Below are 72089 nucleotides of genomic sequence, written 5' to 3'. Positions count from 1 at the left end.
ATAAAGGAACCTCCAATGAAGGCCATAGCGTTGCCTCCCTAACTGTGTGGGTCGGTGAAAATAATACTTGCATACAACAAGTAACCCTAGAAATTACTGTGACAAGATATGCGATGCCTGGTACAACCCCACAACAACCTTGGTCGTTAAACATCAAATAGCTTCTATTCGACAGCAATTTGAACACTTGATGAATCACAGCATCTGGGGATCTTTTCAAGTGACACAATAGATTTGTACCCCAAGCATTACAGGATCCTAGAAGCAAAATATCCTGACAAATTAGAGTCCCACTTAAAGAACTCTCACAGTCTGAACTACTGAGAAAAACTTCAGTGTCCCCATTCTTACATCTAAACTTGGATGGTAAATCCCAATTTCCATTAATGTATCCTAGTCCTAATGCTTCATACCTTTCTACTTGTTGATACTGTAGACAGTTCTGAAATTGGAATGTTCGTGACCGGCATTATAATATGGCCATGGATTAACCATTCTGTGGAAACCATGGTAAAAGGTTATTGGTCCAATTTTCAATGTGCAGCATTATATATTTTGCATCTCTTCATGCCATTGTTGTCTGTCTTTCTGTTAGATTGTATACAGAAAACAGAGTCGTACTGTTGACATATCACCAGGGCACGCGACCAGAACATTCAGCTCAGTAATAGAATGGATCGCAATTACGATTGTCAATGTTTTTATATAACCAAATCCTGTTTCATTATATCTATTGCAGAAGACACAATGGTGCCCAGTGAATAAATCCTAGAAGATAATGTGGTCATACCATTGTCGACCACTGCAAAAGCATTTTCTAGGTTAATCTAATAAATTTCATGTAGTCTCTCAGCAGCTTACTGTTGAGAGATTTTCTAAACCTGATTGTATATTTTCTTTCTTTATTTATTTATTATTTAGGTTTGTAGAGAGCGACAGCTACCAGTAGGGGTCTCCCGGCGCTAAAATACTGCAGCTAACAAGGGATAGATTGGCCAAGTAGTTATAGATCAAAAAGAAAAGTCTTAACGGCTTTGCGAAAACAAATAAGGCTGTCCTCAGACCGGATGGCCAAAGGAAGGGAATTCCATAATTTGGGCCCTAAGTAAGAAAAGGAACGATGTCCCATTCTGGAAAGCTTGATCCTGGGAACTGAGAAAAGGCATTGGGAGGAGGAACGGAGAGAACGGGAAGGTGAATACGATTTTACTACGGTCTGTAGATAACTGGGTGCCACCTTGTGCCTGATCTTATGCATGTAGGTGAGAGCCTTAAACTTCACCCGGTTTTCAACCTTCAACCAGTGAAGATCCTGGAGGCGGCTGGATATGTGGTCGGTTTTGAGGCAACCGCTGAGAAGACGCGCTGCAGCGTTTGGACTAGTTGCAGGCGTCGGGTGACAGCCTTGGCCGCACCCAGGTAGAGTATGTTACCATAGTCTAATCGAGAGGTGACCAAGGCACTCAACACGTCCTCCTTGTGTCATCAGGCAACATCCACAGGATCTTACGAAGCCAACGTATAATGGTGAAACATATGGCAGATACTTTACTGACTTGACATTGCATTGTCAGGCCCCTGTCAATGGCAATGCCTACATTTCGTACCTGCTCCACTGGTACAGGAAGGGGACCTAGGTTTGCTGGCCAGTGTCTCGAGGTCCACAGGTTAGGCTTCTGTCCTAGGACAAGGACCTCCGTCTTCTCGCCATTCAGCTTGAGAAGGTTGTAATTCATCCATTTTGCTATTTCTCCAAGACCAAACTGAAGGCGGAAAGAGGAGGCCTCGCCACCTTTCGTAAGCAAGAAGATAACCTGGGAGTCGTCGGCATATGTGAATAACGTGAGACTGACGTTATCAGCTATATGAGCCAGAGGGGTAACATATAAATTAAAAAGTAGGGGACTAAGGATATAACTCTGAGGAACACCATGGTACTGCGAATAGGTATTGGAAGTGGAGGAACGGGAGAACATTTGAAAAGTGCGCTTGGAAAGAAAGTAGGCCAGCTAGTCCAAAGCTAATCCTTCCACGCTCATGGTTGCTAAGGCGTCAAGAAGGATTTTGTGTGAGATAGCGTATAAGAAGCATTTCTGACGTGGTTTTTAGGAACCTAACAAAAAATCACTGAGATCCATGTCATCTGAGAGTAAGTATGAGTGTTGTTTCGCATGGGACAGTGTTGAGATTTTTAGCCACCCTAGGCATAACTTCCCAACACTGTAAGATGTCACCACTCCTGTGTGTTCTGATTTTATATAGTGCTAGTCAAGCCTAAGGATACTAAACCATTCGGTGGTACTCCTGAATCGTGACTGACCCCAATTTCTGCCAAATGGCCAAACCAACCATCTCTTCCAATTGGTGTCTGATGAATTGTATAAACCATTTCGTAGTATAGTATCTAATGTATCCTCACTGTGATGTGTGTAATTCTGCCAGCTCTCAAAGTGTGTAAAAGAGGGAATCTGAGGTGTGTTCAAGTCCCTGATCTTGGCTAACCCAAGACAGGGAGTTTGTTGCACTGTGTTGTTCAGGAAGATAATCTGATGTTGTATGAAGCATGCTGTAAATAAGGCCTCAGTTCCCTGAACTTGCCATTCTTTAGTACCCCAGACAGATATTGTGACAATAGTGTCCTTCCAAAAGTCAGAACCCTGTAAAGAAAGTTGGGAAATAAAGGAAGCAGAGTATATCTGCTTCATGCTAGTGAGCATATTTTTCTTTGCAAGTGTAGGTGCAAGCTTATAATAATAGAAGGTTGGTCCCGAGGTGTTAAACCCAGAAAAATGAGCAAACTTCAGTGCAAATGTACCTGAACTACCTTTCAATCGTGTTGGGCAATGCTCCCATTGATGATAAGAAAAAATATGAAGTGTGATACTTGCTTTGTGTAAGAAAATGTGGCCGTAGTGTTGGCAACAAAACATATTATCAAAGTTAGATGCCTCATCATACAATTCATCATTTAAAAAATGCAGATTTTTCTAAATCAGACAGCATAGTATTTAGAGTTTCAAAGTCCCAGTCATCAGAGAAAGTACTGGATGTGATGATATCACTTAAATACATTTTAAACAAGTGTGGTATTTTTAAAAGTTCAGTTGGACCATATACAACATGTGAAACCCTGTCCCAAACTATTCCTTCAGGAACTGGAACTGCTGAAATGTTCCTTAAGGACATTTCTCTCTATTCACTGTGTGATGATGTATACAGTTTCAGTACCAAGTTCACTTGTGGTAGTGCAGAGGGTTCTGGGAGATAATGTCTATTCAGGAGCAAGAAAAACAAAAGTCACTACACCTATTCAAATAATTAGCAACAATAGACCTATAGCAATTCAGAGCTGTGTCCGGGGAGAAACAAGGTAAGTCTTTTTCACCCAAAGGTAGAAATCACAAATTTGTTGTCTGTGGGAAAGAGGCGGTGGCTGTAACTGGGGTTCATTTGGATCTAATGAGAAAGTAACTTCGATGAAGTAGCCAGACGCAGTTCGATCTATCTTTCTTAGCTCAGCAGGTTTTGTGGAACTGGCAGATGTCTCCTGTCGAGACATATTCACATAGATGTCGTTATCAGGCCAAATTGAGATCTGTGTTTCATTTGTACTTTGTTTTTGTTCAACTTCAAGAGGTATGAGTTCCATTCGATTGTTGGTAACTCCTTCACTTCTTGGAGAAGAATCTTCAAAGGTTAATAATCTGACTGTATGGTAGTGAGAGGAGATCAGGTGCTTCCAAGGAGCCCCTTCAACCTACTATTGAGTATGGGCCACATAGTGTGGATTGATCAGATTAATTGAAACAAATTATTTCTTTCTTTCTTGCCGGCAAGAGGCGGAAGAAGTACTGTTTGTGTTCCTTCGACAACCAGGACAGGTAAGATGGCCCAAATAATTTTTTGTCCACATTCTTTTCTCTGACCAGGAACCCTATTTTTTAGGATCCAGGCAGGTTGTGCCAGAGCAACTTTCACTTTCCCAGTGGCAGTGAATTTTACTTGGACGTTGCTTTGTAATGGCGAGAATTTATTGAGCTCCGGTAAAACAGCCAAACATCATCGATTTTTCATCCGTCAATATGCGGCCACAGTTGAGATCCGGTACCCACATTCTAATCCTGAACAGGACATCGAATGGAGTACGGCCTCCCCAGGGAATTTCTTGGCATGTTGTTAAGTTCCCTCTGGACCTCATATAGATGGTTGACCCAACTGCCACCCGAGCCTAATACCCTTGCTGTTAAGGATTGCTTTAAGTCTCGTTTTTTTCTTTCCACAATTGAATTCCCCTTGGGATGATATGGAGAGGAGTACTACAATGCAACACCCAAAATTCCCTTGGCTTCTTAGTAAACCCGTGAGCTAAATGCAGGGCCACAGTCAGAATGTAATGTGCCATTTGCGTATGCCCCTATGTTGACTCACAAATTCTTTATAACAGTTTGAGTGTCAGGCGAGCGCTGAGGTCAAACCCAATGGAAGCTAGTGCATGAATCCCCTGCCACCAGGATGTACCTGTAAGCCCTGTTAGATTGTAAGGGGCTGCAGTGGTCCAAATAGCCACATTTGAGAGGTCTGTCTGATATCAGTAGTGGTGTTTGCGATGGAACCCTTTATCTGCTGACAGATGTCGTGCTTGAGGACAAAACCCTTGGTCTGTTTAGTGAGACCTGGCAACCAAGACTTTGCTTTAGTACTGAAATAGTTGTAGCAATACCTGCATCTGCTGAACCCAGACCCTGGTGCGCAGCTAGAATTAAACCTACTTTGCGATCCATGTTTGGTATTACTCTATCCCCCACTCCTGGAATATGAGCATACAGAATGTTTTGTGCATTTAACTTGTAGGAGTACTTGAGTGGAAAACATTTTGGCAACATTGAGCTGTTGTTCCACTTAGCATTCACAGCTATCATCATCAATCTGTCTATCCTCGTACTAGAACAAGTGAGTGCACCCACTGCAGCAGTTCACACTGTTCCCAAAGCTGCTTCATCAGCCAGTGAATTGCTTTCAATGTGTACAGCAACATGCTGATGTCTCTTTTAAAAAAAACCTATTTTTTGTTGAGTTTTTTCCCCATTATAGTGTAAGACAGATATATAAAAGTAATTCATACAAGGTAAAGATCGAGCAGAAGCAGTCAAAGTAGGTGCAATTATAATTGATGGTCATTCATTAATTGATAATAAACTCATAGATACATTAATTGACTGGCTAAGATTATATTATATAACAGGGATTTACACATATATAAATTAGATCCTTTCAATTTTCAATTAACCACTTGGCTGCTAAGGCTTTTCCCCCCCCGGTGCTGGATCCTTTGTTTTCCCATTGTTCATGACGAGCTCAGCTCGTCATCAGCACAGCTCCAGTGTGCCTCATGACGAGCTGAGCTCGTCATGAGCATGGAAGGGGTTAATCATTATCAACATTAATAACATTCCCTCTAAAATGTTTCCAGATCTTATCAAACTTTAGCAGCGAGGAGCAGCCCCTTGCTTCAGCCAAAGTGAGCTCTAATTCATATATCAATCAATCAATCAATCACAGTACCTGTAAAGCACGCTACTTACCCGTGAGGGTCTCAAGGCGCTGAGGGGAGGGGGTGCCGCTAATGCTCGAAGAGCCAGGTCTTGAGGAGTCTTCTGAAAGCGAGTAGGTCTTGGGTCTGCCGTAGGTGGGTAGGCAGAGTGTTCCAGATCTTGGCGGTGAGGTAGGAGAAGAATCTGCCGCCGGAGGTTGTTCGTTGGATGCGCGGAACAGCGGCGATGGTGAGGCTAGCGGAGCGGAGCTGGCGGGTGGGGATGTAGAAGCTGAGTCTGCTGTTCAGGTAGGCTGGTCCGGCGTTGTGGAGTGCTTTGTGTGCGTGGGTGAGGAGCTTGATGGTGATCCTCTTGTCGACGGGGAGCCAGTGTAGGTCTCTCAGGTGGGGGGTGATGTGGCTGCGGCAGGGGACGTTGACGATCAGTCGGGAGGAGGCGTTTTGGATGCGTTGTAGTCTTCGTAGGTGTTTGACTGGGATTCTAGCGTAGAGTGCGTTGCCGTAGTCCAGTCTGCTGCTGACGAAGGCCTGTGTCACCATTCTTCTTGTTTCGGTCGAGATCCACTTGTGCAGCCTGCGGAGCATGCAGAGGGTGTTGAAGCAGGAGGAGGAGATGGCGTTCACCTGTTTAGACATGGAGAGGGAGGAGTCGAGGACGAATCCTAGGTTGCGTGCATGGTCGGTGGGTGTAGGTGCTGTTCCCAGTGTGGTCGGCCACCAGGAGTCATCCCAGGCTGAGGGGGTGGGTCCGAGGATGAGTACCTCCGTCTTGTCTGAATTCAGCTTCAGACAGGTGTTCCTCATCGAGTCGGCGACGGCCTTCATTCCCTTGTGGAGGTTGGTTTTGGCGGTGTGCGGGTCCTTGGTGAGGGAGTGGATGAGCTGGGTGTCATCAGCGTAGGAGATGATATTGAGGTCATGTTGGTGGGCCACTTGTGCGAGGGGGCCCATGTAGACGTTGAACAGCATCGGGCTGAGGGATGAGCCCTGGGGGACGCCGCAGATGATGTCTGTGGCCTCGGATCGGAAGGGCGGGAGGCGGACACTCTGGGTTTTGCCGGAGAGGAAGGACGTGGTCCAGTCAAGGGCCTTCTCTTCTATTCCGGCTTCTAGGAGGCGAGTCTTTAGAGTGCAACGGCAGACCGTGTCGAAGGCAACTGACAGGTCCAGGAGGATGAGGGCTGATGTTTTGCCGTTGTCTAGTTGGTGCCTGATGTCGTCTGTGGCGGCAATGAGGGCTGTCTCGGTGCTGTGGTTTCGTCTGAACCCGGACTGGGACGGGTCCAAGATGTTGTTGTCTTCCAGGTGGCGGGCCAGTTGCATGTTGACCATTTTCTCTATAACCTTCACCTGGAACGGGAGCAGGGAGATGGGCCAGAAGTTCTTGAGGTCCTTGGGGTCCACCTTGGGCTTCTTGGGGAGGGCGTTGATTTCTGCGTGTTTCCAGCTTTCCGGGAATGTCGCTGTTTCGAAGGAGATGTTGATGACCTTCCGTAGTTGGGGTGTGATGGCAGCGTCTGCTTTGTTGAATACGTGGTGTGGGCAAGGGTCTGACGGAGATCCTGAGTGGATGAAGTTCATGACCTGGCTGGCGTGTCTCGTCGTCGTTGACGTTGGACCAGGAGGTCAGGCGGTTGGCGCTGGTGGTGTTCACCGGGGAGGTGGTGTCTGGCATAGTCGGGGTGGTCATGGTGTCGAACCTGTCATGGATGTCAGCGATCTTGCGGTGGAAGAAGATGGCCAGAGAGTTGCACAGTTCATATGAGGGTGGTATGTCATTGGTGTTTGCGCTGGGGTTGGAGAGTTCCTTTACAATGCTGAAAAGCTCTTTGCTGTCGTGTGCGTTGTTTTCCAGGCGGTCTTTAAAGGAGGATCTCTTGGCTAATCTGACGAGGTGGTGATGTCTGAGCTGTTGATGATCTTTGCATGTTCACTGCTCATCTGCATATAGTCCCTTAGTTGAAGGTATTTAAAAAAGAATGATGGGGGAGTACGAAGGCATCTTGAAATCCAAAAAAGATCTAAAACCATTTGGATCAAATAATTGACTCATTGTTAAAATTCCGCAATCTGTCAACAGACTGTTTCTTACAAATTCCCTTCCAGTTACAAATAATATATTTAAGTATTTTAAAACGTACCCTTTTATAGTAGTTGGGGTCATCTATGCAATGAAAAATCTAGTACCAAATACTTCCACGTGAGACTTTATTGTGCCTCATGTTCCAAACACTTCTTGGGAAGCACTAGCCTTCAGTGGGCGATTGCAAAGTCCTGGCTGATGGTTTTTAGCCAGTATAATTTCAAACAAACAGGCCAGAGGGTGAGCACAGGTTATCTTTTCATATGTATCTAGCTTACCCTGACTAGAGTGATGTTCCCTACTTGGACAGTGTGCATACCTCTGCCAAATAGAGACCCCATTTCTAACAATGTGTCTTAATTAACGTTTTCTTTACCTAAACCATGTGAAATGGTTGCATGTTACAAACTAAAGGTCAGCAATATGCACATATTCAACATATATCACTATATCGTCAAGTTAAGTTTGGTATAGAGACAAAATATCGAGTTTTTATTATCGACTAGACATAATATCGAGCAAAAAATATAGAATAGACAAAATATCGACTTGACATAATATAGACTACCAAAATATCGACTGGAAAATGTTAATATCGAATAGAATGAACATATTATCGAATCAAAAATATAGCATGGACATAATATCGACTAGATATAATATAGACAATAAAAATATCGAATTTAAGGTAAGTTAATATTAATTTTTAATTTTTGTGTAATATAATTCTGTAGCGGGTTGTGGGTTTACAGGGGAATAGGGTGGGAAGTAATTTAATTATAATTATTTAAATATGTTATTTTATTTATTTAGAATGAATTGTTAATCAATTATTAATTGGTAATTAATTAAAATATAATTGGTAATTAATTTTAATTGACTAAATATGTTAATTTTAGTAATTTATTTTCTGTAGCGGATTGTGGGTTTATAGGGGAATAGGGTGGGAAATAATTTAATTTTAATTAATTAAATATGTTATTTTATTTATTGGTATTTATTTACAATTAATTGTTATTTGATTATTAATTGGTAATTAATTAAAATATAATTGGTATTCAATTTTAATTGATTAATTGATAAATATGTTATTTTAGTAATTTATTTTCAGTAGCGGGTTGTGGGTTTATAGGGGAATAGGGTGGGAAGTAATTTAATTATAAATAATTAAATATGTTAATTTATTTATTGGTATTTATTTAGAAATATTTGTTCATTATTAATTGGTAATTAATTAAAATATAATTGGTAATTCATTTTAATTGATTAATTGAAAAATATGTTACTTTTATTACATTATTCTCTGTAGTGGGTTGTGTGTTTATAGGGGAATAGCTTGGGAAGTAATTTAGTTGTAAGTAATTCCATTTTTATAAAAACAAATTGTGTAATTTTTATTTATTTTTATATTGTAAATACATGTATTGGTAATTGGTAAATAATTAGTATTAATAGGTAATTTTTTATTAATATTTAATTTGTATTTGTAATTTTAATTGATGAATTAATATGTTTTACAAACATTGTAAAATATTTTAATTGTTTTGTAATTGGTATTAATTTTTATGTTATTTATATTTATATATGAAGTATTTACTTTCCCTACTATTGCACTCACTGGAGTGGGAATAGTAATTTTTACCCCTCCCCCATCCAACACTTTCCCTACTGTTGCACTCTCTGGAGTAGGAATAGTAATTTTTACCCCTACGCTATCCAACGCTTTCCCTACTGTTACACACTCTGGAGTTGCAATAGTAATTTTTACCCCTACGCTATCCAACGCTTTCCCTACTGTTGCACTCTCTGGAGTAGGAATAGTAATTTTTACATGTACGCTATCCAACACTTTCCCTACTGTTGCACTCACTGGAGTGGGAATAGTATTTTTATCCCTACGCTATCCAACGCTTTCCCTACTGTTGCACACTCTGGAGTTGCAATAGTAATTTTTACCCCTACGCTATCCAACGCTTTCCCTACTGTTGCACTCACTGGAGTGGGAATAGGAATGTTTACCCTTACGCTATCCAACACCTTCCCTACTCTTGCGCTCACTGGAGTGGGAATAGTAATTTTTGATCTTAAGCTATCCAACGCTTTCCCTTCTGTTGCCCTCTCTGGAGTGGGAATAGTAATTTTTACCCCTACGCTATACAACGCTTTTCCTACTGTTGCACTCTCTGGAGTGTGAATAGTATATTTAACCCTCTCGCTATCCTATGGAAAAAATATTGTATATGTTTTGTTAATAATATGTACATATATATATATATATATATATATATATATATATATATATATATATATATATATATACATATATATATATATATATATATATATTTTTTTTTTTTTTAATTAAAACATTTTTTTAAAGTTACATTATTTATTAATTTTAAGTTTATTTAAGTATTTTAAGTATGTTTAAATTAATTATTTTTATTATTATATTACTTTTAATTTACTTTTAAGATATTTTAAAAATTCGATATTTTGACTGTCTATATTTTTCCTATCGATATTTTGGAGTCGATATTTTTGTACTTACCTGTTTGCAGATAGGAAGTAGATATTCTGGCATTCTATATTTTTACCTCGATATTTTGGCAAGTCGATATTTTGACTGTCGATATTCTGTCAGTGATCCATTAAGTTTATATAGGGAAGTATACATTTACCACTTATAGCTCCATGTATCCACTTCTACTTACCTTGACGATGAACACAGTTAATATAGTTGTAGTTCATATTGTGATTTTAATATTGTTGCAGGTTGATGCTTCAAGTACATGACAAAATGGGCACTGAAGGTAAATGATGGACTCGAGTCCCTTCTAGTCGGCTTTTTTTCTGCTTGATGTAACACCTTAACTACTGCTTAGTCCCTGACTCTGGGGCTGATTCACTGGACTAACATGACAAAATCCTAAACTTATCACTTTTGGTATTCACAGAAGGCATTTAGTAGTCTTAAGTTAAGATTTTGTCTTAAATTAGGATTTTGTCTTAACCCCTTCGCCGCAGGACTAATACCCCTCCTGTGCGGGGGAGGGGGGTCGCGCGTGGCGCCGGGGTGCTCATGACGAGCTCAGCTCATCATGCTGCATAGCGGAGCTGTGCTCATGACGAGCTCAACTCGTCACGACTCCGCCCACTCAATGGAACGCCCCGCACAGGAGGGGAATTATCCCTGCGGGACCGTCCGCGGCTGTTATGACGAGCTCAGCTCATCATGAGCACTGCTCCACTGTGCCTCATGACGAGCTGAGCTCATCATGTGCGTCGAAGGAGTTAAATTAGGATTTTGTCCTAAATTAGGATTTTGTCTTAAATTAGGATTTTGTCTTAAATTAGGATTTTTTCTTAAATTAAGATTTTGTCCTAATTTAGGATTTTGTCTTAAGTTAAACTTAAGACAAACTTAAGTTAAACTTAAGTTTAATTTAAAACAAAATCCTAATTTAGGACAAAATCCTGATTTAGGACAAAATCCTAATTTAAGACAAAATCCTAATTTAAGACTACTAAATGCCTTCCGTGAATACAAAAAGTGGTAAGTTTAGGATTTTGTCGTAAGTTAGTTCTGTGAATCGGGCCCTCTGTCTTGTTCTTACTCATAAAATAGCCTACTTACACTGCAGCTGCAAATCACATTTGCAACAGGCGGTGGTTGATACTGGGAACAATATTTACCTTTGTATAAACGAAATGAGTCTTAACATGCATATCAATATATGCATCTATGTTGCGTCCTAAGTGCCTGCATAAACGTTGGATTGAGCGCTCTTTAAAAATGTAATAGACGTGCTAAAATGGCCACAAAAATGTTGCAAAATCTTCTTTGATATTTGCACCCATGTCAAAATACTTACAAATGTTTTGATTCCTTTGGCAACTTCTATCTTCGTTCTAAAATGTCTCGTCACAACCCTCACCAAAATGGAAGCTCTTCATATAGTGTGATTCCAGTGGTTACAGTGGTATTCATTTACTATTAAAATGTAGTATTCATTTAGTAAGCATGAAGGCTAAGTAGTATGCCCACGAGCCGAAATATGCTAATGAGGGAATACTAGTTCTACTCAACTACCCTTCAAATACATAATGAACACTTAAATTGATTGCTAAAAGAAGACTAGTAGTATTCTAGAAGAATAGTATCTGAAGCTTAGTAGTATTCTGTTAGGGTTTATTTGCAGCTCTTGTGCTATTTCAAGAGCAAAATGAAGGCTAGTCTCATTGATTGTGACCACTGTTTGAAGACTAGTGGTATTCTTTGTGAGCAATATCTGAATACTAGCTGAATACTAGCTGAATACTAGCTGAATACTAGCTGAATACTAATGATCACTGGGAGGGGTGGGTGGAGGGGGGTCGCGCAGGGGGGTCACGGAGGGGGGTCGCGCAGGGGGAGGGGGGGTCGTGCAGGGGGAGGGGGGGTCGAGGGGGGGGGCGCGGAGGGGGAGGGGGGTCGCAGAGGGGGAGGGGGGGGTCGCAGAGGGGGAGGGGGGGGTCGCAGAGGGGGAGGGGGGGGTCGCGGAGGGGGTGGCGCAGGGGGAGGGGGTGGCGCAGGGGGAGGGGGGTTGCGCCGGGGGAGGGGGGGGGTCGCGGAGGGGGAGGGGGGGGTCGCGGAGGGGGTGGCGCAGGGGGAGGGGGTGGCGCAGGGGGAGGGGGGGTGGCGCAGGGGGAGGGGGGGTTGCGCCGGGGGAGGGGGGTCACGAAGGGGGTCACGGAGGGGGAGGGGGGGTCAATGAGGGGGGTCGCACAGGGGGGTCGGGGAGGGGGGTCGCGCAGGGGGAGGGGGGTCGCGCAGGGGGAGGGGGGCCGCGCAGGGGGGTCGCGCAGGCGGAGGGGGGGGTCGTGCAGGCGGAGGGGGGTCGCGCAGGCGGAGGGGGGTCGGGGAGGGGGGTCGCGCAGGGGGAGGGGGGTCGCGGAGGGGGGTCGCGCAGGGGGAGGGGGGTCGCGCAGGGGGAGGGGGGTCGCGCAGGGGGAGGGGGGTCGCGGAGGGGGAGGGGGGGGTCGCGGAGGGGGAGGGGGGGTCGCTGAGGGGGAGGGGGGGTCGCTGAGGGGGAAGGGGGGTCGCTGAGGGGGGGTCGCGCAGGGGGAGGGGGGGTCGCAGAGGGGGGTCGGGGAGGGGGGTCATGCAGGGGGAGGGGTTCACGGAGGGGGAGGGTGGGTCGCGGAGGGGGGGGTCAGTCACGGAGGGAGGGTTGCAGAGGGGGAGGGGGGGTCACCACCCCTGGAGCTCAGCACCAACCCCCTCACCCCGCACAGCCTAGCCCTATGTTACGCCACTGACCAGACTGGACATATAAATGGGACGGAGATGGAAAGGGTTAAAGCAGATGTTTTTCACAGTAGTGTGTAAGATGCAAAAGTGATGGGAGTGCTTGGAGAAAGACTGAAGAGGGCTAAGAGTCAATCATTAGGGTAGTGAGCAGATGTAGATGACAGAAATAGTGCAGATTAGATTTAGGGTGCAGAGAGCAGACGGTATGTGGAGAACAGGTAAGGCGCATGTGAAAAGCAAATGTACAAGGTAGGGTGTGGATATGAAGGAGTTGGAAAACTGATAAAAAGTACATAAATTGGTTGTGTACGGTAAAGAACTGATGTGCAGGCTGGATAGAGAGGGAGGACAGTGGCTGAGCACTGGAGCCTGCAGTGAAGGGTGGAAACCACACGTGGATGTTGAAATTCCCAGCAAATGTAAAGCAAAGTGCGGAATTTGGAAATCAGACATGAATAGTGGAAGTGTATCAAACATGGAGAGAGCATGTAGGGTGTGGAGTGAAGATGTACATGTAGAAAGAGAATATGAAGCACAGAAGAGGTGGTGTGGAGAAAGGATGAAGGAAAGGGTTTAGACCAGAGTGATTGTACATAGTGAAAAGAGCATGTGGAGGGTGGCGAGTGTGTATTTAGAGTGGTGAAGAAGCGGAGGTTTGAGAGTGCATGTATAAGTTGAATGGCATATGTGAAGAGTGATGTGCAGAACAGGGAGCACAGGTGGAGAGAGATGCAACGTGTGAAGATATAGGTTAAGGAGTAGGTGTGGAGAGCATATGTATAAAATGGAGAGGGCATGTTCAGGTTACAGACCAGATGTATTGGATGCAGAATAAATATTAACATTGGAGTGTTTCCAACAAATGTACATAGTGGAGAATAAATGTGAAGACAGTAGTGGGGGGTGTACAGTGTGGAAAGTAAATCTAGAGAATGGAGACTGCACTTACAGTATGGTCAGCACAAGTATTACAAGAACACCTAAAGAATGTAGGGGGCAACAATTGGATGTACTGCACTGAGAGAGGTGGTGTGCAGAGGGAGAATAGAGTGCAGAACCGGAACACGTATAGCAGATACCTATTGTGGAAAGTGGAGGTGAGACCTGGACAGTGGATGCAGGGGACTTTCGTTGGATGTGAAGGGTTAAGAACAGATGTGAAGGGTGAATAGACAATGGATACAGAGGAAAATGTGCACATGAAGTGTGGAGGGCACACCTGGATTCTGAAGATTGGATATGGAAGGGGGCCAAAGTGTATGGAGAGCACATTTAGAGAGTGAGACCGATGACCAGTGTCGAAAGTGTGGTGAGGGGTTTGGAGTGGATGTGGAATGCAGAGAGAGGATGGAGACCATAGAGTGCAGATGTACATAAGTGCAGAGCTGGCAGCATTTCCATTGCAGATGTGGTGAAGTGGTGTGAAGAATGGATAGTCAGAGTTGGTGTCAACCACCGACAGTGGATGTATAGGGAATCTTGAGGTTGGAGAGCAAAAGCAATTAGTTGAAGCCCCAAGTGGAGGTTGGAGAGGGCATGTACAGTTTAGAGATAGAGGATGTGGAGGGCAGAGAGTGTATGTCCAATGTGAAAAGCAAATGTGGTGGGACAGGAAGAAGATGTGAAGGGTAGGGAGGCAGATGCGAAGGGTGGTGAGCAGAGTAGTTTGATGGCAAGTGCATTTGAAGTACAAATCTATCACTTTGAAAGCACATACGGAGGGTGGAGAACAGGATGGCATGCAAAGCCCATGAAGAGGGCAGAGGTGGATGGCAGAAAGCAGCTGTCACTGAGAGGAGATGTGCTGCAAGGAAAGCAAATAGAGAGGATGTAAAGTGTGGATGTGACTGCCATACTTAAATGGCAAGAGTATGGATGCAGAGGATTCAGAATGGGTGTGTATTGTGTAGAACAAAAGTGGAGGGTGAATACAAAGGGTGCACATCCGGATTGGAAAGTAGTGGGCATTAGTGGACATTGCACATAGCTGGAGAGGGTGATGTATATCGAGTGCAGATGATGGAATGATAATGGACAGGAGGTAGAGCGAATGTATAGTTTTCGGCTATATATGGAGTGGATGCAGAGCATAGTGGGTGGGTGTGGGCCATGGACTACTGGTGCTCATAGTAGAAAGTAGATGTCCTACCTGCACAGTAGATGTGGTGAAGTCGTATTGAAAATGGATTTGGAGTAAGTGTGGGCCACAGAGAGTAGGGAACGGTATAGGCTGGATATTGTATGTGCAGTATAGAGCACATGTGGGGAGTTGCTGTACATGGCAGAGACCATGTGGAGGGTGGATAACGAGTATGGGTGGTGTAAGGCACATCTTGAGGAGAGGGAGAATGCACCTGGAGGGTTGGGAACAGATATAGTGTGGAAAGGAAGGCAGGGTGGCGACAGCAAATGGAGATTTGAGAGAAAAGGTACAGGATAAAGTGCAGATAAACAGGCTGTAGACTACAAGTGGAGAATGTAAAACATGTGAAGTGTAAAGATGTCTGGGGTGGAGAGTGATATACAGGGTAGAGAGCGGATGTGAAGGGGTGCGGATTGTGGACAGTAAACACGAGGAGCGCATGTTGACGTTGGAGAGAATGCATGTAGAAAGTTTATGTGGAAAGATGTCAGCTAATGTGGAGGACAGAGCACGCATTTACACAGTGGTAAATGGATTATCAGGTTGTAGAGCATGCATAGACAACAGATGTGGAGGGTTGAGAATGCAGTGGGATAGTGGTGAATCCGTATGAAGGGTGGACAGCAAAAGCACAATCAGTGGAGTAAATTTGACAGTGGAGAGCAGATGCAACGGATAGAGTGAGAATACGAAACCCCCTTTACTGCATGCACCTTTCTGCTCTAAATGGAAGCAGACATGGTGCGGGTGTGCCTACTGCGTCAGCAAATTATCCTAAAGCAAATTCACCATATTTCAGTTGGACCCATCGGGATCCGGCTCAATATTAGCTGCTGGATCTGGCTGGATGCCCCTCATATGCAGCACTGACCCCAAGTGCTAATTTAAGACACTGTGCATGATTTAGAGTTTTGTGGACTGGTACTTCATCACACACATGAAGGACTTCCGGCTGCCTTATTACAATTGCATTAGGCTATAATACTCTTGTAATAAGGCATACCGGATGTCTGTCAATTTTGCGATGGAGTACCCATCCTCCAAACTTTAAATAAGGTCCAGTCTTTTCTCATTGCCCTTGTAAATTAGAGATTCTATTCTTGGCAGGGCTGATGTAATCTTTCAAGCTTCGGAGGTTGATTGTTTTAGAATGGTAACCCAAACCTCAGCTGTTTTAGCGACTTGAGTCGATTCAGTATGTTGTCAGCGCTACCTGGCTAACAGAAAAGAATATGACAATACCTCTTAGAATTGCAAATAAGAAACCCTGTATTAAAATAGTAATTTATCAGTCCCCAAAAACAGCACAGTCCTTCATAAAAGAAGGGCGATGGCGAATTAGGACATTATAAAACAATGGTTGAGGTTAGAGTTGCTGTTTCTCCTTTCTTTTGCAGAAAAGAAGTCAATGCATTTTTCTGAATTTCAAAGTGCAAAGTTATACATTTAGCTAGGGAGCAGGTTGAGTTTGCAGGATGGAAAAATCAAGCCGGGTGTTCTTGTGGAGGAAACATCCTTTACAACGCAACTTTTACAACGCGCTACCATTACGACGCAGCTTTTACAACGCAAGTCATTACAACGAATTGCGCTGGAGGGCGCTCTAGGATAGGGAATAGTTCAATTACTATCCAACACCTTCCCTACTATCCACGGGGACTGGAGTTGGAATAGTAAAGTAAACTATTCACTATCCAGCGTCCCCCAACGCAAGTTGTTATAACGACTTGCGTTGTAAAAGTTGTGTCGTAATGGCATGCATTGTAAAAGCATGCGTTGTAATGACATACATCCTTCTTGTGGAGATGATCATAGCTGCCAAAGTTTCAGATTGCTTATGTGTGACATTTTCATAATTTCCGTGTAAATATGAGTGACATTCAACGACTATGAGTAACACTTTTTCGTGAGCAAAGTCAAGCTATGAAGATGAGGGAAATATATAAATTTAAGAAATTACACTCATTTGAGCAATGAGTAACTCTTAGAAGATCTTTAAACGGCAACAAATCACCAGAAATGGAAGGGCACTCTGGAACCCGACTGTACCAAATAGGATGTAAGTATAAATGCCAAGTGTTCAGATTTCTTCGCTTGACCTCGTTGTGAGCAGCTACGCTCTCCACTAATGCAAGTGCAAACAGAGTTTGAAATATGCTGGCCAGTTTCCCCTGAGGTATGGAAGTTGTGGTGTGAAAAGTGGACTAATGCAAAGATATTAGGCCCAGTTCATGAAGGCATTTAGGATTACAAGAAGTAATACTACAGGAGAGCTCATTCCGTACCATTACACCATCTCAGAATAGACCCTGAAAAATCCAACTCCCTATAAATAAGAATGCAAAGAGGGCACAGTCCTTTCGGTTTGTATGCTAATTTTATCAAAATATTTCCCTGTATGTTTCTATTTTTTTCCCATTTCTGATGTTTTGGGGGCATGTAAGAATACATAAGAGTATTGTATGACTACTACTTTACGTATGCCAAACATTTTTTGTGTTTATAGGCCCCTTAACCTTTTTGTTTATGTGGTAAATGTGGCCTTTCCCAGCCATCTGGAGTACATTTATTACACCGGCGCTGCCCTTTTGCTTTACCTGTCAGTTTATTAGTCTCCCCCAGAGCTCGACCTGCTGTTGATCCAATAATATTTGTGTACAGCACTTTTTAAAATGTGCATCTCGCGTTAATTACTTGGTATGCCACCTCTTGGAGGCGTGGAAACACTGGAGCCCTCATAACAAAATCCGCCCTAATACCACATAACTAAAAGGGGGTGGATGGCGCGTGACCTAAGTTGTGCATTCAACGACTGAAGTAGCTAGCGTACAGCAGTAAGGCTGGGGACGAAAGAAATTTCTGGTGGCAGTTTGGAAGTTGAAAAGCTAGGAGGTTACTTGTGGGTTTTTTCGAGTTGAGAATGTGCTTTTTTGGCGAGGTGAGGCCATTCTGAACGCACAATGCCTTTGATTGACTTGCTATGCTTTTGCAGGTTTCAATTTCCAACAATCTCTTCTGCACAATTGTGACTTGAAACACAGCATGCTCTCCGGGGGCCTTAAGGCTTTTGTGCTGTGTTGCCACATGCATTCCCAAATAAACAGCTAACAAAAAAGTATCCGGTTCGGAATGCAGAAAGCATAGGCTTGGGTGAAATGTAAAAAAAGAAAATCAAATGTAAAGATTACACTATTTATAATAATAAAACAGCACTGGTACAACTACTTTACCTATACTTGCAGAGGCGGCACAGTACAAATGCACGAACCTCATGCAGTTGGCCACCGTCCATGACCGGGTGAAGGTGGCCCTTGTGAAAGCCTTGTATTTATGGGAAGGAAAAACGAACCTGCCGGGAGCAAACTACAAAGGCTTCAAAAAACAGGGCAGGATCTGGTACACTTCTCCAATGTAGCTTTAATCACAGTTTCATTGAGAAAAAATGTCAGGTTGCAGTCTTGTGTTTAAAGAAGACGCGCCCTCATAAACACACGCCATCTGCGATTCATCTTTTCCAGTCAATTTGATCTCCAAACTTCTCCCTACTGTCTGAAAATTACTGGGCGGGATTGTGGCAACCAAGATGAAAGAGAGAAATGCAGTCGGAGGAATTGTCTTTCACGCAACGTTGTGGCTGTAAACAGGGCGCTTGGTGTGCGCAAGCATTTTTTGGAACACAAATGCACGTTTGCACATATGTACAGATTTGAAAATACACACTTGCCTTGGGCTCCAAGATGTGCCATTTTTATTTGTATAAAAAATGATGTGTGTGAGTGCGTACAGGACTGCCTTTCCCCTCCAAGCCTCGGGAGCAGGTCTCTTTCCTGTTTTATGGTGGAAATTAAGCCAACGAAGTTGACGGAACCCCCAGCCGTTTCCTTATTAAATAGTGATTGTCGGAGGCCGAGTCTGTTTGAGAACGTGATGTGTGCCTTCCACTATGTGAAAGGATACGTAAACCACTGTGAAGCGGCGAGTGCATGCCTGTATGCGGAAGCGTAGAATAGTGCTGTGAAGGCAGTTCTGTTACAGCTGAAGCGCTGTAAAAGAGCGTGCCTTCCATTTTCCAAAGCTGTGCATATTTTCTCAATAATTACTGGGGCCTATAGTGCTGTATGCGCCAAAGAAGCACTGAAAGGGACTTAGAGTGAAGCTACTAGTCTGTACCGTAGCTTAGTCGGTAATGTGCACCACACTTAGGCCAGCAAGCTCACCACCCCAACCCTCCCGCGTGAACGTCCCCTACCTTCGACTGGTGCCAGTGGATCAGGGGAGAGGGGGGGGTAGTCTTAAAGGGGCATTTCTGGTGATGCACAAAGCAAGTTACGTGCTCACCCTCCACCAAGTTTACCGCTCCTCATTTTCAATTCAAAACACTGCGCAGGCGCAGCAGAGCAAAGGAAACTTTGCAGCCCAAGTTGGACCAAATGAAGCCCAAAAATAGCCCAACTCAACTCTGCTCGACAGAACAAGCCCAACGCCCATCAACAGAAGACCAAAAGAAGAAAGAAGAAAGCCTGAGTTTTACATAACGATGAAAATATGTTACAAAAATAAACGAGCACATCGAGGAGAAACATTTATTATACATTGTAAAGCAAACAGATTTATATATAGTTCAATTAATAACGTATTGCAGCAAGAAAAGAAAAATATGAATGTAAAATATTTAAATTAAATTATCTGAAAAAACGCAGAAACAACTTTTAAAGATCAAACCATTTACAGTAGTAATGTCAAAAAAAATGCTAATTAAAATTGAAGTGCATTTTGGGGGTTGTAGTTCTAATTCACTTAACTAATTATTAAGCTAACCCACTCTTATCGATGTCACTGTCATAGCTGCCAATGTTTTAGATTGGTATGTGTGACATTTTCATAATTTTAGTGTAATTATGAGTGACATTCAACGATTATGAGTGACACTTTCGCACAAGCAAAATCAAGCAATGAAGACAAGGGAAACATATAAATATCACAAATTACCCCTATTTAAGCAATAAGAAACTCTAAGAAGACCTTAATACTGCTGAAAAGTACCAGAAATAGAAGGGCGATAATTTCGCAGAAGGGCCTCTTAGCGATAATATTGAAGAAAAAGAGCTTGAGAGGAAGTTTACCACAGTTGCATACCTCCGACCGCTGCACACTGGCCCTGCAGGGACGGCCTTGCAGCTGAGTATTAACTCTCACACTACAGCTCTCAGCCCCTCTCAGGCCAGCTGTGCTCTCTGAGGTTCTTTCAAGGCTACTGGCACCATGACAGGCAGTCTCTTTGCTGTGTTGTCTCTCTCCCAACTCAGGTTAGGGATGCAGTCACAGCCCACCTCTTCTCCAGAGAGGGACAAATGATGTGGCTAGAGGGATTCACTGGTAAGGGTAAAATTCAAATCTCTCCGCCCCTGCCAGCCGATTAAGTCCAGATGGGCTGAAGGGGGCAGGTGCTGGTAGGGAAAACATACTGTGCCGAGGAAGCGTCGCCAGCACAAACTCGAAGTACAGACTTGTGCACGGCGGGCCTATGAGTAGGCGACAAGGTGAAAATGCAAAGTAATGGTTTTGTAAAATACATTGCCACCACCTATACTGAAAAGTGACGATGACCTGGCAAAAGCATCTCTGCATAACGATTGCACAGGCCTAGTATCATCAGGATGAGGCACTCTTTAATCATCAATCAGCGCTCCCTAAGATAATGGCCCAGATTGGAAACGTGGCTAAACTGAATTTTGTGCATAATGCAGTGTGACTGATGCGCATCGCTCAGGTGTAACATTTACTCTAAGGGGCTGAATTAAATTTGGAAGCCAAGGAGATGATTAATACAGTGAAACTTACTTTGTGCTAGCGAATGCCTTGACGGTACGGGCGAGGACAGCCGCAACGACTCCCCCTGGCACTGTCCTTCCCGGTCGGGGGCAGGCAGCATTGTGGTCCAGGGCATTGACCACCACATCCAGCATTGCTCTTCATCACAGCAGCACTGGTACAGTGCAGGATGGCAGGCTCCTGAATACCGCACCACCACTCTCCTGCGGCCGCCGCAGTCCAGATCAGTGTGCAGCATGATTATGCCTAAGTGCGCGGGGCATGCTGCAGTGGGCGGTTACCCTCTCAAACTGCACAGCCAAAGAACTTAAACTGGGGTCCTCTCGCACCGCAGGCGGCCAGGCCCGCTTATTGTCGACTAGGAGCGCAAAATCAACACTGAAGACTCATGAGGTGGTGTCATTACTGAAACTTAAATTGCTGTGGCATTGGGTGAAAAATTGTAGCCACTACTGCTAGCCAAGAGCTGACCCAGCCCCGAATCTTGCCTCAAGCGGCATACGGAGCGCATTCTGTCAGCTAAAGCTTTGCCTACTAGTGGAAGTGCAACATAGCAGCAGTCAGGCAGGCAGCTGAGGTGCTATAAATGTGTGACAATGCATTTCAGTGCAGTGATGCGGAGCACCACACTGAAATGCGTTAGTATAATGCCTAATGCGTGGTACTTGGCAGTACTGCATGTAACTTCACATCCCAATACTGAGTTTAAGCCATATTGAAATAAGTGTGTTTTGCTATCACTGGTGAGTTTTTGTCAAGTGTTCTGTGGCAGTGGTGCCTATGTGTCTGATATGAGCGCACTGTAATTTTTCCCAGTTAGCTTCAATGTATTTAACTACTACTGAGCCAAGCGGGAGCTCGATCTGTCAAGCGTTCTTGCCCTGTTTTAGCACGCCACAATCACATTGCCACTATTACTCCCCCTTTTAGCTGTATTAATGTACTAGTCCTTTCCCTTATTGTGTTGTTTTTCCTTATAAACCATGTTTGTCACCTGCTGTGCGTGAAAGGTTGAACAAACTAAAATGTTTGAATAAACAAAACTAAAATATAAACCCTCGGAGCACTCTACAACGGTTTTCAGAAGCTTAGAGCAGTCAAACTAATAGGCCAACTGGATGGTCTACCTATAGTTCAACTAAACACACACACACTGTACATATTACACCGTTCAGATCATGTACTTAATTTATAGAGATACACAGGAAATATTGTTTGGGTTACTATTTTTAAGCCTACATAAATATATCATGCATACATAAATACATTATACACAAATACCTAATCTATGTGTAAATGCATACAACTCATTTGACTATCTTCAGAAACAATATTGATGCCAGCGAAGTCATCAGATATTCATTTTCAAATCATTCTAAAGTCATCAGAAATAGTCACACCTTGTGAAGTAATCAGATACTTTCAAATCTTCCTTGAGTCATCAGGAATATTCACATCTTGTGAAGTTATCAGATGCTCATATTCAAGTCATCCTCCAATCATCATCTCCCAAGTTTTTAGACTTTGCTGATGACTTCAAGAGGTTGATGATGTCTGATGACATGAACATTACTGCTACAGTAGTTCGATGGTCATTCAATGATTCTAGGATGGCTTCTAAAGTAATCATGTTCGACCTGGAAAATAAAACAATCAATGTCTGCATTTAAGTCACGTGCTCCAGTCTTTCACACAAAGCGCCGCTCTAACTTCTTGCCTCTCCCTCCTTTCCACCCTCCCCCAAAAAATACAGAACTGAATGGGAGAATGCTTTCTCCATCCACTCTCTAGTGAGCAGGGCACCGGATCCACAACCTGCTCGGCACAACAGCTCTACCTCCCTTGATCTCGGTCACACTGGCACTTTGCTTCCACTTCCTCTCCGATACAATGCAAGTAGATAAAAGAAACAGAAAAGGCACCATTTGCACAGTGCAAGAATTAACTTGGAAGCCATCAAACATTTGCAAAGACAACCTGTCCCAACTTATACTTACAACCTCTCTGCAGATGTGCACACCATCTTTAGAAGCCTTTATTTATTTTTGTTTGAGCTAACTATTGTAGAAACAGGTGAGACACAGAACGCATTTGTAATTTGTAAAACATTTAGGTGGAGTTTTATATAGCGCAAACTTGGCCGAAAGACATCAGCGCACGCTTTACGTGAGAACAAGATATTTTTACACTAAGAGCCAGATGTTGCAATTTTTTTTTAGCAACAGGGAGGGTAAGTGGACTAATCAGGGGATGTTGAACAGAGTTCAGGATTCGAAACACAAAGTTGTTTCAACAGTTCACCTATTCTTTTACTATAACTGTCACAATATTATTGTGGAACTGTGTATTCCTTTTCTATAACAGCCACACATATTAGGGTTTTTTAAGAGTACCTAAAATAATTAGAGAAAAAAAAACACAAACAGTTTGTAAACTTTATTACTAGTTAGATTGAACACCTTTTTCAGAATAGCACTACGTTTAAGGCTCTAATAAATAAAATTGATCCTAATAATAATGAAAGTATATGCACACACACATGCATGTTTGTTTGTTAGTATTTTGATATAATATTATTAGCCTAGCCATACCATTCAGTTAAGCCTTCAAAGTTTGGAAAAAATGCTTTGCACATACATCTTTTAATATGTTAGTAGTAAGCACACAATAGCTCATATTCATACAAATCTCTGCATACAAAATCATTCAATTCAGCATGCAACACTTGAAAAGAAGAATGTGATCAGTAGTCTGGTAATATTCATTACAGTCCTGTAGTATTCATATTCACTGATTTTTCTGCATTGTAAATGAAGACTATTTGATTAGCAAATAAGTATTCGAGAAGTATTCTGTTAGTGTTCAAGTAGTATTACTCAATTTCCAGTAGTCTTCATACACTAGGCTTCACAAAAAGAATACTACTGAATACTAAAATTGATGTAAAATAGTCTTCGAATGCTATAAAAAGACAGGTTAACCACTAAATGTAGTATTCAACTTCGGTAAGGGAACTGTTAATAAGGAGTCTGCTTATAACTAATCAGCGCGTAGTCAACATTACTGTTCAACTGCAATGCGCAGCACCAGTCTTGAGCAAACATAACACATTCTCAAGTTCAGCCCAAAGCTTTGCACTACAATCAGAGTGCTAGACCTTTATGTTATTCAGTGCTTATTACATCTGTCGAGGAGTCGTTGAAGTACATTGGCGAGTCTCTGTGCACAATGCTGTTTTCCTCCTCCGAGGCCCATAAAATACCAGAATGAGGCAGGCACGTCATTCTTTATTTGCAGTTCTGCTGCAGATGTCAGTGCATGCGCAGAGCCCTGGGAGGAGTGTGCCGCATCATTCCTTTGTAGATTTTTCTTCTGCATAACTGCTCCTAATCTCATAACTCCTGTCTGGACGGGCCATGTGGAATACAAAACAAAGCAGACAAAGTGGAAAAAGAAGGGACGACGCTGTTCCATGTGTGTCAATCTTTTAATTATGTTTTAGCAGGCCTCTAGAGAATTCAGTCTGCCACATGACAGTAGGAAGCAGTAAGCATCCTTAATTAAAACTATCAAAATTTGCCAGACAGCTGACTATTTTTGCCTTGCTTAATTGCAACATGAAAGTAAAGGTTATTTTCCGCTCAATAAACAACCATTTTAAATTTATCAATAACCTCCTCGGATGTTAAACATTGTAGAAGAATTTTATTTGAAATATTCATAGTTCAAGGAAGCGTGCTGTTTGGTTGTAAGGCAGATCTGTAGTATCTGGGTGTACATATAACTTATACGGATGTAACACGTAAGGCAGTACTATATGGAACCGGGAACGGTGTGAACAGCCCCGATTGGAATTACTAGGTCTGCGGAACATTTTCCCCTGGGTCTTCAACTGGTGAGAGCGTTCAAAATCTATGGGTGAAACTTCAGGGGGCATTTACGAATTACTGGGGCATAAAACCTCGAATTACAGATTCCGGTGGGGGCCCCTTATTCATGTGGAGAACTATAATTCCTAATAACTCTATGCACCCATAATTACCGATTCCCCTTGTATTGAATGATATCTGATGGTCAGACGAGGGCTTGCACTGGCGACTTTGTAATGCGACCCTACAGAGGGCAGAAGGGAAGAACCGAAGCAGACATGTGTACATATTTAGGTACTGGCAGGGCGTGGCTTCGATTGGTGCAGCAGGTGCAGCAGCCCTGGACTCAAAGACCTGAGGGACCCACTGAACCCTGATTATTGCTGTATTTTATAATTCAAACAGCATCCAGGGACCCATTATCTTCTCTGCTCTAGGGCCCGTGACGCACGAGCTACGCTACTGAACACCGATTCTACTAAAATCCATCAAATAATGTATCTTTTGAGTCCATGTTTACGATTGATTTCATGAATCAATATTATTGTGTTCCTTTCATTCAAAATAATTTTTGTTACCTATATTTACAAATGTACCTCATTTTATATACATTACTCGAGCTTCATGCGACACTTTCAGAGTAATGGATATTAAACAGTATGGTGACAGATGTTATTTATTTATGAGCAGTTTAATAAAGCGTGGACCATACCACAGCAGAGTAGGAATAATATTTATGCTGTGAAGGTTCTTTTATAAGCTGAAGATCAGAAACCTTATACATTGTGGGCCTCATTTATGAAAAGTGAGGCATCGCTGCAAGAAAATAGCGATGCGTCACTTTTCATTGCGCCCTCCTTGTGACAACAATGATGCATCATATTTACAGTATATCATAACACAATGTCTCAACTGGAAAACATTTAGAGGGGGCAATTTTGTGTCATAATTTATAGTGGTGGCAGAAATCGCAAGGGAAGGGAGAGAACAAAGGGTGACCACAGCAGGAAAGGTGTAGGGAACAGGATTGTTTTATATAAGTAGATATATCAGCACTACAGTATAATTAAATAAAACAGTGACCAAAACCTACAAGTGTGCACTGAGCGTGCAAGTGACAGTGGGTGGCGCAGTGAAACTGGGGTGCAAAAAATAGCATGAATGGCACGATAAACAAAAGGTGGTCAATTGTAAACAAAATATATACATCATCAATATAGGTCAATTGGGTAAATTAATTTGACCACAGAGCGCCAAAGTTCTGAGCTGCATTGTCGACGGCGTGATCAATTCCAGGTCATCATCAGGACAAAGATCACTTGATTGGGAGTAGTGCTGGAATGGTGAAGGAATGTGGGGCTGTGCCAGTCAAATTGGCCCATTGTTTGGTGGAATTTCCGGCCAGTGGAACGATTGATGAATCCAGGGGGGACGGCCGGCGGATGAATAAAGCGTTTGCCATTGCCAGTCCTGGCAGACGCTTCACTCATCCGCCGGCCCACATTCCTTCACCATTCCAGCACTACTCCCAATTAAGTGATCCATATATAAGCCCCTGTGTTTTTTTGACACAACTACAGCTTTGTGTTTATTGCTCCAGCTTCAAAAAAACATAATTGGCCACAGGACTAGTAAGTCAATTATAATGCAAAGATGATATCAATGTCTTAAAGAATTATACAGCGTAAGTTTTGTGTCTCACTCAAGCAAGTTAAATCTTTCAAAGCAACCCAGCCATACAATTCAATCTTACGTTTATCAAATGTTGACATTGTTTCATAGCATTTGTGGTCTTCTGGGGGACGTGTGCTCCTCCATATCTTACTGAATAATACCTACCTTCATAATTAGGGAAAAAATACCCTCAGTACAGGATTGAAATAGTGATGGCGTGCATCCTAAGGAATACAAAAGTTTTAGCAGAATATCATGCTACCAGAATATCATGGACTTAATATTGAGGACCAAAATATTGTGAAGGTACGCTTATATAGATAAATATATTTTTACACGTCTATATGTACTTTTCTTTTCTTTAATATTCTTTATTCAGCTGTGAACAGCCATAAAAGCACATAGACAGAAAAATAGATCAGAGTTGTACAATAAAATACATTTATCCATCAGATTTAAAATTCTAGTGCAATACAAGCAGTGGACCAATAAAGCTACATACAACATTATAAGATCGCCAATCCAAACACTAACTTGAATAAGACAATCAAGTTTAAAAATAAAATTCATGGATTCCCAAGAGTGGACAGCTGCATGAAGGAAGAGCCCCACAAACACAGGACTCTTCATCCTCAAGTTGTTTAGGGGAATTATAAGCTCTACTACAATGTCTAAAATGTCTTGCCTTCATCAAGGTGACAAAAAACTTTTTGGTAAAAAGTTGATAAAAGTTGCACAAAAAGTACATAATTGTTTGTTTGGAGATACCTGTTAGAAATTGGGGTCTCTAGTTGGCAATGGTTTGCACCTTTGTCCAAGTAGGAACCCTTCTTCCTAGTCGGGGTAAGTTGGATACACTTCTACAAAACCCCTGCCCTCCCCCTTGGTAGCTTGGCATAAGCAGACAGGCTTATCTCAGAGGTAGTGTGTAAAGCACTTGTGTACACATACTGTAATAAGTGAAAACAATAAAAATGGACACCACACCAGTTTAGAAAAATAAGTATTCTTTATCTAAACCAAACAAGACCAAAACGACAAAAATCCCCAGTACAGTAATCAAAATGTAAACCTTAGAAGGCAAAAACAGTTCTGTCCTTAGCAAACTATGGATGCAACACTTTCAACACAAAGTACCTTGGATACGTCACAGCCACTAACAAAAACAACCAGAGGAAAGGTCAAGTCAAGTCAATCAGCTTTATTTGGATAATAAAAATATCATAAAAGCATTACATAAAACAACAAAGTAAAACCATATTAGTTAAGATCCAATGGCTAATCAAATAGCTAAAAATTATACAATTTCCAATAAATTAGATAAGAAGGTCCAATACATGACCGCAATGAAACAATGAGTTTTAGCCTTTTACATCTGATTGACCAAGCCCAGCTAAGGTATTTGGCCATACCACAAACATACAGGGGCCGGGTATCCGACCTCAAGATTCGCAAAGCGACTATATGGTGTCTGGTACCCAGCTCCCTGCATAAGGGCTTTAGCCACAAAGACTTTGTAGTTTTGTAGGCCGGGCATTCAAATAAAAAGTTGGCGACAGACTCCCCTCTAGAAGTACAAAATATGCAAAATGGAGAGGTTTGTGCTGGAATGTTCCAGCGGGCAGACAATTCTCTCAGTGGGAGCAAACCCACCCTGAACTTGAAGTACAGAGCTCGATCAAAGGATTTAGAAATCAGATCCATATACGGTTCGCAAAAGGGGACATCCTGATGACGAGCTGGGCTCGTCATGGCGTAGCCTCCTCCCACGCTGATGACGAGCCCAGCTCGTCATGTAACATGCGTTTTTAAAAATCTCAGCGCAGGAGCGGAATTCCGCTAGCGCGCATGAGGTTAAAAATTTATTTTCGGATTTTAGGAGATGGTCAATATACCTAATCCCCAAAGTTCAGCCCCCTAAAGCGCTGCACTAACTCCCCTTGCTCTAAAAAAATCTAGGACTGGGGCAATAGGCCTAAATGAGGATGAGCATTGCTTTTTGATTAGTGCTCCCTCAACCCTTTTGTGACCCAGCAGCATGTTCTGGAGGTGGAGGCCCACCTGCATAGAATCAGATAAACAAATACCCAAATAGTTAAATTCCTTGACCCTTTCCAAGGGCACAAGGTTTAAAGAAGGAGGTTTCCTGGGAGGGTTCAATACTAAGTACTTGGTTTTATCAGTATTGATTTTGAGGCCCCTACTATTACAAAAAGATTGAACATTGTCCAAGAGGCTCTGCAGTCCCATCAGGGACTTTGAGATGAGCAGGGTATCGTCAGCGAAAAGAAGCGTGTGTATTTTCTTTCCCACCAAAGAGGGAGAGTCAGATGGCTGATTTAAAAGATGCTCCACCACCCTGTTCACATATAGTGAGAACAGAGTGGGGGCAAGGACGCACCCCTGGCGGACGCCCATATCCACTGGAATTTTGGCTGTCTTCTGGCCCTGGGTGCCCCACCTCACCTGCGCATAGTTCGCATCGTGCAACTTCACCAACAAGGACTAAATGTATGCAGGAATCCCCAGATCGAAAAGTATCCCCAACAAGCGGTCCCGAGGCACCAGGTCAAAGGCAGTCTTTAAATCGATAAAAGCAAGATAAAGACTGCCTTTGCCTAGTACTACCACCTTCCAGTAAATGAGCATCAGTCTAAAAACCTGCTCGATGGTTCCAGTGCCAGGCCTAAAACCAGCTTGAAATTCTGAAAGAATTTTATTCTCGACCTCCCACTGGAGCACTCTCCTTAGGACAACCTTTTCGGCTACCTTCTATGTGGAGTCTATAAGACTTATAGGGCGATAATTTGCTGGGTCATCCCGACAGCCCTTTTTAAAAATCGGGACGACCTCCGCCCCCTTCCAAGAGTCTGTAATCGCCGCACCATGCATAATGGCATTGAGTAAAGTTGATATAAGTTTACCCCAATCTTGTGGATGCAAACAGAGTAGGTACCCCGGTAGCTTATCAGGGCCTGCTGCTTTGTTTGGCACTAGGGATTTGATCACGTCTTCCACCTCCTTCGATGTAAAAAGTAACGCCTTGCTTGCCTCAGAGAGGCCCAACGCAGGAGATGTAGTCGGCCCCAACCCCTTGGCAGGATGGGTGGAATAAAGAAGAGAAAAGTGATCAAACCACACTTGCCCCGTGATATTACATGTAATAAGGGTACAATCGGGCCAATTCCTGTTCCTTACCAAGTTCCAGAAACCTCCAGCATCCCTCCTTACACTGGCAACCTTTAGATCACACCAAAACTGATCATCCCAATCCCCCCTAGCTTCCCTAATGGTAAGCTTGTAATTTTTCCTGGCGGTCCGAATCAGCGCAAGAACCTTTAGCTTGACAGCCTTCACCAAGGCTGTCTTTGACGACCGGCACTTTTTGGAAAACCACTCCAGATTATGTTTCGGTTTCTGATCCCCCCCCTGGCGTGGGAGTCCCTGCATGGTTTTTTAAGTAGGCTTCCCAGGGCTTTAATGGTGTTTCAAAAGAGGCAGAGAACCTCAGGCGGGGCCAAGATGGTGGTATCCAACCTGGATACTGCCCCTACAATCAGGGCCCCTAAATTTTGCACCAGCCCATCATCAAGGACAACCGTGCACCATTTAAGGCGCCTTCCCCCATTTGATGGACGAACATCTGAGGTTATTCTGGGTTGTAGTAGGGGAACATCGAGTGGGGATGGCCACATAGACTTTAGGCTTAAAGACAGCGGGTTCTGATTGCTGTCTGTAGTTGGCAGTACCTCCATATCTCTCATAAAACTCCAGAGCTTTAGGTCAAGTAAAATGTAGTCTATCCGTGAGGAATGGTCTACCCTGTTAAATGTGTGGACACCTGAGGGGTCTGACGATGTTCTACCATTCACAGCCCTCAAGCCAAATTCTAAGGTCAAGATGTTAAGCTGGATGGTCCGATGGACCATCTCTTAATAGGCGGAATAGTAAGGGCTGGAATGCCCCTTCTACCATCCTCATCGGTAGTACCCAAAATGTCTTCATCCACCAGGGGTTCAAAAGTGCAATTGAAATCCCCTGCGACCAGGACATTTGCATTCTTGCTACACTTACTGAGCTCCTCTCCAAGGATAGAAATAATTGGAGATTCAGAGCCGCCATTAGTGTCTCTGGCGTAGATATTAAATATCTCAATTGTGAGCCCTCTGTGAAGACCCCTCACTGACAGTCTTAAAATATCAGGAGTTTTGGAAGCAAGTTGTCTAGTGTGGCAGCCCAAGGAGATGTTGATCCAAATTAAAAGACCTCCTGAAGGGTGACCTCTTCGGGTGTGTGAGGAAATAGCTGGAACAAAAAACGTAGTGTAGCCAACTTATGACAGGGTTCCACACTCCAAGTCTCTTGAAAGATACAAATCTCATAGGACTCAATCAGTAAATTCCAATCAGGAACATCTAGATTCCTGGAGATGCCAGCTATATTCCAACTCAGGATCTTTAGATCATTACTCGTATTTACCACCTCAGAGGGATAAAGTGTAGCCGCCAGACTAATCCCAGCATCAATCTCGGCAGAGATAGTCTCCTGCTCCCCCAACCCACTAATGTTCTCTCGAGCCGAGGGACCAGAGCAGGATTGGTTGAAAACTCCACCATCAGGGTCCTCAGTTATTTTCTAACACCCAGACAAACCCCGTCCCTTGTGGGGTACTCAGCTAGCTTTGCAAAGGGATAGGGATTGTGTCACCAGCCATAGCCCAACCTATAAGCCGCTCTACCAACCGGGGGCATGTAATGCTGTTGGGTATCGTAGTCGGCTTCTGGATGTAGCAAATTGTCCCTCCAGCCCCTAGGATGCTGACTAACAATGGGTTGGGGAACCGGGAGAATTTGAAAAAGGCTAAGTTCAAATGTGCCAATCTCTGTGTTCCCTATGGTAGGCAGGAGATTGCAAATATATCTGGCCACCCTGGGATCCCTAAAGTTTACCAGGATACAATCCCCAGGCAAATCTTTGGGCCTATTCCCAACCCAACCAACTCTTCTGACGTGGAGAACCTGACCATCAAATGAGTTAGGCAGGGGTCTATTTTCGGATAACCAGAACATCGTTTTATTCTTAAGCTCATTATACGATTCCTGATTGCCAGGTTTACGAAGAGGTACCCCTGTAAGCACAACTAAATACGGCTGGCATTCTGGGGGTAGGTTGATGGTGGGAAGGTCAATATAATTTTAGCTACAGTAAATTCTTTAATTAGATCAAGATGTTTACCTTTCTGGCCCTCTCTATTTCCGATAGTGGTTTCAGGGGGCTTGCTCTGGGTAGTCAAACTCGCAGGACATCCATTGGATCCTTTATCCACACTGGGCTTCTTACCAGTTTGGACATTGGGTTCAATAGATCCATCCTGAATGGTTTGGTTTTCACACAAGGGGGGCCCTGTTGCTTCCTCAGGTGATGGTTGCCCCCTAGACACTGGAGATGTTAAGTCCAACTGTCTGGCTTTAATCGTTTCAGGAGCCCCTCCCTAATTTTTATGTGTAATTTAATTAGGGACTTGAGAGAAAAAAAGTTATTGAGAGTGGCCTGCTCGAACCGATCAAGCCTCTCAGTCAAGACCTTCACCCTCTCAAGAACCGGGAGAATGAGTGACTTCAACAGTTTCTCAATTTGGGCTAGGGAAAGCAAGTTATCAGGATTAGTTAATGTGCTAGAGGGTGACTGCTTCCCACTCTCTGGCTTGCTTGAGGTGCTTGGCACCTGAGCTCTGGATAGAGAGACCCCAGGAGGAGCAGAGTGGGAAACGATGGTTTGGTGATTTCCGGACTCCCCTCCCCCTTTTAAATTAACACTTGCCTTAGGGCGCTTGCCCATAAACTTCTTAGAGGGGTTTAGGTAGTCAGCCCTTGAATGGGGTGCAGCTCTTTTCTGCTTGGTGGATACAATTCTAGGTCTGCTAATGCTAATGGGCGCTACCTCTAGCTGGACCAGGATTTCCTCTGAAGAAATGGGGGTACTAACAGTAGCTTGGTCCCCGGTTGAAGAGCACATATCGACCCCCTGTAAAGGCTGTGTGGATGGATATATACTACAATTAAGAGCATAGAGCCTGTCGAGGCTGGCTCTAATAGCTCCTATTCTTGCCAGATCTAGAACAGGAACGCCTTCAACAGGCAGGTCATCGACTAGCTGTACAGGAGATACTACCAAAGCAGTGGGACCTAAGGAAGAGCGCTTTTGATTGAATAGTTCGTGAGAGAGACAACGTTCAGTATTGGCAATCTCTTTGTCAATAGCCGAGACTGCTCTGGTGATAAACTGGTCCATCGAGCCAATGACAGAACCTCCTCCGGCCCCCTTCCCCTTACCAGATCGGGTTGTCATTGGCATCCGCGTTGGTACTAGGCTTAACGCAGACACCCGTGAGGTGCCATCTTGCTCTCACACACTTTTTTTCGTTTGTGCACATCACAGTTTGACACTAAAGTGTGTGTGTTATGTGTTGTCCCTCAGCTGAATTTTACTTATTGGGAACCGGGCGATTGTTTAAAGGAGGCCCAATTTTAGGATATACCAACTACCCCGATAACTAATGGAAGGGGAGTAAGTCTAGCAATAATAATGCAATAAATGGTATATTCCAAAAAAAGATACATTTACAAGTGCCTACATAGTCTAGGTCTTTTTCGTACTAGTTGTATATTGAGTGGGGGGCGACCTATTACTAACTTTACCCTCTAAGCTCCTTGTTGTTTGAAAATTAACTAAGCATGGGCGGAAAATCCGTTCCGCTCGCGGATTTTGCGGATTTTCGGTAAATTCGCAATCCGCGAGATTCGCGAATTTCCCGCAAAATCCACGAGCGGAACGGATTGGGTCAAAAGTTCAAGCTGACTATTTGTAACTATTTTAGAATGGCGCCGGCAAGCTGCCAGAGACTCTAAAATAGTTACAAAAGTCAGCTTCAACAGGAAGCACTAATAGATAATGTAAAGCAGGTGCTAGAGTTGAATCTCAAATTCAGTTACACAATCATTAATCACTCCAAACTTGGGGTGATTAATGACTGTGTAACTTAATTTGACCTTCAACTCAAGCACCTGCTTTACTTTATCTATTAGTGCTTCCTGTTGAAGCTGACTTATGGCTGAGGGCAGAAGGGCACAAATTGGGACAGAGGGCATGAGTTAGGCAGAGGGCAGAAGGGCACAGAAACCAGTCGGGCAGAGGGCAAAAGGGCACAAACAAGAGTGGGGCAAAGGGCAGAAAGGCACAAAAACAAGTGGTACAGAGGGCAGAAGGGCATAAAAAACGAGAAGGTATCAGTGATGAACCAGGCAAAATAAAAACCAGCTAACACGCAAAGCGCCCCGCGAATACGCAAATTTCCCCACGAACACCTGTGAACACGCAAAAATAAAAAATCCGCAAATTCGCACGAATTCGTGAATTTTGCGGATTGCGAATTCGCAAATCTGAAAAATTCGCATGAATTCGCAAAATTCGCCCATGCTTCAAATTAACGCAGACACCGCCAACAACTAAATTGCAAAAGTTTTCGGGGAAAACATTACTCTACACAGATATTGAACAGTACAATTTAGGGGGGTGGGTCAGCCCAGCCCCTGCCGGCCCGGGACGGCCTAAGACGTCCCTGCCCTTGTCCCAAGCTTCTCCCGGGACGCTCCCACGCGCTCCCGCGCAGCGGCTGCTTGAGCTGATTATATACCGCGTGTAGGTGCCGGTGGGCGGGGCTGGGTGCAGAGCGCTGGAGCAGGTGTTAACGATCTGCGCAGGGACTCCTGGAACAGCGAGTCCCTGCTGGCATCCAGTACGCGCGCCACCACATCTCAGGCTCAGGTGTCAGGCAGCCACAGAGCCCAAGGCAGGGATCTCCTCCTGGTTGTAGCAACGACGCGGCACCCGCGAAGCGGGTGCTGCTAGCAGTTGTCCAGGAGCTTTTTTCCACAAACTTTTCCTGGCCGCAGGTAAGGCGAACACACTCCACACTCCTTTCTCCTACAACAAGGGACAGAGGAAAGGTAATGTGTCAATTCCCTACACCCAGGGAAGGTGATGCTTTGGTTCCTTACTCCAGGGGAGGTGATGTGTCAGTTCCTTACTAAAGGGGATGTGATGTGTCGTTTTCTCACTGCAGCCCCGGTGTTCTTGTAGACTCGTGCCCAAATGCGATGTGTTGCTCACCGAAGGTGAGGCATCCCTTTGCGAGCCTTCGCGTCATCCGGTGTTGGGGCTGGAGGCAGCATGGCAAGGCTTCATGTCGCCTGGTGGGACTCTGCGCATCTTTGCGTCACCCGGCGTCGGTGCTGAGGCCTGATCGACATGGCTTCGCATACCCTGGCATCGGTTCCGCGAAGCTTTGCAGAGAGCAGCTGCAAAACCCACTTCTGAGGCCTTTTAACTGCAGGAGGCACCTCAGGCAAGGGTAGGACTTACAGATGGCAGAGTCCAGCAGCACCAGCAGAGTTGGATGAAGTATTTTGTGTCCCTGAGACTTCCTAACAGGAGGCAAGCTCTATTTCAAGCCCTTGGAGAACTTCCTCAAGCAGGGGACAGAGGACACAGCAAAGTCCTTGTCCTTTCCTTGGCAGAAACAGCTACTGCAGGCCAAGACAGCAAACAGCAAAGGGTCAGTACTCCTCCTCAGTTTCTCCAGCTCTTCTCCTTGGCAAAGGTTCCTCTTGATTCCTAGGAGTGTTCTGTGAAGTCTTTGCTATCCCTAAGACTTCCAACAGGAGGCAAGTTCTACTTCAAGTCCTTGGAGAAAACTCTAACAGCAGGATGATGAAAGCACAGTCTAGTCCTTACCCTGCCCAAGACAGAAGCAACCATTACAGGCCAACCCCAACAACACACAGCACAGGGGCAGTACTCCTCAGCCAGCTTTCCCGGTTCTTCTTCCTGCCTTGCAGGTTCCTTAGTTCAGCAGTAATCTAAAGTTCAGAGGACTGGGTTCCACTTTTTATAGAACTAATTTGTTTGTTCTTTTGTTTTCTGGTGGCAGAGAAGCTCTTTGCCCAGATAAAACCAGTGCTGTCCTCTCTGGTGCAGCTGCCCGGCAAGAGGTAGAGACATCTTTGTCCCAGGCAGACCAGGCCCATTCAGGTGTGAAAGAAATCCCCTCCCCTACTCTAAATGCAGTCCATGTCTGTTCAGCCCAGCCCTGACTCATCCAGGAAAAGCAGGACACACATCAACCCCCCCCCCCGTGGCTATCTGAGAGAATGCACATCCCCAGACCCTGTCATTCAAAAGCCTCAATCTTTCTAAGTTTTGTCATTGTTTCTGGGGAGGGATAACGGCTCGAGATACCCTTAGAGGCTGTGCATTTGAGGGTGCTAACGCTCGATTCATCTCTACTGTTTGTGTCTAGCGGGCTCTTACTTCTGGTATCCTCTCCAAGAGTTGCAACTGAGTCTCTGTCAGTAGTGCCAGATGTATCATTGATGCTCAATTCTCAGCAATCTACTGACTCAGCCAGGAGCGACCCTTGGCCCAGGGAAAGCCTTTGCTCAATTAGGGCAATTTTGGTACTTACTACTCCGATCGCCCAGTCAAGCATGGTATCAATGTTTGTCAGCTTATGGCGCTGTGGGGGGCACTCATTTTATTTACACTTTCTCACACTTCAACAACCAGTCTTTTACATACGATGCTCGCCATGTGTTTCACCTGTTTTTTATGGTGGCACATATGTTAGGGGGGTGGCTGGGCCTCCTCCAGTCACGGACGGCTGCAGGTCGGGTCTGCCCTTGGCCTGGGCTTCACCTGGGCGTGGCACATGTGCGGCCCACACTGCGGGGGCTGAAGCAGCAGTATAAGGGCATTGTTGGTGCCTTCCAACAATAGTCTCACCAGGGAAGTAGACAGCACCAGTGTGTGGCAACAGGTTCTGGCATCCCACTGGGTTCGAGTAAGCACTGTAAGAGCACAGTTGGCACCTCTCCACTTCCAACACCAGCAAGATACCCTGGGGCAGCGAGTCCCACCAGGGTAGTAGGCAGCAGCAGTGTTTGGCAACAGGTTCTGGCATCCAGCACCGCGGGGTTGAGGCAGTGCTATAAGCATGTTGATGACGCCTCTCCCCTTTCAGCACAGCAGGGTACCCTGGGACAACGAGTCCCACCAAGATAGTAGGCAGCAGCAGTGTGTGGCAAACACACTATACACTATACAATTATGTATCTTCACTGTACCTAGATGTGGAGCTAGGTATTGTAAATCTACTACCTATATGCAATTAAGTTCTCTATATTTTTGGTCCTCGCTAATTTTGCCATGATATTTTTATAACACGATATCAATATTTGTTGCTATTTCAACATACAGTCCTATATATTCTTTCCTAAATAATTGGAAGGCCTCAATGAAAATTGGTGTGAACATGATAAACATTTTATTTCTCAATTAAAGTTGACATTTTTATTTCTAGTTTGCTTTACTTACCTCGGTAAAAGGCAGTGGGGCAGCTGTACCATTACATTTAGGTCCCATTGTTATTCTGGATCCTAGTACTAACCGAAGTAAGAGGTAGTCACAAGCTAGACCTGCTTGAAGAGAAAGTAAAGGCTTTGTGCCTAATCTGATTACCTACATGAATAAAAAAAAAATCTTTTGACAGACTGAGTAAAAACTAGGATTTTTTTAAGGGGTCTTTGGTTTCTTAACCTCCATGTAACTTATACTAAACAAGATTTGGGTGATGCAGAGAACAATATACAATGTTCAAGAGTTATAAGATGAAAAAAATATGCTGCAGACAAAGACCATTATAAAAAGAATAAAAATATTGTATGAAAAAATTTGGGTCTGAAGGTAAGGACAAACAGATTAAACATTAAGATAAGGTCTTGGTTACAGTTAAATTCCAAGCCTTATGAAAACTGGACCAGAAAACCTAGTTATGCGGTAATTGTCTTACATGGTTGATTCTGAACTTTAGGAGGGAAAAAGCAGAGAAAAGGAAAATAATGTGTAATTTGCTGTGTTAAATTCCAATTGTTCTTGATATGCCTCATTTCCAAATAAAACAAGCATTTGCAATGCAATCAGTCTTGCCTTTTGGACCATATAAGCATTTAGTCATGTCCCTCGTTCCTTTTTATAGGGTTCCTTTGTGCCCCACACCTGGGCTGCCTACTGCACATTAGGCTTCTCCATACGAGAATACTTTCCTGGTTGGCAGGTCCTATTCCTCCACAGAGATCTTTCTACCTCTACCCCCCAACACCTGCATGCTTATGGTACCTTGGGCCTAAAACCAGTCAACTCTGTTGTTGTTATCAAGCCCACAGTAGACCTGAGTACTCCCTTGGTTCCATGGGCCCCTTCCCTCCTTCTCTCCCACACCTAGTCAAACCCACATGAAAAGGTCGCCTAATGGGGTACCTTGTGTCAAGAAACAAAAACTGAAAGCAAAATCTGACCTGTTGCAGTGACAGAAAAGATTTACTGTGCCTCGGGTGAAGTCAAGCAAACTCAGAAATCTTCTACAGCCTATGCCGAGTCAAAGTTGAAACATTGTACACCCTTACTCTCCATCGTGAATCTTGCCTTTCTTATGGATGACGTAGTTATGTTGGTATGTGGTACTGTGGTGCTGCCACAGGGTTTCTTGTGTTTGTTACTGAAAGACATGTGATGAGACATGCAGCATATGCTTTAAATGATTGTATGGTATTATTATCTCCGTAAGGCTTTTAACCCTGCCAGTCCACTGTTGTCATGTCATCATGCAGTCAGGGATACAGGGGATAAGCGGTCAATGGTGGTACCCATCTCACTTCGCCATATTTTCTGCAGGACTGCCATACTGGTATGGAGTAGTCATGTGAGTATGGATATTGCAACATTGTGCTTCTGCACGAGACAGTGTGGCAGACACAAGCAGCTAGATTGGGGCACCCAGGGAATAAAATTGAAAGTGAAACCTTCTTTTTGTGGAGTCGATGCACTCGTGATGATTCTGCAGTGACATAGCAAGTACAATGCAATAGGCATCGCATTACTGAAAGTATGAGCTATTTGCATTGCATTATGCTTTCAGTATTGTGAGACATATTACATAGTAGGATTATAACACGCCCGTCAGTAACGTACTTGGGCAGCGGCTAGAGTTTTCTCTACCTCAGCTACAGCGCCTCACCTGAACGGCCTTGTTCCAATGCTGGTGGCTATAATGCTTGGTAGGTGGGTATGGAGGCACCAGCAGTCCAGGAGGTGAAGACAGCACCAGTTTATAGGCCCAACAAGGGAGCCCTGGACAAAAGTGAGGGGTGGAGTGCAGAAAGGGGCGGTGCAACAAAAAAACTTGTGCTATCCCTCAATACACTTGTGTGCAAAGGAAACACCTTTCTGACTATGATCTTTGCAAAGTGTGAACATTTTAGTGGGATGTGGCCTGGGGAAATGGGTTCAAGTCTCGGTGTGGGCTCTTACAAAAACATGCAGATGGTCACAAATTGTATTAATTAAATTTAAAGCATCCCCAATATCATCGTTTAAACAAACGTTCGGGGATCAAAAGAAAACCAGGGGGAGGGGGAACGTGCACGAACAGACAGCACACTGGGACAGCATTGGATTAGCAGGAAACAAAGATTTCCATTTCCAAGCTGGAAAAGGTCTCCTGTTTTCTCGGTTAAGTGAATACTTTTCTATTAACCGACTCCCTCCACTGACAACACGTGCACTAGGCAGATAACACCAGGAGAATCAGATTCATAGGAGCGAAACTGTGATTCTCTTCAGTTATTTAATACAGTAAGAGCAGGATTAAGAACACAGCAGTGAGAGAAAAAAATGCGACACAAACACGCTTTGACTATATAGGAGTTCCTAATTTTCCGTTGCAAATACTAAAGCTGAGCCAACTGCACAAGCAAATACACTGCACAATTTAGTTTGTGGGCTGTGAGCTCACCAATGCTGCTTGAATAACCCTGTTAAATCCACCAAAGCTCGCAAAAAAGGCGCACTCATGTCTGCTCAGCTCTCTGGAGGCAGCAGCGGATGCCCCACTAGGGAAGCCGATTGCTTGGATGGAGGCTGCGGCCGGCGCTGCAATAGGTGGAGACTCCAAGCGAAGCTACGCCTCTGAGCAGACCTGGTGTAACCAGCACCTTCTTGCATTAGTGGTTGCATCGGGTGATAATCTACACGTTATTTATTTTTGGACCTCATTATAAAGACATGGTTTGGTTTCTAGCTCGTGTCTATGAAAGCGACAATAACGGCAGTATTATGTGTTAAACATGGTGGTAATCATGGTGGCCATCTTGTATATGTTTACAGTCTTTTCCATTGGAATAGAGGTTGTGAGGGCGCTATACCGGTGCAGAAGAAAGGGGAAGGGGTGGTGGCTGTGATGTCAGGCATTGCGCGGATGTCAAATGTAAAGGAATCCGCACTACTTTAAAAATAAGCACTTGCAATGGAATAGAACTCGCATTTATGCAAATCCTATTGCATTTAAAACAAGAATGCAGGCAGGCAAAAAGTTGCGAACTAGAGTGGGGGCTGGTAGGAGCAGAGAAGTCATGGCTTGCGGGAGGGGAGTGGGGGAGCCACAGGAGCAAAATAGTTTTTAAAGTAATGGGCCATGGAAGTATACAAATGACGATGTGGCCATCAGGAGGAGGAACTAACCTGGCTAAAGTCAATGGGAAGGCAGCATTTAGCACCTAATCCAATCAAAAACATGGGAGGAGAGTGGGCAGAGCTTCCACAAAGCTTCCACGCTATAGTGTATACTGCATGCCTCGCAAAGCGAGCAGTGCATGCGCGCTGCAACTCTAGGCGAGACCTAAAAAGAGACATGTACTGCACCTGATCAATACTTCACCCTGAGGTAAGAGCACTTACCGGGTGTGGTAAATACCTCACTCTGTTTCTGATCATCTCGGAATTAGGGCCAAAGCATCCAAAAGAGTTTAGAGCTTGGGCCTGTGATGAAGGTTCATTAAATGGGCTAATATAGTATAAAACAGCTAAAGAAGTAGTCAGGATGTTGTTATGGGTACTTTTAGTGAGACAGACAGTAATCAATATTAAGGCCGTCATATGCAGACCTGGGAAGATTCTGGTTGAAATAAGTTCCCGTCGCATTCAGAAACTCTTCTGGAGCCACATTCACTGAAAGTGGAGGAAGTCTTGGCTAACATAAAACAAGCATAGGGGGCCAGCTTGGTTGGTGCTTGTGGTGAAGAACACTTGAGATGATGAAAAAGCTCAAGGCAGGAGTTGGCATTGAAGGAGTCTGAAATAGAACTAAAGATCCTATGGCCACTTCAGTAGTTTATCTTTGTAGTTTTCTTGATAGTGGCATTGTGAAACAAATTACTTTTAAGATTTTGCCATATACAAATGATTTAAAAATACACTATATTTTCTTTTTGGCTCTATGGAAACTCTTACAAGGTTTGAAAAATATGAATCAATCAATCATATCATTTGTAAAGCGCACTACTCACCCATGAGGGTCTCAAGGCGCTGGGGTGGGGAATGCTTCTACTGCTCAAAAAGCCAGGTCTTGAGGAGTTTTATGAAGGTCAGCAGGTCTTGGGTCTGCCGTAGGTGGATGGGGAGGGTGTTCCAGGTCTTGGCGGAGAGGTGGGAGAATGATCTGCCGCCGGAGGTCGCTCTTTGGAAGCGGGGGACAGTGGTGAGGGCGAGGTCATTTGAGTGGAGCTGGCGGGTGGGGGGGCAGAAGCTGAGTCGTCTGTTGATGTACGTTGGTCCGGTGTTGAGGAGTGCCTTTTGTGCGTGGGTGAGGAGCTTGAAGGTTATCCTCTTGTTGACCGGAAGCCAGTGCAGGTCTCTCAGGTGGGGTGTGATGTGGCTGCAGCAAGGGATGTTGAGGATCAGACGTGCAGAGGCATTCTGGATGTGTTGTAGCTGTCTCAGGAGTTTGGCCAAGGCTCCTGCGTAGAGGGCGTTTCTGTAGTCCAACCTGCTGCTGATGAGGGCCTGGGTGACCGTTCTTCTCGTTTCAGTGGGGATCCTCTTGTAGATACTGCGGAGCATGCAGAGGGTGTTGAAGCAGGAGGAGGAGACGGCATTGACCTGTTTAGTCATGGAGAAGGTAGAGTCGAGGATGACCCCTAGGTTTCGTGCATGGTCGGTGGGTGTTGGAGTGGTTCCCAGTGCAGTCAAGGGGTGGATCTGAGGATAAGGACCTCCGTCTTGTCCGAGTTCAGCTTCAGTTGGCTGTTCCTCATCCATTCAGTGACAGCCTTCATTCCTTCGTGATGGTTAGTTTTGGCGGTCTGGGGGTCCTTAGTGAAGGAGAGGATCAGCTGGGTGTCATCAGCATAGGAGATGATGTTGAGGTCTTGCCGACGGGCAATGTGGACGAGCGGTGCCATGTAAATGTTAAACAGAGTTGGGCTGAGGGATGAGCCCTGGGGTATGCCGCAGATGATCTCGGTGGCTTCGGAGCGGTAGGGGGGAATGTGGACGTTCTGTGTTTTGCCGGAGAGAAAGGAGGTGGTCCAGTCCAGGGCCTTCTCTTGGATCCCGGCGTTGTGGAGGCGTATTTGTAGTGCGACATGGCAGACCATGTCAAAGGCGGCTGACAGGTCCAGAAGGATGAGGGCCGCCGTTGCTCCATTGTCCAGCAGGGACTTGATGTCATAGGTGGCGACGTTGAGAGCAGTCTCGGTGCTGTGGTTGCTGCGGAACCCAGACTGGGAGGGGTCCAGGATGTTGGTCTCCTAGAGGTAGCGGGTCAGTTGTTCGTTGACTGTCTTCTCGATGACCTTTGCCAGGAACAGAAGCAGGGAGATGGGCCGGAAGTTCTTGAGTTCTTTGGGGTCTGTCTTGGGTTTCTTGAGTAAGGCATTGATCTCAGCATGCTTCCAGCTCTCCGGGAAGGTTGCTGTCTTGAAGAAGGTATTGTTGACTTTCCGGAGATGGGGTGCGATGGATGTGCTGGCTTTGTTGAAGAAGTGGTGTGGGCATGGATCTGATGGAGATCCAGACTGGATGGTGTTCATGATCTTGATTAAGCATGGGCGAATTTTGCGAATCTGGCGTTCGCGAATTTTGTGAATTTGCGAACTCGCAATCCGCAAAATCCGTGAATTCTCGCGAATTTGCGGATTTTGGGTTTTTTTTTGTGTTCGCAAGGGTTTCTGCCAGTTCGTGAGGGTTTGGTACTAGTTCGCAATTGCGAACTTACTTGTCGGCTCGCAACGGTCGCGACTATGTTGTTTCTACATCTGGTTCATCATCAGAGCCTCCCAGAACCCTCTGTTTCACCACTGCCACCCTCTCTTTCACCCATGCCACCCTCTGTTACATCAATGCCACCCTCTGGTTCATCATCACTGTAGATTATGGGGGGGAAAAGCAAGCACACCTGCCCTACTTCAACTGACATGAATTAATTTGGGGTTAGTTTATTAATGTGTCACTGCTTTAAAATTCCAGGTCAGGCACCTGCTTCCTTATCAGTAATTTGCTTTCTGTTGCAGTGCAATTTTTTTTCCAGGACCTTTGTGGCCTACTTCTAGCTATTCTATGAGCCTGCTGTGAGGGTCAGAGCAGGGTCATACAATTGTTGCAACTAGCAACTGAACTCTGGAGGAGCCCCAGTCAGGAAGCACTACAGGGAATGGTTACTAATGATGAGTTTGAACTCTTGCACCTGCCGAGTGCTTTCAGTTTTGCAAAACTCGTTTTTCTGCAATTTCGCGGGATTCGCGGGGCGCGAACACGCGCGAGATCGGATTCGGAAGCCGCGAATTCATGCGAATATGCGATTTCTTTTTTTGCGGCGTGTTAGTTCGCAAGGTTTTGTGCGTTTTCGCGAGCCGCTTGTAGCGCAAAGCGCGAAGTTACCCTCGCGGTTGTTCAAGGGCGCGGCCATCTTGTTTGCATGACGTATTTCCGTTTCCGGGCGCGAAGTGTAATCTCGCAAAGTGTGCGGCTCGCAAGTACAAATTTGCGAGTGTTCGCGAGGAACATCTCGCGCGAACTTACCCGCGCGGTCGTGAACAGGCGCGGCCATCTTGTTTCTCATTCATTGCTATGGTTCTGGGCATGCTTCTTGTATCTTCTCTAAATCTGTGCCATCCTTTGCTTGTTTGAAGTTTTTTTAATCTATTTTACTTATTATCTATCCCTCTATTTTTCTAGCCTTATATTTTTGTGTTTACTGCTACTTTTTGTTAATTTTAAACTACTTTTTTAAACTCTTTTCTTTTCTTTTCTTCTCTTCCCTATTCTATTTTCTTAATTCCTTTACGGCCAGACCAAGGTGAAGGGAGCCGGGAAGCATCCCGAGAAGGGGAAGGGTCCAGCACCCCGTGCCCGGCTCCCGTGCGGGCGTTTGAGGGGGGAGACAGTCGCACCCCGGGAGAGGAGGTGGGCGCACTAGTGTTCTATGTACAGCGCCACCTCCCCAGGACCATAATGGCAGGCGGCAAGATCGGAGGCGGGTACGGGATGCGGGATCGCCGGAAGCGGTGGGATAAGGTGTGCCGGGCCATGTACCACCACTCTCGGGTCCGGCGCACCTACAACCAGGCAACCCACCGCTGGACGGATGTCCTGACCCGTGAACGAGATCTGCTCGACCTGCTTGGCCTCGAGATCCCCGGGCTTGGTGAGTAGTAGTAGTAGCTATTTCTTTACTACTCTGTTTTCTCCTGCTGTGTTATTATATTGCAATTTTTTTTTTTTACTAAGAGCAATAATGCTGCTCATTACATTGTAGGTATATTATATTTCAAAATCTTCTGTGCATTTCAGGTGCACTGCTCTCCTTCTCAGTAGTGTTGCTACTATGCTTATTTTGTTTTCGATTTTGTGTTCATTTCATTGGCCTGTGAAATTATGTATGAGTGTAGTTTAAAGAACTGCGTAATGCTACACACTAAGGTTCAGATGTTTAATTACCGGCGCATCCCTGCAAAGTAGCAGGGATGCGCCAGTAATTGTGCGCCACGCCACTATCACCCATGGTGCGCCGTATTTACAATGCAGCCCAAAACGTCACCTAAGCGTTACGCATCTGTGCCATAAGGGCGGCGCATTGCTGGAGTTGCGTCGCAATGATGGCGCAGCTCCATCAATGCTCTGGGGTGCCCTATCTCCCCAATGCTGCGTCAAGCCGTACGTCTGCTTCAAGCAGGCGCAGGGTTTGAGTCACGCATCATTGTCGTTAAAGTGAGTGATTGAAATCTTGTAGATTTCCCTCAGCCACTTTTAGGATGCGTTCCTGTGCAGGAACGCCCTCCCTTGTGCTGGAACGCCCCCTGATGGCGCAGGGCTTTACAACGTGATGCATCTCCCATATGCGTCACGTTGTTAATATACGCCGCACCATTGCGCCTCTTTTGTGCTGCCGCTGCGTCACAAAAGTCACGCAACAATGGAGCAAAAGAGCCGCAAGGGGATTCTAAATCAGCCCCTACAGACTCAAGTCCAGTCCTTCCTTTGTACACATGGCTATAAGAAGAAATAGGGGTGGTGGATTGATAGTTTGAGTATTTTAATGACTGGTTAATGTAGTAGGAAACTTTAGTGTTGTCACTGATCTGCAATCACAATGGACTTTGGCTGTCACTTTGCGTGCTGCGGACTGCTGCCTGCCAATCCTAGGCAAACCTTTTTAGTACTTTGTGTAGTGAGTTACATAAGAAGTTTCCAATTCGACGGTCCGCAAATCAAGCAATACTAATAACGTAGTAGATCACATGAGATTGGTCAATAATATATCCCATTGAATAGTTGTCTATTTGCTATTTCGCCAAAATATTTTGTTAGTTCTTTTGAAATGTTTGATTTGGTTGGCAAATATCATCCATGTTTTCTGTTTTTCTTTCTCTCATGTTGTACATCAGCTTCCCCCAGGGGCAAGAGGAGGACACAGGAGGAGGAGGAGGAGGAGGGTGCTGTTGAGGATGCAGGCCAGGATCGGGCAGGCGAGGGCTACTTTGCTGGCCCCAGTAAGTTTTAATTTTAATATAGAGTACTTATTTTTTTCCAGCGTTCCTCATTCGATTTTTTCTAAATCGTCTTTGATATTCTTGTAGACTGAATCTAAATTCTTATCCTGCCTCGACTATGACTCCGTGTGGTATTACTAGATTATTCTTATTAGTCTGTCTGTGTAGCTAACTAAGATTGGACATTTGGCAATTCCATTGGACTCCCATTCTAGTCAGCAATAGCTCTATGCACAGAGTGCAGTCCTCTGGGATTGTCCATAATGTCTTTTCAAGTCTTCTAAATGTTTATGCTTTGACAATTACCAACAATAAAAAGGTGAATGACCACCAAGAAAGAATAAGATACTACTTTACTTTTGGTTTGGATAGGAGGACAATCCATTCTACTACTGTTGCAGGGACGAATCTGCACAAACAGAACTATGGACACTAAATAATGCATTGCTTAGCTTATCAATTATAATAGGTGCTGTTAGACTTTCCACATACCTCAGTGATAACAGACTTTGTAGTTGAACCCCCAATCTCCTTACTGACTAGATAGTGTGGCAGAGTCATTTAACTCCTAAAGTCACCAATGATTATGATTATTCCCCAATGATGTCAGAGGCACGGACTCATGCTTGCAAAAATTGCAAAACCTTTAGCTCATCCACTCTAGTCTGGAGGACCAAAAACCGCAGAGTCTATTTAAGTTTAAAAGCTTTATTAAAAGTAAACACATTTATTAAAATTAAGTTTGTCATAAAAGTAAACGTTTAACTGAAAATGGAAAAGTGCTTAGTGCTGATGATTAATTGGACACATTTCTTGTGGTCGAGCCGAGCTCTCACCTGGTTTGAACTTGATCCTGCTCGTGTTCTTAGAAGTCAAGCTTCTTTCTGTTAGGAGAAAAAGTGGTGCGTGTTAAAAATAAAAAGCAAGCATTCATCAGTTGTGCCAAAAAGTGCAGCAAGACAACAGCCTTCCCTGGAAAAAGGGACATTTTTACTTTAGAGTAGACAGTCACAAATTATTACATTGTATACTGTTTTTTTCACATTTCTTTCTTCCTCCTAGACCAAATATTATATAGTAGTGAGTGGTGTATTCTAACATTATTAAATGTACTTTGTAGGTGGAACATCTGGAGGCGGGGCCAGCGCGGAGGTGGTGGCGGCATTGGACGAGGAGGACAACTCTGGGGAGGAGGCGGTGCAAGTGCCGGACAAGGACATGCCTGTGAGGGATAACACGGTGGTGGCGGGCAGAGGTAAGCTATATATTCCTTACTCATTGAGATTGAAGACTGCAGAGTGTGCTTTCTGCACGGGTGTATTATAAATAAACCAGGTAGTAGCCTCCTCTAAATGTACTTCGACTTAGCTGTGAAGTTTTTGGCGAGAAGAATCCCAATCAGATCTGAGGTGAACTTGATGGATGGGATGAACGAAAAGCGAAAGAAGGGTGTAAGTAAGTGTGGAAGGACGAGAAATGTAATGATGACGGGCAAAGAAGAATGATATGTGTTTGCTTGGTCCCCGAGGTGGCTGGGAAGGAAAGAATATGGTATGGTGCATGGCTGGGTGAATGATGAAGCAAGGATGGGTGGAAGGAGAACAGCCTGGGTGGGTGAAACAGAAACTGTATATGTGCATATACTTTGAATGGATGGATGCCTGGATCATTCATGGTACTATCTGACTCTTAGATAGAATATGTGTATCTAGAGAGAGTAGACGGTCACTGGATGAACTAAGTGTTACTTTGAAGAGCATGTAACACTGCACCCGCATGTCCGTTCCAGTGTAGGAAAGGCAAGGAAAAGAAGTTGTAATTTTGTCCAAATACTACCATGAATAGTAGCAGTAGTTTGTATTGCAACTGCAAGCACAGCATATATCCGGTTATAACGGTGGACACTCCCTACCTCTCTTAATACCTTTAGTTTAGTAGTAGTACGTCATTTATGTGTGGGTGTATCACTGTTCACTCAATAATAAGCAAAGCACCTAAAGTCATCCCATATGTCATCAAATACATCCCATGTGAAGTGATAGATAATCAGATTATGTAGCTTCTTCATTTTCCTTTTCTAATACTCATTTGCACCGTAGGGTGAAAGCTAAATTAATTAAGCAGTAGCCCTTTTAACAGAGTATTCTCAGTGCCACCCGTAATAGAAAAGTAAGAGCTTCACCACCTGCATCTACTGGACTGGTACAGTAACGCAAGTCTGTCTCACTCACCATGGTGTGTGTCTGTTTTTCTCGGGTGCAAGTTCATGCTTCATGTTATCTTATGCCGGCTTGCATAAGATAACGTACCAATTTTCCTAAACAAGAGAGAAGAAGAAGAATAAGACTGGTGTACTTTTGACTGTAATGGAAGTCCATAGTGCTCGTAGAATTTGTTCCTTAAACTCCCACTAATGTTAGAGCAAGGATGAAGAAGTCAGAGGTTACATAGATACTGTCCTCAATAGTTATGTACTGTGCTTTACATTTGCTACTTGTACTGTGACAACTTTCTGCTCAATCATTTTGTGTTAATCTTAAGGAGCATTGGTTACAGACTATGTCTTTCTTTCTTCATGTAGTTGCTCCTTCCAAATCCAAGAGACCATCAAGGAGGAAGGAGCTGGCTCGAATGGCCCGGCAACGGAGGCTGGATGCCACTGTCGCTGAATATCGGCGGCTGGTGGCCCTGGAGGAGGAGGAGACGCAGTCTGGTACTACAACAACGTTCACTGGGACAGCTGCATCCTCCTCCGTGCGGGCTGCCAGCCAGCGCAGTGCTCCAGCGGTACAGAGCCGGGCTACCAAAGCCAAACGCCACCGCCGAGCAGCAAAGACAGCAGCTGCCCCCCACAGGATTTGCAAGGCACGCCGGCGCCGCTTATTCCTCAGACTGTCCTACCTGGAGCAGGTGGTCCTGAACTATAAGAACTTGGTGGAAGGGTTTCTGCCAGTTCGTGAGGGTTTGGTACTAGTTCGCAATTGCGAACTTACTTGTCGGCTCGCAACGGTCGTGACTATGTTGTTTCTACATCTGGTTCATCATCACAGCCTCCCAGAACCCTCTGTTTCACCACTGCCACCCTCTCTTTCACCCATGCCACCCTCTGTTACATCAATGCCACCCTCTGGTTCATCATCACTGTAGATTATGGGGGGGAAAAGCAAGCACACCTGCCCTGCTTCAACTGACATGAATTAATTTGGGGTTAGTTTATTAATGTGTCACTGCTTTAAAATTCCAGGTCTGGCACCTGCTTCCTTATCAGTAATTTGCTTTCTGTTGCAGTGCAATTTTTTTTTCCAGGACCTTTGTGGCCTACTTCTAGATATTCTATGAGCCTGCTGTGAGGGTCAGAGCAGGGTCATACAATTGTTGCAACTAGCAACTGAACTCTGGAGGGGCCCCAGTCAGGAAGCACTACAGGGAATGGTTACTAATGATGAGTTTGAACTCTTGCACCTGCCGAGTGCTTTCAGTTTTGCAAAACTCGTTTTTCTGCAATTTCGCGGGATTCGCAGGGCGCGAACACGCGCGAGATCGGATTCGGAAGCCGCGAATTCATGCGAATATGCGATTTCTTTTTTTGCGGCGTGTTAGTTCGCAAGGTTTTGTGCGTTTTCGCGAGCCGCTTGTAGCGCAAAGCGCGAAGTTACCCTCGCGGTTGTTCAAGGGCGCGGCCATCTTGTTTGCATGACGTATTTCCGTTTCCGGGCGCGAAGTGTAATCTCGCAAAGTGTGCGGCTCGCAAGTACAAATTTGCGAGTGTTCGCGAGGAACATCTCGCGCGAACTTACCCGCGCGGTCGTGAACAGGCGCGGCCATCTTGTTTCTCATTCATTGCTATGGTTCTGGGCATGCTTCTTGTATCTTCTCTAAATCTGTGCCATCCTTTGCTTGTTTGAAGTTTTTTTAATCTATTTTACTTATTATCTATCCCTCTATTTTTCTAGCCTTATATTTTTGTGTTTACTGCTACTTTTTGTTAATTTTAAACTACTTTTTTAAACTCTTTTCTTTTCTTTTCTTCTCTTCCCTATTCTATTTTCTTAATTCCTTTACGGCCAGACCAAGGTGAAGGGAGCCGGGAAGCATCCCGAGAAGGGGAAGGGTCCAGCACCCCGTGCCCGGCTCCCGTGCGGGCGTTTGAGGGGGGAGACAGTCGCACCCCGGGAGAGGAGGTGGGCGCACTAGTGTTCTATGTACAGCGCCACCTCCCCAGGACCATAATGGCAGGCGGCAAGATCGGAGGCGGGTACGGGATGCGGGATCGCCGGAAGCGGTGGGATAAGGTGTGCCGGGCCATGTACCACCACTCTCGGGTCCGGCGCACCTACAACCAGGCCACCCACCGCTGGACGGATGTCCTGACCCGTGAACGAGATCTGCTCGACCTGCTTGGCCTCGAGATCCCCGGGCTTGGTGAGTAGTAGTAGTAGCTATTTCTTTACTACTCTGTTTTCTCCTGCTGTGTTATTATATTGCAATTTTTTTTTTTACTAAGAGCAATAATGCTGCTCATTACATTGTAGGTATATTATATTTCAAAATCTTCTGTGCATTTCAGGTGCACTGCTCTCCTTCTCAGTAGTGTTGCTACTATGCTTATTTTGTTTTCGATTTTGTGTTCATTTCATTGGCCTGTGAAATTATGTATGAGTGTAGTTTAAAGAACTGCGTAATGCTACACACTAAGGTTCAGATGTTTAATTACCGGCGCATCCCTGCAAAGTAGCAGGGATGCGCCAGTAATTGTGCGCCACGCCACTATCACCCATGGTGCGCCGTATTTACAATGCGGCCCAAAACGTCACCAAAGCGTTACGCATCTGTGCCATAAGGGCGGCGCATTGCTGGAGTTGCGTCGCAATGATGGCGCAGCTCCATCAATGCTCTGGGGTGCCCTATCTCCCCAATGCTGCGTCAAGCCGTACGTCTGCTTCAAGCAGGCGCAGGGTTTGAGTCACGCATCATTGTCGTTAAAGTGAGTGATTGAAATCTTGTAGATTTCCCTCAGCCACTTTTAGGATGCGTTCCTGTGCAGGAACGCCCTCCCTTGTGCCGGAACGCCCCCTGATGGCGCAGGGCTTTACAACGTGATGCATCTCCCATATGCGTCACGTTGTTAATATACGCCGCATCATTGCGCCTCTTTTGTGCTGCCGCTGCGTCACAAAAGTCACGCAACAATGGAGCAAAAGAGCCGCAAGGGGATTCTAAATCAGCCCCTACCGACTCAAGTCCAGTCCTTCCTTTGTACACATGGCTATAAGAAGAAATAGGGGTGGTGGATTGATAGTTTGAGTATTTTAATGACTGGTTAATGTAGTAGGAAACTTTAGTGTTGTCACTGATCTGCAATCACAATGGACTTTGGCTGTCACTTTGCGTGCTGCGGACTGCTGCCTGCCAATCCTAGGCAAACCTTTTTAGTACTTTGTGTAGTGAGTTACATAAGAAGTTTCCAATTCGACGGTCCGCAAATCAAGCAATACTAATAACGTAGTAGATCACATGAGATTGGTCAATAATATATCCCGTTGAATAGTTGTCTATTTGCTATTTCGCCAAAATATTTTGTTAGTTCTTTTGAAATGTTTGATTTGGTTGGCAAATATCATCCATGTTTTCTGTTTTTCTTTCTTTCATGTTGTACATCAGCTTCCCCCAGGGGCAAGAGGAGGACACAGGAGGAGGAGGAGGAGGAGGGTGCTGTTGAGGATGCAGGCCAGGATCGGGCAGGCGAGGGCTACTTTGCTGGCCCCAGTAAGTTTTAATTTTAATATAGAGTACTTATTTTTTTCCAGCGTTCCTCATTCGATTTTTTCTAAATCGTCTTTGATATTCTTGTAGACTGAATCTAAATTCTTATCCTGCCTCGACTATGACTCCGTGTGGTATTACTAGATTATTCTTATTAGTCTGTCTGTGTAGCTAACTAAGATTGCACATTTGGCAATTCCATTGGACTCCCATTCTAGTCAGCAATAGCTCTATGCACAGAGTGCAGTCCTCTGGGATTGTCCATAATGTCTTTTCAAGTCTTCTAAATGTTTATGCTTTGACAATTACCAACAATAAAAAGGTGAATGACCACCAAGAAAGAATAAGATACTACTTTACTTTTGGTTTGGATAGGAGGACAATCCATTCTACTACTGTTGCAGGGACGAATCTGCACAAACAGAACTATGGACACTAAATAATGCATTGCTTAGCTTATCAATTATAATAGGTGCTGTTAGACTTTCCACATACCTCAGTGATAACAGACTTTGTAGTTGAACCCCCAATCTCCTTACTGACTAGATAGTGTGGCAGAGTCATTTAGCTCCTAAAGTCACCAATGATTATGATTATTCCCCAATGATGTCAGAGGCACGGACTCATGCTTGCAAAAATTGCAAAACCTTTAGCTCATCCACTCTAGTCTGGAGGACCAAAAACCGCAGAGTCTATTTAAGTTTAAAAGCTTTATTAAAAGTAAACACATTTATTAAAATTAAGTTTGTCATAAAAGTAAACGTTTAACTGAAAATGGAAAAGTGCTTAGTGCTGATGATTAATTGGACACATTTCTTGTGGTCGAGCCGAGCTCTCACCTGGTTTGAACTTGATCCTGCTCGTGTTCTTAGAAGTCAAGCTTCTTTCTGTTAGGAGAAAAAGTGGTGCGTGTTAAAAATAAAAAGCAAGCATTCATCAGTTGTGCCAAAAAGTGCAGCAAGACAACAGCCTTCCCTGGAAAAAGGGACATTTTTACTTTAGAGTAGACAGTCACAAATTATTACATTGTATACTGTTTTTTTCACATTTCTTTCTTCCTCCTAGACCAAATATTATATAGTAGTGAGTGGTGTATTCTAACATTATTAAATGTACTTTGTAGGTGGAACATCTGGAGGCGGGGCCAGCGCGGAGGTGGTGGCGGCATTGGACGAGGAGGACAACTCTGGGGAGGAGGCGGTGCAAGTGCCGGACAAGGACATGCCTGTGAGGGATAACACGGTGGTGGCGGGCAGAGGTAAGCTATATATTCCTTACTCATTGAGATTGAAGACTGCAGAGTGTGCTTTCTGCACGGGTGTATTATAAATAAACCAGGTAGTAGCCTCCTCTAAATGTACTTCGACTTAGCTGTGAAGTTTTTGGCGAGAAGAATCCCAATCAGATCTGAGGTGAACTTGATGGATGGGATGAACGAAAAGCGAAAGAAGGGTGTAAGTAAGTGTGGAAGGACGAGAAATGTAATGATGACGGGCAAAGAAGAATGATATGTGTTTGCTTGGTCCCCGAGGTGGCTGGGAAGGAAAGAATATGGTATGGTGCATGGCTGGGTGAATGATGAAGCAAGGATGGGTGGAAGGAGAACAGCCTGGGTGGGTGAAACAGAAACTGTATGTGTGCATATACTTTGAATGGATGGATGCCTGGATCATTCATGGTACTATCTGACTCTTAGATAGCATATGTGTATCTAGAGAGAGTAGACGGTCACTGGATGAACTAAGTGTTACTTTGAAGAGCATGTAACACTGCACCCGCATGTCCGTTCCAGTGTAGGAAAGGCAAGGAAAAGAAGTTGTAATTTTGTCCAAATACTACCATGAATAGTAGCAGTAGTTTATATTGCAACTGCAAGCACAGCATATATCCGGTTATAACGGTGGACACTCCCTACCTCTCTTAATACCTTTAGTTTAGTAGTAGTACGTCATTTATGTGTGGGTGTATCACTGTTCACTCAATAATAAGCAAAGCACCTAAAGTCATCCCATATGTCATCAAATACATCCCATGTGAAGTGATAGATAATCAGATTATGTAGCTTCTTCATTTTCCTTTTCTAATACTCATTTGCACCGTAGGGTGAAAGCTAAATTAATTAAGCAGTAGCCCTTTTAACAGAGTATTCTCAGTGCCACCCGTAATAGAAAAGTAAGAGCTTCACCACCTGCATCTACTGGACTGGTACAGTAACGCAAGTCTGTCTCACTCACCATGGTGTGTGTCTGTTTTTCTCGGGTGCAAGTTCACTGTGCTGGCATTATGCCGGCTTGCATAAGATAACGTACCAATTTTCCTAAACAAGAGAGAAGAAGAAGAATAAGACTGGTGTACTTTTGACTGTAATGGAAGTCCATAGTGCTCGTAGAATTTGTTCCTTAAACTCCCACTAATGTTAGAGCAAGGATGAAGAAGTCAGAGGTTACATAGATACTGTCCTCAATAGTTATGTACTGTGCTTTACATTTGCTACTTGTACTGTGACAACTTTCTGCTCAATCATTTTGTGTTAATCTTAAGGAGCATTGGTTACAGACTATGTCTTTATTTCTTCATGTAGTTGCTCCTTCCAAATCCAAGAGACCATCAAGGAGGAAGGAGCTGGCTCGAATGGCCCGGCAACGGAGGCTGGATGCCACTGTCGCTGAATATCGGCGGCTGGTGGCCCTGGAGGAGGAGGAGACGCAGTCTGGTACTACAACAACGTTCACTGGGACAGCTGCATCCTCCTCCGTGCGGGCTGCCAGCCAGCGCAGTGCTCCAGCGGTACGGAGCCGGGCTACCAAAGCCAAACGCCACCGCCGAGCAGCAAAGACAGCAGCTGCCCCCCACAGGATTTGCAAGGCACGCCGGTGCCGCTTATCCCTCAGACTGTCCTACCTGGAGCAGGTGGTCCTGAACTATAAGAACTTGGTGGAGGGCCTCCGCTTCGAACATGCCACCCTCCGCAAGGAGCATGATGCCCTGGCTGCTAAAGTCAACAGCACCCTGCCATAGTGTCCCTTGCCCCTTTTTTAGAGACTTTTGGGGGGTGGCAATTGGGAGTTGGGTTTTTTGGGGACTTTTGAAGGACAATCGTTGGGGTTAGGGAGGGTCTTGCGGGAGATTATTTTGTTAGGGCTATAAAAATATACTTTTTGAAACTTTATTTGACCATACCTGTTTTTTACTGCTTTTGAGTCTGGTGGGTGGGGGTTTAACAGTAAGTTCGTTTTCCTGAATAGTCCCAGGACTTTAGTAGTACTACCGTCAATCTCTCATCTCTCCTAATACTCCATTATACTACCTCCAACCAAACGCTTATCTTACCTGTAATTTCTGTTTGAAAGTAGGGCTAGGCCCAGGGCTGGCTCCACGGGAAATGGCGATTAAGGTTGCAATCCAGGGCGGCTGAAATTTCCTCCTCATTGCGGTGGTACTAGTGGTGTGACACAGTGGCAGTTCCATGGCTATGGAAAAAAAGAAAATGAAACCTGGTTTGTCCTTACTGTAGCATTACAACGGTACGATAGAGAATATAGCAGGTGACAGTACACTAGACTACAACAGTGCCACAATGTAGCCTAACAAATGGTAAAGTATTTATAGTATAACTTGTACTTGTGTAGGATTTCTTTGACATTGGCTAATACTACAAGAAATAGTACTGAAGCTGAGTAAGTCTAGAATATATCCTCAGATTCCTTCACCAGCCTGTTGCTATGACCTTATCCTCCCCAGCAAGTGTGTGGAATTATTGATGTCATTTAGTCACACATCAAGCAAAACCATACAACCCGGGGGAAGAGGGTTAGGGTTTGTGAAATGGATAGGAATGGGGGTTTCTTTTTGGGTAGGTTTTGTTGAGAGAAAAAAAAAAGCACAGCATGGACAAACAATAATTGAACATAAAGACATTTTTGGGTACAAAGCTAACCATAAATCTTTTACGTGACATAAAGGAAGTGCATGCACTACTGAATGCATTGTTACGGAAAAGTAAGTAGTACTTTCGACAACCGTGAATGACAGAATGCGACAGTACAGGGCTACATTAAATTAGGTTTAAAAAATAGCCGAAGTAAAACCTATAGAATGGCTGTAGGGATCAATTTAGAAGAAGAGAGAGATCCAAGAAATGCAGTCACACACACTCATTGAATAAAATAATGGATACTGTATCTGTATTGTTGTAGTTGTCCTGTTGAATTTGGTAAGTAAGTTGCATGCAGCAAACAATTCCTCTTATTAGCGGCACTCCTCCATTCCAGCTGACGCTTCGTCCATCAATGTGGGTGACCAGAAGACACCCTGTCCACTGCCTGCCTGGCGGATGCTGAATTACGGCTCGCTAATGTGAAGCCTGACTCCATCCTTTTTTCCCCATTGCAGACTGAAACCCGGCCTGTAATTATTGAACGAAAAACAGCACTGATAAATAAATATAAGGTATGTACGCTGTGTAGTGCAAAAAGTCACACTTTGATTTTCCTAATAGACAGTACAACATTTTTGAAAGTGCGACTCTGTCTGAGTCACCTTTTCAAGGATTAATAAGTATGGGCAAATTAATTTAGTGGATCTTTCCCCTCAAGCTAGGTGTACTGTAAACTGTGTTTTAGAACAAAATTAGACCTTGCCAGCAGTGCTTCCACCCAGACCCTTACTAAAGCCAGTTGCAAAAATGTAGAAGACCCCCAATCAGATCTCAAAAAACGAGGCCTAGCAGAAAACTGGTGACAAAACGTACTTCGAAAGTAAAAGTAGGCCCAAATACCCCCTTACCCACCGTGGATTGTATTCAAACCACTTGCAAGCAAGCAAAATAATCCATAGCCAGCATCGCTCCAAGACTCGAAAACCCCCCCACCCAAACACATGCAATAGAAATACTGCTAACCCTAACGAGCCCTAAGTTAAGAATAGTGGCAGAGGCTTTCTTTAACTATGCCAAATCCCCCCTTTCCTACCATGGATTTTCTTCAAATGACTTGCAACCAAAATTACACATTCTCACGAGTGCTCTAAGACCCCAGAACTCAGTTGCAAAAATCTAGAACACCCCAAAACACATGCAATCCTGCTGCTAGGGCTAACCCTAGCGAACCCTAAGTTACAAAAAGTGCCAAAAGGCTTTTCCTTATGGATTTTGTCCCAACCACTTCTATCCGGTATTAGACCTTCCCAGGAATGTCCCAAGACCCGCTAACCCACCCGCCAAAAAGCACAACACCCCCAAACAGCCCAAAAGCAAAATGTCATACTTGCAATATTTCTCAGCCTTCGGTCCAAACGCGCTGTGTAGCTAGGCCATAACTCCAGTTTACCACCACGGATTTCCTGAAAAGCAAATGCAATCAAGATTAGAGTGTCCCAGCAGTGCTCCCAGACGCCGAAAGTCACCCACAAACAGCCGGACCCCCCCAAAGAGCTCCTCAAAGGCAAGCAAGTCAGCAAAAACACAAAAAAATGTCCACCTCCGATTTGGTCCAAACCACTTTTATCCGGTATTAGAGCTTCCCAGCAATGGCCCCAGAGCCATCAACCCAGGAGAAAACGAGTAGAAGACCCCCAAGCAGCCAAAGAGCAAAAGTACAAAAATGGGGACTTAGTCATTTTTTTGCCAATTTCCCAAATCACTCCGCGCGCGCTCTGCAGCTAGGCCCTAACTCCCCTCTGCCACCATGGATTTCCTTCAAACCCCTTGCAAAGTAAAGTATCCATAGCCAGCAGTGCTCCCAGACCCCGAAACCCACCCACAAACACCAGGAAGCTCCCCAAACAGGCCCTGAAAACGCTACATTGAGCAAAATGTCAGAAATAGCAAAAAAAAAAATCAGCGTGGATTTTGTCCCAACCACTTCTATCCGGTATTAGACCGCCCCAAGACCCGCCAACCCACCCGCCAAAAAGCACAACACCCCCAAACAGCCCAAAAGCAAAATCTCATACTTACAATATTTCTCGGCATTCGGTCCAAACGCGCTGTGTAGCTAGGCCATAACTCCAGTTTACCACCACGGATTTCCTGAAAAGCAAATGCAATCAAGATTAGAGTGTCCCAGCAGTGCTCCCAGACCCCGAAACCCACCCACAAACACCAGGAAGCCCCCAAACAGGCCCCCGAAAACGCTACATTGAGAAAAATGTCAGAAATAGCAAAAAAAAATCAGCGTTGATTATGTCCCAACCACTTCTATCCGGTATTAGACCTTCCCAGGAATGCCCCAAGACCCGCCAACCCACCCGCCAAAAAGCACAACACCCCCAAACAGCCCAAAAGCAAAATCTCATACTTACAATATTTCTCGGCCGTCGGTCCAAACGCGCTGTGTAGCTAGGCCATAACTCCAGTTTACCACCACGGATTTCCTGAAAAGCAAATGCAATCAAGATTAGAGTGTCCCAGCAGTAATCCCAGACCCCGAAACCCACCCACAAACACCAGGAAGCCCCCCAAACAGGCCCCCGAAAACGGTACTTTGAGCAAAATGTCAGAAATAGCAACAACAAAAAATCAGTGTGGATTTTGTCCCAACCACTTCTATCCGGTATTAGACCTTCCCAGGAATGCCCCAAGACCCGCCAACCCACCCGCCAAAAAGCACAACACCCCCAAACAGCCCAAAAGCAAAATCTCATGCTTACAATATTTCTCGGCCTTCGGTCCAAACGCGCTGTGTAGCTAGGCTATAACTCCGGTTTACCACCACGGATTTCCTGAAAAGCAAATGCAATCAAGATTAGAGTGTCCCAGCAGTGCTCCCAGACCCCAAAACTCACCCACAAACAGCAAGAACCCCCCCAAAGAGCACCTCAAAGGCAAGCAAGTCAGCAAAAACACAAAAAAAATTCTGACTCCGATTTGGTCCAAACCACTTTTATCCGGTATTGGAGCTTCCCAGCAATGGCCCCAGAGCCGTCAACTCACCCGCAAAGAAGTAGAACACCCCCACAAGGGCTGACTCTGAGTCTTTCTTCATTGGGATCAATCCAGCCCTTTGCTTTGATGGAAATAGGAGTCTGGAGGAGGAGGATAGATGAGCATGTTCTTCTGAACTTGTGAACCTGAGGAATGCAGACTGCGGCACCTTCAAATCAATAAGCAAACAAGTGAAGACAGTTCTGCTGATGGGCTTGTTTTTGTGATTAGGTGATTAAAGTTTGAATTATATTAACTGTGCACAACAAAGAAAGACAGACACACAGGAATGAAAGTGAATAAGGACGAAAAAGAAAGTTATTGATTCATTGTCTCATTTTCAGGCCTCGGTGTTAAGGTCCAGGAATAAGAATAAGGCTTCGTCATCATGCTCTGCGAATTTAGGCAGGGTGAGCTCAGTGTCACCTGACAGAGTAGAAATTCCCTCATCTACGTTGCTGTCCACCTCGTCTTTATCCGGCGCGCTTTCACGTACTCTGTAATCTGGTGGTATGAGGTGCTGATTCATCTTGATCATTGTTAACCTCTCCACATTTTTGGGCGAGAGGCGGCTCCGTTTGGGAGTGACAATGGCACCAGCAGCACTGAAAACACGTTCAGAAGACACGCTTGCGAGTGGGCAAGACAGGTAGTTTAAAGCCAGGTTGGAGAGCTGTGGCCACAATTCTTAATTTTTCCCATGCAAATACGCCAATGGGTCAGCATTAACATAGACCTCTGTTGAGTCATTCAGATAGTCCTTCACCATCGACTCAAGGTCCTCCTCCAAGGTTCCTCCACTTTGCTTAGCTGTTGCTGTGACCTTTTGAGAACCAAACCCAAGCCGAGCTAGCCAATCCTCTTCAGCCTCCAATGTTTCTGTGTGTCTGGTGCAGATGATCCGGTTTCCGGTGTCTTTAATGGCTGAGAGGTCACTTGTGCCACAGCCACAGGTGCAGAAGTGGATTGTTTTGACTGGGGATGGCCTGCTGATGCTGATGTACTGCCTTTTCCTTCAATTTTCTGCCGTTCTCTTTCAAACCTCTTGGCTGACAAGGCTAGCCAACGTTTGGACTTTGGAACATGTTCATCATCAAAAGGAAAGAATGCTCTGCCTGCCAGCGCCTTTTTGTAGCGTGGATCCAGAATAGTAGCACAAATGTAATGCTGGTTTGAGTGCATCATTTTAAGACGTTCATCACCTTGTAGGCGCTCTAATAATTTCTCCGCCAAAACAAAAGGGTCTTTGTTTTTTTCATCTTTTTGAAACACAGAACACACCTCCTTCAGTTGGTGCTCCAGCATGTACAACAATGGGATAGCTTTTCCCAAATTACAGTCCTCCTTGCTGACTGCATGCGTGAAGACCTCAAAAGGACCAAGCATGCGTGTCAGGCTTTTAACTATGTCCCATTGCGCCGCACCCATCCTCAGGTTCTTCTGAGCTGTACCCTGTGTTAAGAAATAGTGATCGAGTACCGTATACTGCTCATACAGACGCTCAAGCATGTAGAAGGTTGAGTTCCAAAGTGTTGCCACCTCCTGGATGAGTGCTTTCACTGGCATTCGACGTTGATGTAGCAGGCTCCTCAGATGCTTCCGGGCCTTAAAAGAATGGCTGAAATGGTTGCACATTTTTCGGCAGGTCTCCACTACCTCGTACGCTGGACTGTCTTTATCACTCAAGAATGTTTTGACAACCAGGTTTATACAGTGCGCCAAACACGGCACTCTGAAATACTGACCCAGCTCCATGGCCTTAACTACTTTGGCGCCATTATCCGTTTTAACATAACCAATCTGGCGTTTTTTTGGGGACAGCCAGTCAAGGACCTTTGTGTTAAACTCATCCAAAATGTTTTGTGCTGTGTGACGTTTCTCCAAACCAAACATGGCTAGTGTTGCATGTTTCCGAGCAGCTTTAAAAACTTGGTCCGGGTCAACACCTGCGTTTAGCTTTGCTTTAACCCCTGAAAAAGAGACCCAGTGTGCAGTGATGCACATGTAATCAGCGCCTGCGCCATTGGTCCACATGTCTGTTGTCAGATGTATAGTGTGAACAGCACTCTTCTGCAAAGCTGCCCAAATCACCTCCAGCACATCTTCATGTAGTGCTGGAACCGCAACTCTGGCAAAATAGAACGGACTAGGAACCTTCCATTTAGGGCAGAGCGCTGCCACTAATTCTAGAAAACCAACCCCTTCTACAAAAGAAAAAGGGAGAAGGTCCAGAGCTAGCATTTTAGCCAGCTTAGTGTTATACAGACGCGTCAGTGGGTGGTTGCGTTCATATTGCGCTTCTGTAAACAACATCTTTTTAATGTTGCCCTGGACCAAGCATTTACGGGATGATGATGATATCTTCGACCCAGTTACGCTCGCTGATGAACTTTTTCGCATTGGTGTTACACTCTCTCCCACACTCACTCAGTGTGGCTCACATGGGGTGTGTTGCTGACAGGGTACTGAGTGTAAGTGAAGTGTTTGACACGTCTTCTTCCTCTTCGTCATCATCAGATGAAACAGCATTATGTGCAATTCGGGCTTCCTTGATCGCCTGTAGGTGCGCAAACCATTTGACAGCGTGCTTTCTTTCAAGATGACCTCTCTGGCCTCCGGTACCATAGTTTGAACCAAACTTACCACGACTAACTGCCACCTTACAAATGCTACAAATGGCAAAGTTTTCCTTTTTTGAGCAAACACTAAAGAAGTCCCAAACTGCGGACTTGAAATGTCTTTGGGGGCCGGAGGAGGCGGCGATACTGGTGGTGGTGGTCCTGCTGCTAATGCCAGATGAAGTGGAGGATGTGGATTGACGAACTTCGGTACGTTTTGCACTTTCACCACCACTAATTGAGGTCGAGGTGGATGGAGGTCCCTTCTGGCGACTAAGAAATATGGAAGCGGTAGGTGTTGGTGTACTAGTTAACTCCAATGATTGTGGTCTTTCTTCCATTGCCTCCTCATCGACAACATCATCACGCTCAGCAGCTTCTCGGGCTAGGGTCAAAATGTATTTTTGCTGCATGCCCGCTGGGGCTGCAGTGACCTTTATGATGACTGCGTCGTCGTCGTGAGAGTCTTCATCAGCAGGAGTATCCGCCACTTCTTGTTGAGCCTCATCACACTCCATAATTATGAGTTTTTCGACGACCTTCCTTTTACGCTTAAGTGCCTTTGTCAGATCATGGTGTGCCTCACTCTCAGACGGCAGTGGTGCTGGTTCCCAATTGGGATCCGTATCATCAGAAGGAGGTGGGCTTGAAGAAGATGTAGACACCAACCTTGATCTTTTCCTTGCTAGGGATGTGGAAGACAATGAATGATCATCAGGAGGAGTGGCTTCCAATGATACCTCGGCTTGATTGTCGATTTCCTGATGTGCCCCTACTTCGGGAGGAACAACTATTGTGGGCACTTGTGACCCTCCATGCACCTCTGCTTGCGCATCTCCTTGCGCTGCCTCTCCTTCCACATGTACTTGGGCTTGTACTTGCACATGTGGTTGTTGTTGCGGCTGTGGTTGTTCAACACTTGTCAGATGAGTGACAACAACCTGTGTTGATTCAGGGACATTGCTGCTACTTACTTGCGATGAGCCAACATCACTGGTCGATGGTGATTGAAGAAGTACACTGACTGCCTCTGCAGCACTCAAGGGCTTGGACTTAAGTTGGCGTGGTGGTGGTGGTGGAGGCACTGAGCCCAATGGAGCGGGGGTGCTGCTCCCAGCCTGGTCCCCAGCAGATCCCGCTGCTGCTGCAGGCGTGCTTTTTTTTTACTCCCAAAAAACGCGGCGGCCGGCACACCAGCCTCCTTGGTAACTTGCTTCTTCTGCTCCTTACTGGCAACTTTCTTGCTAGAGGAGCTACGGAGAACTTTTTTTGGGGCCATCTTCTTCAGAGCAGGTCAGAACAGCAGGCCACAGTTGCACGAGTTGCAGAGTGGCCAGACGTGACGTCGCGTGACGTTATGCTGCACACACACACCGCTGCAGGACTTCTTCCTGGCACTGGTGGTTCTCTTGAGTCTTGTGCACCTAAAAGCAATGGAAGACAGAGGAGCATCAGTTCAGTTATACACCCCAAAAAAATCGAAATCAGCACAATCCCATGCCCTCCATGATGTTTAAATTCAAGACACACCACAGAAAGACTAGGCCCATGCAACACTCACTAGTCACTACCCCTGGTGAAAAGGCCACAACAACAAGCCAAAAAACGAAAATCACAGAAAAATCAGCACAATCCCAAGCCATCCAGTCCCTCCATGATGTTTAAATTCAAGACAACCCACAGAAAGACTAGGCCCATGCAACACTCACTAACCCTGGGCATAAAGGTTGAAAATTAGGCAAAATGGTTGCAGGCCTAACACCACTGCCTGTATTCAAAATGGCCCCCTCCCTCCCAGCACATGGCCAGGGCCTGTAGCAGCACTCAAAATGGCCCCCACCCACATGGCCTGTCCCCATGAACACCCCCAAAAAACGAAAATCACAGAAAAATCAGCATAAACCCAAGCCATCCATCCCCTCCATGATGTTTAAATTCAAGACAACCCACAGAAAGACTAGGCCCATGCAACACTCACTACCCCTGGGCATAAAGGTTGAAAAGTAGGCAAAATGGTTGCAGGCCTAACAACACTGCCTGTATTCAAAATGGCCCCTCCCTCCCAGCACATGGCCAGGGCCTGTAGCAGCACTCAAAATGGCCCCCACCCACATGACCTGTCCCCATGAACACCCCAAAAAAACGAAAATCACAGAAACATCAGCACAATCCCAAGCCATCCAGCCCCTCCATGATGTTTAAATTCAAGACAACCCACAGAAAGACTAGCCCATGCAACACTCACTACCCCTGGTGAAAAGGCCACAACAACAGGCCCAAAAAACGAAAATCACAGAAAAATCAGCACAATCCCAAACCATCCAGGCCTCCATGATGTTTAAATTCAAGACACCCCACAGAAAGACTAGGCCCATGCAACACTCACTACCCCTGGGCATAAAGGTTGAAAAGTAGGCAAAATGGTTGCAGGCCTAACAACACTGCCTGCATTCAAAATGGCCCCCTCCCTCCCAGCACATGGCCAGGGCCTGTAGCAGCACTCAAAATGGCCCCCACCCACATGGCCTGTCCACATGAACACCCCAAAAAATCGAAAAACACAGAAAAATCAGCACAATCCCAAGCCATCCAGCCCCTCCATGATGTTTAAATTCAAGACAACCCACAGAAAGACAAGGCCCATGCAACACTCACTACCCCTGGGCATAAAGGTTGAAAAGTAGGCAAAATGGTTGTAGGCCTAACAACACTGCCTGTATTCAAAATGGCCCCCTCCCTCCAAGCACATGGCCAGGGCCTGTAGCAGCACTCAAAATGGCCCCCACCCACATGGCCTATCCCAATGAACACCCCAAAAAAACATAAATCACAGAAATATCAGCACAATCCCAAGCCATCCAGCCCCTCCATGATGTTTAAATTCAAGACAACCCACAGAAAGACTAGGCCCATGCAACACTCACTACCCCTGGGCATAAAGGTTGAAAAGTAGGCAAAATGGTTGCAGGACTAACAACACTGCCAGTATTCAAAATGGCCCCCTCCCTCCCAGCACATGGCCAGGGCCTATAGCAGCACTCAAAATGGCCCCCACCCACATGGCCTGTCCCCATGAACACCCCAAAAAACGAAAATCACAGAAAAATCAGCACAATCCCAAGCCATCCAGCCCCTCCATGATGTTTAAATTCAAGACAACCCACAGAAAGACTAGCCCATGCAACACTCACTACCCCCGGTGAAAAGGCCACAACAACAGGCCCAAAAAACGAAAATCACAGACAAATCAGCACAACCCCAAACCATCCAGGCCCTCCATGATGTTTAAATTCAAGACACCCCACAGAAAGACTAGGCCCATGCAACACTCACTACCCCTGGGCATAAAGGTTGAAAAGTAGGCAAAATGGTTGCAGGCCTAACAACACTGCCTGCATTCAAAATGCCCCCCCCCCCTCCCAGCACATGGCCAGGGCCTGTAGCAGCACTCAAAATGGCCCCCACCCACATGGCCTGTCCCCATGAACACCCCCAAAAAACGAAAATCACAGAGAAATCAGCACAATCCCAAGCCATCCAGCCCCTCCATGATGTTTAAATTCAAGACAACCCACAGAAAGACTAGGCCCATGCAACACTCACTACCCCTGGGCATAAAGGTTGAAAAGTAGGCAAAATGGTTGCAGGACTAACAACACTGCCAGTATTCAAAATGGCCCCCTCCCTCCCAGCACATGGCCAGGGCCTATAGCAGCACTCAAAATGGCCCCCACCCACATGGCCTGTCCCCATGAACACCCCAAAAAACGAAAATCACAGAAAAATCAGCACAATCCCAAGCCATCCAGCCCCTCCATGATGTTTAAATTCAAGACAACCCACAGAAAGACTAGCCCATGCAACACTCACTACCCCCGGTGAAAAGGCCACAACAACAGGCCCAAAAAACGAAAATCACAGACAAATCAGCACAACCCCAAACCATCCAGGCCCTCCATGATGTTTAAATTCAAGACACCCCACAGAAAGACTAGGCCCATGCAACACTCACTACCCCTGGGCATAAAGGTTGAAAAGTAGGCAAAATGGTTGCAGGCCTAACAACACTGCCTGCATTCAAAATGCCCCCCCCCTCCCAGCACATGGCCAGGGCCTGTAGCAGCACTCAAAATGGCCCCCACCCACATGGCCTGTCCCCATGAACACCCCCAAAAAACGAAAATCACAGAGAAATCAGCACAATCCCAAGCCATCCAGCCCCTCCATGATGTTTAAATTCAAGACAACCCACAGAAAGACTAGGCCCATGCAACACTCACTACCCCTGGGCATAAAGGTTGAAAAGTAGGCAAAATGGTTGCAGGCCTAACACCACTGCCTGTATTCAAAATGGCCCCCTCCCTCCCAGCACATGGCCAGGGCCTGTAGCAGCACTCAAAATGGCACCCACCCACATGGCCTGTCCCCATGAACACCCCCAAAAAACGAAAATCACAGAAAAATCAGCATAATCCCAAGCCATCCAGCCCCTCCATGATGTTTAAATTCAAGACAACCCACAGAAAGACTAGGCCCATGCAACACTCACTACCCCTGGGCATAAAGGTTGAAAAGTAGGCAAAATGGTTGCAGGCCTAACAACACTGCCTGTATTCAAAATGGCCCCCTCGCTCCCAGCACATGGCCAGGGCCTGTAGCAGCACTCAAAATGGCCCCCACCCACATGGTCTGTCCCCATGAACACCCCAAAAAAACGAAAATCACAGAAACATCAGCACAATCCCAAGCCATCCAGCCCCTCCATGATGTTTAAATTCAAGACAACCCAGAGAAAGACTAGCCCATGCAACACTCACTACCCCTGGTGAAAAGGCCACAACAACAGGCCCAAAAAACGAAAATCACAGAAAAATCAGCACAATCCCAAACCATCCAGGCCCTCCATGATGTTTAAATTCAAGACACCCCACAGAAAGACTAGGCCCATGCAACACTCACTACCCCTGGGCATAAAGGTTGAAAAGTAGGCAAAATGGTTGCAGGCCTAACAACACTGCCTGCATTCAAAATGGCCCCCTCCCTCCCAGCACATGGCCAGGGCCTGTAGCAGCACTCAAAATGGCCCCCACCCACATGGCCTGTCCACATGAACACCCCAAAAAATCGAAAAACACAGAAAAATCAGCACAATCCCAAGCCATCCAGCCCCTCCATGTTTAAATTCAAGACAACCCACAGAAAGACTAGGCCCATGCAACACTCACTACCCCTGGTGAAAAGGCCACAACAGGCCAAAAAAACGAAAATCACAGAAAAATCAGCACAATCCCAAGCCATCCAGCACCTCCATGATGTTTAAATTCAAAACACCCCACAGAAAGACTCAGTGCACCCACCACTGAGTACCCCTGTGCAAAAGGCCCCAAAACAGCCCAAAAATCGAAAATTCCAAAATTGTTGTTGCAGCAACTGAAATGCCCCAAACAAACTTACTTGTGAAATTTCTAATCCAAAAGTGATCCAAAGAAAGTCAAAAAGGCCTCAAATCCAAATATCCAGCAGCATCCACAAAAAGTAATCCTTCCAGCTCCAGATCCAAATGAAAAGTGACCAGGAGATGGACAAAGCACTGGGAGGAGCCTGCTGGACAGGAACAGGACTTTGAAGACTGTGGGGCACTTCCTTCCTCCCAACCCCCCCTCCCCAAAATGGACTCCTCGCAAAAAAAGTGCAGGCAAATGTCAACCTGAGGAGTTATTCAGATAAAAATCATCATTTCCAGAAGGTTTATGCTGCTTGCTGGTGGATTTCTTATGCAGAATTGCTAATTTTGTATTTTCGCGAGTGCGAGATTGTTGCTGCTCGCCGCATCTACAAGCTTGCAATTGCGAAGTCCCGCGATACGTGATCATGGCGTACTCGCGTTGACAAACTCTCGCTGTGCAAGTTGGCAAGCCGCGATGACGAAATCGCGCTTGCCAAATTCCCGCGGGATCCCGCAGCAAGATCCAAAATGGCGCAGCACTCGCAAAATATAGAGAAAAACAACTCGGCAAACGCTGAATGACGGTAAGTAAACGCCGCGCGCCGCAAAATTGTATCACCAAGAAAAAATAAATCCGCTGCGTGCGAATTTGCGGATTTTCGGTAAATTCGTTCGCGGATTGCGAATTTACCGAAAATCCGCAAAATCCGCGAGCGGAACGGATTTTCCGCCCAGGTGTCGTCGTTGTTGATGTTGGTCCTGGAGAGCAGGCGGTTGGTGCGGATGGTGGTCATGGGGGCAGAGGTCTCAGTTGTTGTCGGGCGGTCGTGTCGTTGAAGCTGTTGTGGATGTCTGCGATCTTGTGGTGGAAGAAGGTGGCCAGTGAGTCGCACAAGTCTTGCGAGGGTGGGATGTCGTTTGTTTTGGAGCTTGGGTTGGAGAGTTCCTTCACGATGTTGAAGAGATATTTGCTGCTGTGCGCGTTGTAGTCTAGGTGGTTTTTGAAGGAAGCCCTTTTGGCGGATCTGATGAGGTGATGGTGTTTGAGGGTGGAGTTCTTGTGGGCTGCGTGGCTGTTGGGTGTTCGTTCACGGAGCCAGATCTTCTCCAGCTTTTGACTTTCTTGTTGGTGTGACTCTTGGAGGGTTTCTTGATTGGGGCGAGTGGTGTTGGCGCAGTCGTTGATCAACTGTCTGAGGTTGCGAGCGGCGGTATCGGTGTCGGGGTCGGTGGGGTCGGCCGGTGGGCTATGGATTTCTTAAAACAAGATCTTTTATTTTAGCTGGAACCAGTCAAAGAAAGAGTTTGAAATCTGCTTGGTGATTTTAAATTTGGTTTTTGAGCTTTTGATGAGAACTTTGGTCTGTTTAGCAGAAACCGAACAAATAACAAAGTACTGTATTTCAACTAGCACCTATGAATTTGGGCCATGGTTGTTGCTTCCTCTATGATTTGTGCCATCATGAACAGTTCCTTGATTCTTGGGCCTGGTTTTCCGATCTCTTTTTAAAAACTGTGGCGCTGAGCTGGTAAATCTTCATATCTTCTCAGCACGGTCTTAAGCTTGCCAATTAACAGACCTTGCTTGTTAGTCTTCCACGTTCTTGGCTTTCTGAAGATACCTTTTCCACAGTATCTCTCTTACTCAGTGTAGACAAAGCCAAAAGCAACACATGAAAATTGCCTCTCCATCTCCATTCCCTTGTACTAACTTCCCTCTAGAAGAATTAAACTAGCTGCAGTTTATCAGTGGAAAAGTACCAGGCAAACTGCTTTCTAGGACCAAGAGTGTGCTTTTATCTAAACATCAGCCAATGATTATAACATTTCTTCTGTGCTGGCACCAAGAGATAAATATTCTAATGGGCATTGCAGTCCTTTGAAAGTGAACTCCCTCTTTTAAGAACAGTGCAAATTGTGGAGAAAGTATAGCTTCTTAAAATAACCATACACATTCAAAAGTCTGTATGACTGAACAACACATGCCTTTACAATGCGGCTTCTACAGTGAATGTACCAATACAATGTACTTCTTTACCAAGCATGTTACTACCAGGAACATTTATAGGGGTACATTATAAGTACCTTTACCACGATTCCCATTAGCACACATACCAGTAAAAAATATAATTTTACATTAAAAAAATATCCCATTACATTTTGGAACAGAATGTAAAATAATGCAGTACAGTAATATTTTCAAACACACATTTTAAATAGAACATTATATAATTAAATAATTTTGAAATACAACTAACACTTTGATAAATGCCTTTATATGTTTTACATTTGCAGAGTAGTCCTTCCTTTATTTTAACAGTGTATGTGTAGCTTGACCCCCACCGAGATGGCTGTTGTTATATATGAGGACGGTTAAATAGTCATTTTTCAGCAAATGAAATAAATATACATTCAGCCATGGCCGCTACTGAGGCCATAGCTTTTTTGGCGGTCTTCCCGTCTGCCGGCTTGGCAGTCCACTTGTCCTATTTAGATGTTAGTATGCCCATAGATGAAAGACAGCATCTGTCCTGCCACCACCATCAGGAACTCTCAACCGCATTGATGGTGGGATAGTCAAAAGCGGTTGTTGGAGGGAGGCCCACCAATTTCCATGCCACCCAATCACAATGTACCTTCCCGCTGACGTGCCTGTGGTGGTAAACCTTGTTGCTGCTGTTGGGCCCTCAACTGCCCAACAAGCTCTAGATAGGACACTGCAAGAATGCGGGCCAGTGGGGGAGGGCAGCGTGCGGCACACATCATTCCCACAATTACAGCCCAAGATGGACGTAACTGACTTTCTGGTCCAGTGTCTTAGGTCCTCTCGGCTCATGCATAATGGATGCTATGCTGCTTGCAAACCCCGAGGTTCTAGACGACCCTGGGGATGGCCTTTCAAATGTCCCGCTTCTGATGGGCGCTGAACTGTATGGATGCAAGAAATGGAAAAAAAACCTATAGATTTGTGACTTTTTGTTTGTCTGTATTGATGTATCAAAATATTTCTACATCTATCACTAGCATGACTCATAAGTTAGCATACAACCTCTGTATTTTCACATAGTGACCAAAACAAATAGCTTAATACACACTTTTGTAGTGATATGTTGCCCACCCTCATAGCCTAAGTTCACCAATCCAGGCCTATGACTTCATCTAGCTCCTGTATATTTTGTTATGCGTCTTACTTCTGATCCATGCAAAAGATTGTGAACTACTGAAGGCTAAACATAAATACTTATGGCACAGTGAATTCTGGCCACTGTGAGTAGGAGCCCTGCAGTTTGGGAATGGCACACTTTGAAATGGGAGTAAAATTAAAAGAACTGTTAATTCAAGAAGTTATGTAACACTCCCCTTCAACTGGGGGCATATTTTTATGCACACCTCAGAATTTTATGTAGCTCAGTGTTTCAGTTATTTGTCTCTGTTAATTAGCCCCAGACTAGCCCATGAAACTGAGCACTGTTCATTGTCAACCCTTGTTATCTGCAGCCCAATGATCTTGATGTCACACCAACACAGCCTTTTCATAACTTTTACTTGAAAAAACTATTGTTTGCCCATCTAATAAATGACTTTGAGGCTGTATGGTAATCCAAAGGTGTCTGGAGCTACTGGTAACTCCCATAAAACTGTTTGGAGAGCCCTGATCTAGGCTGAGTGATTTGTGGGTACATGCACATAGGTATCATCATTTTTATTTGTTTTGTGCAGAAAATGTTTTTATGTACAGTTTTGGAGTATAAAATGTGTGTCTAATTTCCATTATGTGAGTTTTCAACGTAGCACATGTAATTCAAACATATACATAGATATATATTTACATACACACCCATTATAATCTAGGGCTTTCAACAAACAACACATACTAATAATGTTGTTTTTTCACATTGTAAAGTGCTTAGAAATTCACAACTTCATTGTCCTCTGTAATAAACAAAATTATATGACACTTCACATCACAACCTACATTTCACTCAGGAAGTCAAATGGACATTGTAGCCTCTGTTAATGGAAAAATACCAGTTAGACAGATTCACAAATAAATTTCAGACATGTACGTGTCCCTCTGTTGAGCCATAGAGCTGGTCATATAGGGAGAGGGCGTCCTGTGCCAGCAAGTCCAGCACCTCTGGTGAGAAGGCAATGTCCTCTCACTTTTTCAACCATCCATCGTTTCTCCCAGAGGTAAATAACAGCTGCAAAAGTGGAGGAGGTCTTGATGGCAGTACTGTTAAGAGGTAAGTGGGCTCTTCTTCCAACCGCTGCATACATGTACACGGCATACGCATTCGTCATTGGAGATGGGCACAACCATTGGCCCTTTTATGTTACTTTCACCAACATTAGCCTATAGCTGTGTCTGCCGTGGAGTTTCCCGCCGATATGGCGTCGCCAGGGGTTTACGATTCCAAATGTCGTATTGGTAGGTCAGGCACCCGCCATTTTAAAAGTTCAAAATAGTGTGTTTGTGACTGTTAAGTGCTTCATCAACACTCAAAATGGAGTCTAGTTTGGTTACATATTCAAACTTCGATGGACGATTGTTTTAAAAATAAACATTTATATGTTGTGGGTTACTGTGTTGAGAAGGGATATTATCACTTGTTGTTTACACCTCCATTGATGGCATTTTTGGAGGAAAAATTCAAACAAATAAATGTGTAAATAATACATATGAAATGTATTAGCTACAAATTTCTTTTTATTTATTTTAGGCTATAAATGTAATTTGTGAAGAATAAAGGACAAAAGGTAAATGCTTTATGAAAACATGTAGTAAAACTATAAATATTTAGAACAACTGACTTTAGTGCTAAATATCAAACATATTATTTATTTATTTGGAAAAATTGTTAAGCGCACAAATACCCGAGGGTGTCTCGGCGCTGAGTGTCCACTGAACTAGTCCATGAGTAGTTATTGACTCATTTCGACAACGTGGGCTGACCTGCGCTGAGGGTTGCTTCTCCTGCCTCTGCTTCTGGCGTGGAGGTGCCGTGACCTTGTTTGCTGATTTGCCTTGGGACGCGGCTCTTGGCCCCGAGCTGCCATCGTTTGGACCAGGACCCGCCCTCCGCCCACACCGCTGCGGGACTGCGAGGCACTCCAACACCTGAAGCCTCTTCCCGCAGCGGCCCCACCCCCCGCCCGGTGTGCCTGCATAACTTTCGCAGCACCCGCTGCGCGGGTGCTACTCATTTCGACAACGTGGGCTGACCTGCGCTGAGGGTTGCTTCTCCTGCCTCTGCTTCTGGCGTGGAGGCGCCGTGACCTTGTTTGCTGATTTGCCTTGGGACGCGGCTCTTGGCCCCGAGCTACCATCGTTTGGACCAGGACCCCCCTCCGCCCACACCGCTGCGGGACTGCGAGGCACTCCAACACCTGCAGCCTCTTCCCGCAGCGGCCCCGCCCCTCCCATTTAGGAGGATATAACCAGCCTACCCGTCTCGCGCAGCGGGACGCGCGCGGGACGAAGCTCGGGGCGAAGCCCGGGCAAAGGGCGGGCCCTCTGAGGCCCTCGTAGGCCAGAGTAGGCTGGGCTGGGCCTACCCCTTAACACCCGCAGTTCAGTGGCCCATGCCCTGCCACGTCGGATATGTCGACAGAAGAGGAAACCCCTGGGAAAAAAGGAAGATTACGCAATGGGTCATTGGATAATTATTTTCCCAAGGTTCAGAGTGAGGGTGATAAGGATTCTATCTTAGCAGAGCGTAGGGCCGAGCGGCGTCGCTCAGTTGAGAGCATGAAACATAGACCCCTCATTGACAGTTCCCTGCTTGTTTTGACCCGGGAGGGAGGCTCAGTAGATCTGAGTGGGGATAATGCTAGTCAGGAAGGCGTTCCCCTTTTGTTTCGTGATTTTGTATCCACACCTTGTTTGCCCTTGGATAACATTATAACTGTTTCTCCTACCCCTAGTCCTAGTCGCATCACTGTCATAACCAAGC

The sequence above is a fragment of the Lissotriton vulgaris genome, chromosome 11 (assembly GCF_964263255.1).
Source record: "Lissotriton vulgaris chromosome 11, aLisVul1.2, whole genome shotgun sequence".
In the NCBI taxonomy this organism is placed as follows: domain Eukaryota; kingdom Metazoa; phylum Chordata; class Amphibia; order Caudata; family Salamandridae; genus Lissotriton; species Lissotriton vulgaris.
The sequence above is the reverse complement of the archived record's forward strand: the minus strand, read 5'-3'. Positions refer to the sequence as shown.